Raw genomic sequence first — 72,089 nt, forward strand, 5'->3', positions numbered from 1 at the left:
ACTACTGAGCTCATGTGCCTCGAGGAGAGAGCCCGCGTGCTGCAAACTACAGAGCCCACGCGCACTGGAGCCCGTGCACCACAACTAGAGAGAGAACCCGCATTCCACAACTAGAGAGAAGCCTATGTGCTGCAACTAGAAAGAAGCCTGCAGGCCACAACTAGAGAGAAGCCCGCATGCCCCAATGAAAATCCTATGCGCCACAACAAAAGATCCTGCATGCCGCAACTAAGACCTGACGCAGCCAAAAAAATAAATTAAATAAACCAATATATTTTTTAAAAAGACAAAAAGGAAGTTATTTACAATCTCAACACTCAGAAACAATCCATGTTAATAATTTGGAGTCTTTCCTTCCAGGCTTTTTATTATGTATTTAAAAAAATCATTGTAGGGCTTCCCTGGTGGTGCAGTGGTTGAGAGTCTGCCTGCCGATGCAGGGGACATGGGTTCGTGCCCCTGTCCGGGAAGATCCCACGTGCCGCGGAGCGGCTGGGCCCGTGAGCCATGGCCGCTGAGCCTGCGTGTCCGGAGCCTGTGCTCCGCAACGGGAGAGGCCACAACAGTGAGAGGCCCACGTAATGCAAAAAAAAAAAAAAAAAAAAAAAAAAAAAATCATTGTAATTATACAATTTTGTTTATTTCCAGTTTTTTCTCCCTCATTACAATGTTTGCATTTTCCCATTGTATAACTTTTAATGACCCTTTGATAGTCCATTGTATGAATGTAACATGCTTCACTTAATCCTCCATTTTGAGACATTCAGTTTCAGTATTTTCAATTGAGTAAACTATTTGAAATAGCCCTGTGGTAAATTCTTTCTGTGAAGTGAGGCATCCTTTGAAATGCAAATAACCACTCCCAGATCAAATCTACCTTTATAAGTGTAAGGGCGGAAAACTTTTCTTACCCTTCTAGATTCTTTGGCTGATCTAATAATTAAATTGACATAAGGCAGATTAACAGGAGAAAAACAATTTTAATTATATTTAATTACATATGTATAGAAGACCCACAAAGAAAATGACGAGTCCCTGGCAGTCAGGTACTTAAGGCTTCTGTACCTTCCTGAGCTAAGGAGAAGGGAGTAGGGGTCTGGGGCTTCAAAGGGGAGGAAAACAATTCACAGGAAGATGGGAAGAGGAAATGTTTAGTAAACAAATGTTTGCCATGCCTTGCAAGGGAGTCTTTGTGATATAAAAGTTCTCTCTGGGAATAGCTGTCTTCCTCGTATTGGCCCCCTACCTCAATTCTTCTAGGCAGTTAAGGGGGAGGTAAAAAGCTTTTCCTGAGTCTGCTGGGGTTTAATTGCCTTCATCTCAAAACAATACACATGGCAAAGTGTTACATCTTGGGCTGATCTGTTCTGCTGCCCCTCAGCAGTTTTTGAGTTCTCATTTATTGGGTTTGCTTAAGGTAATACACACCTGAACTTTTTTTTTTTTTTTAGTTTGGGAGTTGTTTGAGGTTTTCCTACAAATATATGTTTGAAAAAAACCCCAAAACTATCGTTCTAAGCATTCTTTGTGTTTTATCCACAGCGCTTCAACACCATGTATATCCATAAGTATCTAGATCAGGGACAGGAGTGATGTGACTCCCTTCCCACTCTTTTCCACTGAGTAGAGGAGAGAAACTTGGAGAGAATAGGCAAGCACCGGCACAGTGATTAGGCGTGGGGAGGAGGGGGAGATAGGGACTGAGCGCCTGGGGACTAGAGGGAAGTAAGAGTGTACTTGTCCCCAGGTGTTTATAGCCTGGCGGGTCAAACTGAATCAAACCTGGGACTTCCCTGGTGTTGCAGTGGCCAATGCAGGGGACACGGGTTCGAGCCCTGGTCCGGGAGGATCCCACATGCCTCGGAGCAACAAAGCCCGCGCGTGCCACAACTACTTAAGCCCGTGCACCAAGAGCCCGTGCTCTGCAACAAAGAGTAGCCCCCGCTCTCCGCAACTAGAGAAAGCCCGCGCACGGCAATGAAGACCCAACACAGCCAAAAATAAATAAATAAATAAATTTATTTTTTAAAAAAATCAAACCTGTGTGTAATATTGGGCAGGCTGATTCTAGGTCACACAACGTCTTATTCTTTCATAGCTGTACCCTCTGATCTGGCCTAGTGTCAGCACAGGGAGGAGAATAAATCCATTCCTTCAACAATGGTTACTGAGTATCTTTTACGTACCCGGCACTGTACCTGATGCTTAGGATCTATCAGTGAACAGCAAAGGCACAAATCCTGCACTTTGTGTCATTAGCATTTTAGTGGGGGAAGACAGACCCTAAACAATAAACATAATAATTAATAAATTATATTTTATGTTAGGAGGAGATAGGGGCTGTGAAAAAAATGGGCAGGAAAAGGGAGTTTGAAAGTGTTTGTGTGTGGGTATGTGTGTGTGGGTGTAGGGGGGTGTTTCAGTATTAAATAGAGTAGTCAAGACAGGCTCCATTAAGAAAGTGACAGGTAAGCAAAGACTTGGAAGAAGTGAGAGAGCCATCTGGATATCTGAGGGAAGACTATTCGGGGCAGGGTGGGGGAGGGATAAATTAGGAGTTTGGGATTAGCAGATACACACTACTCTATATAAAATAAATAAACAACAGGGACCTACTGTATAGCACAGGAACAATATTCAATATCTTGTAATAACCTATAATGGAAAAGAATCTGAAAAAGAAAAAATATATATATATATGAATCACTTTGCTGTTCACCTGAAACACTGTCAATCAACTGTACCTCGATAAAAAATAAATTTAAAAAAAAAAAGAATGTTCCAGGCAGAGAAAACAGCCAGTGTTAAGGCCCGGGGGTGTGACTGTACACGAAGAACAGAAAGGCCGCTAATGCGGATGGAGAGGGGCAGAGCATCTTGCTTAAGTGAGTAAATGGCTAGATACTAGATTACAAAGCAAGATGTTAGCAAGGATGCAAATTGAAGGTATGAGTGCTTGAGCAGCCCCTGAGTTGGAAAGAAGTCATCAGATGAAGATGGTTCTAGGTAGATTTCCTGGAACTTGAGTGGCAGAGGGGAGGGAAGGGTGGGGAGGGCACGGAAAACAGAGACAGGGCCTCACACTGCCCCACAATTGTTGTCCAGATGTGCAGGTTTCTAGAGGGCTAGATGAGAAACCAAACTCTTTATTGAGACCATTGAAAACTGGCATGTGCTCTTATTCTGGGACTTTTAAGTGGCAAAGGAAGCAAGCAAACCAACCAAAAAAACAAAAACATTTTCCATCAAAATCTTATAAATGCCAACTTTGGGGGCAAAATGCTCAGGGCTCTTAGTCCCTAAAACTTGCTAGTCTTTCATACAGGGGTTGTTGTATTAGTTTTCTATTGCTGCTTTAACAGATCACCACAAACTTGGTGACTTAAAACAACACAAACTTATTATCTTACAGTTATGGAGGTCAGAAGTCCGAAAATCGAGGTGTCAGCAGGGCTGCATTCCTTCCGGAGGCTCTGGGGGGAGATGAGTTTCCTTGCTTTTTCCAGTTTCTATAGGCTGCTTGCATTCTTTATCACGTGGTCCCTTTCCTTTTATAACATCGCCGACCTTTGTATTTTCATTCACTGTAAATTCCCTCCTTTAACAACTACTGAGGCACGAGGAATTTCAGAAAGCTGTGGGATCTAAGTTGATAGAGTGCTTAGAAGTCATCTTATCTAACCTTTCTTTTAGTGCTGAAATGCATTTTGCATTTTCTGGATAAATGCTCCTTCAGCTTCTTTGTAATACACTTTAAGTGACTCAGAACAAGTCAGTGCGAGTTCTTACTTTTTAAGATCTTATGGTTAGAAACTCTTCCTTCCTACTGAACTGAATCCTGGCTGCTGACTTCAAACTAATCTTCCTATGTCCTCTCCAGTTCAACCTGTAGGACTTTGAAGACAGCTACCCCGTTAGGACTTCTGTTCTCCAGCATGAGCAAGTCCCCGTGGGGAGATCTCGCAGTTCCTCTCCATTCTGGTCTCCCTTTCCTGGAGACTTTCTGGTTTAATGTCCCAAAACTGTGGTAACCCACCCAGAACTGGATCTATGACTCCGGGGCAGAGTCCATGGGGATATCACCTCTTTTGACTCGAGTTTTCTACCTAAGTGGTCCAAGCTTGCACTTTACACCTTTTTTTTTTTTTTAAGAGTCACACTGTTGACTCACATTGAGTTTGTCAGTAATAAGCACCTGCAGATCTTTTTCGCCAAGTATGGTCTCTTCCATCCTGTACCTGTGAAACACTAAAAACAAACAAACAAAAAAGTCAAAGCAGACTTTATGTTGATCTGTTTAGTTTTATCTCACTGGTTTGGACCCACTGTACCAGTCTGTTCCACATTGTTAGAAATCTTGATGCATTTGAATCTGAATCATCAGAATAGCTCCTAGATTTGGATCATTTGCAAAGTTTATGACCACTTAATTTTAAGGAAAATATTCCTATCATTTAAAACACAATTTTCTTTTTTCTTTTCCATACTTATACTCACTTCTAACGCATTGGAAATTAGCATTGTCCTTCGGTGTGATTCATTAAACACTGAACAAATCTTGGTTTTTTTTTTTCTTTAGAGCAGAGAACCATAATTGCTTTTCCCATATCTGACTTACAACAGCGACAGATTAATTTTCTGCCAAAACTATATTTTTAAGCAAGTAAATGGACCACAGACTTTTCTAGATATGTTTTCATTTAGGATAGAGTTTCTCAAAATGTATCCCACAGACCAAATACACCTGAATCACCTGGCTATTTTCTAAAAATGCAGATCCCTGGGCCCCAACCAGACTCTTAGATTCTCTGGTAGTGAGGCTCAGAAATTATCATTTGACATAAAGCATAGGTTATTCTTATGGACACTAGAGTTTAAGAACTCTGCTTTAGGACTTCCACACAGTGATCTATAGCAGTGGGTCTGAACCCTGACTGTACAGGAGAATCACGCAGAGACCTTTTAAAATCTCTGACAAACAGACCACACCTGGCATTAAGTCAGAATCTCTGGAGGTGGGATCCTGACATTTCTATGTTTTAAAAAGTTCCTCAGGTGATTCTACTGTGCAGTCATTATTGAGAAACACAGATTTTTTTGAAGTATAGTTGACTGAGAAACACGAATTTATATGTTCCACAATATAGATTTTTTTCACATCTTTAGGTAAAATCTATATTTTATATATAAAATTGTATACCTAAAGTTCTGTTTTCTTTTTTTAAATTTTATTGAAGTATAGTTGATTTACAATGTGTGTTAATTTTCACTGTACAGCAAAATGATTCAGTTATACATATATATATATATACCTTCTTTTTCATATTCTTTTCCATTATGGTTTATCACAGGGTATTGAATATAGTTTTGTGCTATACAGTAGGACCTTGTTGTTTATCCATCCTATATATACTAGTTTGCATCAGCTAATCCCAAACTCCCCATCCATCCCTCCTCCACACCCCTCTCCCTTGGCAACCACGAGTCTGTTCTCTATGTCTATGAGTCTGTTTCGTTCCACAGTATAGATTTCGGGGTTAAATAATATTTAACAACCTGTCAAATCTCAAAAAAAAAACCCTTTGAGCTCATAAAATGTCACCTGCTTACTTTGGACTTTGAATTATTTGTGCTGGAGTAAAAAAAGAACTTATTGCAAAAAAAAAAAAGAACTTATTGAGAGGAGAGACATAAGGTGCCTCTTATTCAGCACTAAACATTCCAATAGTTTACAGACACCATTATTATTCAGACAAGGAAGGTTGATGACTGCAGCACCATGTTAAGCACTGCTGGCAGCGCTGGGGAAAAATATGCTAGTAGAAGGCACGCTCCTCAAGGAACTTAGTCTAGTTGGAAAGTCAAAATGGACCTCGGAGAAGCTAGAGTGAAAAGCTATACAAAACATCATAATGAAGTACCAAACTGTAGGACACATGTTAAATGCTAGTTTATAAGCTCACCAGAAAAGGAGGGTTTGAACTGCATCTTGAAAGCATTTCAGGATTTGAATTGTTGGTGGAACAAATGGACAGCTTCATGGATGAAGGATATTAGTTCTGATGACTTCAAGTGCAAGCAACAAAGTTCCCCAACTAACAGTGACTTAAGGTTATACAGACTTTTATTATCCCACTTAACAAGAAGTTGTGATGTGGGCAGTTCCAGGGTTTGTGTAGCAACTCAACCATATCATTGACATTTTTGTCTTTTTGCTCTGACATCCTCAGTGCAACAATGATGTCTCCCCTCATGGTTCCAAGATAGCTGCCACAGCACCAAACATCACATCCTAATTCTAGTACCTCAAGCAAGAGGTTGATGGAGTGTTTTTCCAATTCATCTCATTTTGTGAGAGGAAAAATCTCTCCCAGAAGCTCCCTCAGAGTCCTCCTCATGTCTCATTAGCCAGAACTAGGTCACTTGGTCATTCCTATATCCATCACTACCAAAGGCTTGCATGAGTGGTTTAGAGCAATTGTGACTCATCTCTTGGAGCTGTGCACATTTTCACCTGTAACATAATCAAGGTTCTGTCACTAAGGAAGTAGGGGGAATGACTCTTTGGTAAGCAACAAGTCGTGTCTGCCACAGATGTAATGTCAATGAAAACTTATGTAGCAATAAGGAGACCAACAAAGCTAGAGAAGAGAATGTATAATGTGAAGATAGGATTGGCTTGGTAGAGAGGAACTAGATTGTGGAGGCCTTAAAAGCCAAGCAGAAAAATCTAGAGTTAATATAGTCAGAAAGAGAGAGCTAGTGAAAGGGTTTTGAGTAGTAAGAGGATGTGGTAAGAGCAATATCTGAGAGAGATCAATGCGACATTGGTGTGTAAGAAGGATTAGAGTCAAGGAGAGCAGCTAGACAATGACGGCCTGGTCTAGGGTGGGAATAGAGTGCTAAGGATAGATTCAAGAGAAATAGTAAAAGAAACATCAACAGCATTTGGTGAGTGGCTAGTTTGGGTATGGAGGAGCTGGATTAAAGATGAAGTTAAGACATTAAAAACAAAGTCTAGAAATCTTTATGAGGACAAAGGAAATGGGAAGGGTCACCTGGCTTGGGGAACAAGAGAAATGATGAGTTTGGTTTAGGAGAAATTAAGTTTGAGGTGACAATGAGCTGTTTGAGTGGGTATGTCCAATGGGCAGATGGATTTTCAGAGATTAGAAACAGCACCTGGTGCTAGAGACTTTGTACAACCAGGGTAATGGTTAGGAACATGGACACTGGAGCTAGACTGCCAGGGTTTGCACTTAATAGACATGTGACCATGGGCAGTGCTATGATCAAATGTTTGTGGCCCCCCTAAATTCATATGTTGAAGCCCTAATGCCCAACGTAATGATGTTTGGAGGTGGGGCCTATGGGAGGTAATTAGGTCATGAGGGTGGATTAGTGCCCTTATGGGAAGAAACATGAGAGAGATGATGTCTCCACCATGAGGGGACACAGAAAGAAGGTAGCTGTCTGTCAACCAGCTCTGGCTCTCACCAGACACTGAATCTGCCAGCACCTTGATCTTGGACTTCCCAGCCTCCAGAATTATGAGAAATAAATATTTGTTGCTTACGCCACCCAGTCTATGGTAATTTGTTATAGCAGCCCGAGCTGACAAAGACAGGCAGGTTATTTAACCTTTCTGTGCTTCTGTTTCCTCATCTGTAAAACAGAGACAATAATACCTACTTTATAGAGTTGTTGTGAGAATTCCATGTGAAAGGCTTACAACAATCCCTGGCATATAGGACACGTGTAGCCATTACTATCTTTTTGGTGCCACCAGCTTAGAGGTGACCCTAGAGGCCTGCCATGGATGTGCTCTTCAAGTCTTCTCATTTTAGCTGCTCTTTTTAGAACAAAAGATACCAGAATCCTTCATTATCAGACAGGCCTATCTTGGAAACCCAGAAAGAAGCTAGGATTTTAGACTGTTACAGCTGAAAGTGACCATGGCGATTTTCTAGTCCAAAGTTTCTTGCAGTTTTTTTTAGCCACAGAGCCCTTTGTTCAAGCAAAATTTCCCACAAAAACCCATGATCTAAAACAGAGAAAACTGGGGACTTCCCTGATGGTGTGGTGGTTAAGAATCCACCTGCCAATGCAGGGGACATAGGTTCAAGCCCTGGTCTGGGAAGATCCCACATGCCGGAGCAACTAAGCCCATGCGCCACAACTACTGAGCCCACGTGCCACAGCTATTGAAGCCTGCACGCCTAGAGCCCGTGCTCTGCCACAAGAGAAGCCACTGCAATGAGAAGCCCGCGCACTGCAACGAAGAGTAACCCCTGCTCGCCGCAACTAGAGAAAGTCTGCGTGCAGCAACGAAGACCCAACACAGCCAAAAATAAATAAATAAAATAAATAAGTAAAGATCTAGCAGTAATTAAAAAAAATACATAAAACAGAGAAAACTGGAGCCATTCTTGTTGGTGTGGAGTGAAAGTCAGGACCTCCTGCCCATCTGCTCTGAGAAACCTCCTCTGAGCCCATGGACTCCCTGGAACACACTTTGAGAAACACTGCTGTTGTCCAAACCCTTAGACAGTAGAGGAAATTGTGATTAAGTGGCTAAAGAGATTAAGTGACCTGAACAGGCCACGGAGTGAGTAGTGGCCAAACTGGGCTCAGAAACCAGCTTTCCTGGGTTTTATGCTGAGGAGCGTGAGCGAGTGTTAGGTGCGAGCCCTGTGCTGGATGCGGCAGGAAGGTTGGTATCTGAATCCTGGTTTCACAGGTCTGCAGGTGGCTGTGTCTACCCTGGAAGCCACCCTGGCTCTCAGAAATCACTGTGTCTGGAGAGAAAGGGAGGGGGGGATATGGATGGAAGGAAAGGGATGGAATCAAGTGAAGTGTACTTATTGTTCGTGCCTCCTATTACATCCCTAATGAAGGAGTTGACCAGATGGACTGTCTTCCTCAAAGCCCATTGTAAAGCCAACAAGGACTTCCATGAACAGTCAGCCGGAAAAGGGAATAAATAACATCTGGAAGAGTGAAGTTGCTAGGAAACTTACACATTTCAATTCATAAGAGCGCTAAGGTCTCCATTTAATAAATTCCGGAACTGAACAGGGCCCTCAGTGTTTTCCTGGCCTTTCTCAATGACATGAAATTTTAATGAAGGGGGCCTTTTAGAGCACAGGGTCTGAGCTAACTGAGAATAGGGCACTAGGCAACAAATACAGAGGTAAGAGTTCTATTCCCAGCTCTGCTGCCTACTTGGCCAAGTAACTTGACCTCCCTGGGCAAAATGAAGGGGTTGAAGCAGACAAGAGCTCTTCTGATTTTAAATGTCTATCATTCCCTATCAGGAGCCTGCAGTAAGTGGCTGCCATCTTACTCCAAAGAACTGGCAGCAGCCTTCTCAGTTACACTTGAAGCCTCAGGTTATTGTCACTATCAACAATGTCATAAAGTGGGGAGGTAAGAACCTCTGACTCTGAACCCTCTCCTCCAAACCCCAACTGCAAAGGAAGGGAATGATATGACATTATTGCCTAAGCAACACACAGTCTCACAGTTTTGTGGGTCCTAATGTCCCTCTCCTTCATAATCTATTCAGTTGAAAGAGAATGTGGAGATTCCAGTGAAGAGCTAAGGGAGGGGTGTGTGTGTGTGTGTGTGTGTGAGAGAGAGAGACAGAGACAGAGAGACAGAAAGAAAGAAAGAAAGAAAGAGAGAGTGCGACAGAGAGACATATAGACGAAGAGAAAGTGGTAGAAGCGGAAGTTAGCAGTTTGTCCTCGGTCAGCGGGCTGGTCTAGTGGAAAGAAGGCATGTATCTTGCCACTTTCCCTGATGTAACACAGATGGAAAAAACTTGGGAAATATTCTGCTGGGGAGACCATTCCGCCAGCTCAGCACTTAGGCCATATGATCTCCAAAAGCGAGAACCTATTCTGAGACTTGCCATTCATTCGTGAATTTGATAAGCATTTACTGAGCGCTTACTATGAGCATAGATCGGTGAAAAAAATGGCCATGTCCCACTTGCTGTACAGCATAAATTATTGCGACATTGTAAATCAACTATATTTCAATAAAAAATAAATTAAACAAAAAATGGCCATGTCCTCTGCCCTAAAGAAGCTCACAGGCTCCGGTGGGGTCTGGGCCAGTGAACAGACAATTACAGTGTGCTGAACGCCATGATGAGGGAAGTCCAGAGCTTTAGGGGAGCACGTTGGTGAAACCCCCTTAACTCAGCCTTGACTGGTTAAAGTAGATTTCTTGGAAGAGAGTCATGTCACCTGAAGGAGAAGCAGAAGCCAGCCTGGTGTTGGAGGAGGTGGGAGGAGAAGGAATGTTCTAGGCAGAAGTAGGACCACAGGTTATTTTAATCTTCCTCTTGGTGTTTAGCAATGTTTTACAAGCGTTCTTCATTGGACATGTATGCATTTATATAGAAAAAAGTTTTAAATATGAAGGATAGCAATGGCCCTTCCTTAATCAGTGAGCACCAGTGAGAAGTCATTAGGTCTATGACACACTGGCAGAGAGAAGGGAACCCTACAATTACTACGACTAATAACAGTAACAGGAATGTGTCAAGTGCTTACTACTTGTCAGAGTTTTTCATGTACCTCATTCAGTCCTTGCCATAATCCTACGTCATAGGTACTACTATTATTATCTCCATTTTATGGATGAGGAAACTGAGGCCCAGAGGTCACACAATTAGTAAGTAGTAGAGGCAGGAGTCAAATCGATGCAGTACAATGCCACAGCCCTGCTCTCAACTACTGCACTATACCACCCCTCTTTAAATGATTAAAGTGAAACACACACACACACACACACACACACACACACACACACACACACGAGACCAACTAGTGTTTAAAGTTGTCCCTCTTCTAAGAAGTAACTTCCTTCCATCAGCTATGTCCCTTCTCCTCCAAGTCGGAGGGGGGTGTGTGGCGAGGAATATCAGATGCACACAGAGCATGGAATGACCTTCCTAATGTTGCATGATAATCAGATGGCTGAATGGGTTCCAAAGATCCACTTCAGCATCACAATGGCTGGACCTCACTCTGCTCTGGCCACACCAGCAGTGCTTACCTTGTGGCAAGTTTCCACTTTTCAAAACAGTGACATAAGTCTAAGTAATTTATTAAAATTCCCTTATTATTAATGGTGTTGTTATGTGATGCAATTCCTATGTTAACCACAGGGTGATGCTGCAGACAGATCTAGGGATTTGTTTGGGGAAGAGGGGTTTAAGAATATTTGCGTTTTATAAATTATGGTACAGGAACTTCCCTGGGGGCGCAGTGGTTAAGAATACGCCTGCCAATGCAGGGTACATGGGTTCGAGCCCTGGTCCATGAAGATCCCACATGTCGTGGAGCAACTAAGCCCATTCAACACAACTACTGAGCCTGCACTCTAGAGCCCACAAGCCACAACTACTGAGCCTGTGTGCCACAACTACTGAGCCTGCGTGCCACTACTACTGAAGCCTGTGCACGTAGAGCCCGTGCACCACAACAAAGAGAAGCCACTGCAATGAGACGCCCGCGCACCGCAATGAAGTGTAGCCCCCACTCGCTGCAACTAGAGAAAGCCCGCATGCAGCAACAAAAACCCAACACAGACAAAATTAAATAAATAAATATAAATTATGGTACAGCTACGCAATGAAAGCTAGTTAGAAGAATGAGGCAAAGCTATACGACTTTTAAAGACCATCTTCAAGATATGCCACTAAGTGAGAAAAGCAAGTCAGTAAACAATATGTAGAGCATGCTCGTATTTATCTAATTTAAAAAATGTAAATATATATGCAGGTACATGCATAATTTTTTCCCAAGAGTTGAGAAAAAGAGATTGTTACCAGTTATTACTTTGAGGAGTGGGACTGGAGTCCAGGAGCTAGTGGGAAGCAGCCGCATAGCACAGGGAGATCAGCCCGGTGCTTTGTGACCACCTAGAGGGGTGGGATAGGGAGGGTGGGAGGGAGACGCAAGAGGGAGAGGATATGGGGATATATGTATATGTATAGCTGATTCATTTTGTTATAAAGCAGCAACTAACACACCATTGTAAAGCAATTATACTCCAATAAAGATGTTAAAAAATTTTTTAGAAAGTGTGTTTCCCTTAAATTTCATACTTTAAAAAATTATTTGATTTCTTAAAATGATTTGCACTCATTAATTTAAAAACCATTATTACAAAAAAAATCTGATTGCTGTAAAAATTGAAATACTGTAGAAGTTAATGAAAGTCTCTTCTCCCCCACCTCTTAACCCCATTCCCCAGAGGACAGGTGACCTCGGTTTGGGGTCTCTTTACTCAGAGTTTCCAGAATGGCAACATCAGGATCACCTGGGAAGTTGCCAGAAATGCAGATTCTCGTGCCCTACCCCAGACTGGCTCAAACTCCACAGTAGGGCCCAGTAATCTGTGTTTTCAGAAGCCTTTTTGGTGATTGTGATGCATGCTGCAAGTTGAGAATCATTAGCAGGTTAGACCAGATCTTTGGGGGACAGGTCGAGAAGAATCCTGCTGGGGGAAACAAATAACTCCAATGGCCTGTTTCCACTCACCCAGCGCACTCTAGCTCGAGGCTGGCAGCCCTTTGAGCCCACTGTGACCTTTCCGTTGGGCTGAGTGATGACCGTACAGTCACAGTTTGGAGGCTTACCCAGAAAAGCGGGCCATGCCAGAGGGGAAAGGCAAAAGGAGTGTAGGAGAAACTAAAAAAAAATGAGTAGGGAAAGGAAAAATGGCAGAGAAAGAATGCAAATAAAATAATTGCATGATGTGGGGAGAAAAAAATGTAGCCTGCCATTTCAGTAAACAAAGAATGTCGCCCGCCACCAAGCCAGCAGCCTCGGCAGCCACCCCCAACAGTGCGCCCCAGGGGCATTCAGGATGGAGGAAAACAGGATAGTGGCCCTAGATAGGGAAGATGCATATCTAAGGAATAATTGCAATGAGCCCAGATTCTTGCACCTTCCCATACAGAGAAAAGCACTAAAATCATTAACTTGAGATGTCTGTTTTTTTTTGTGATTAGCAGTAATTTTTCATGTTCGACCACATTTTTTTTTTTTCCAGCAAAAAACTCCTCTATATCGCGGCTCCTCCCTTGCCTCTTTGGAACACTTCCTCAGAGCTCTCTGAGAGGCTGTCTCGGGTGCGGGCTATAGTGCTCAGTAAACTCCCCCAATAAAACAGAACTCCCAACTTTTAGACAGTGGGTTTTTCTTCGTTCAACAGATGGCACCAGTACCTCAGGGTCGCTCGTTTATTTAATAAGCATTTGTCATTTTTTCCATTCTAAATCTGTATCTTTTTGTTCATTTCCTCCCTTGGACCCACACATCTCATTGTTTTGTCATTTACCAACTCTGAGAGGGTCATTATTTCTGCCACCATTCAGTGTGTTCACATTTAGGGCAGTGTTTGCCGGTGACTCCCTGTTGCCTGGCTAAAAAGTCATGAGCTCTCAGAGCTGCTCCAAAGAGTCAGAATCTACCTATGGTGGTGGGGGACTGAGGAGTTTTGCCCTAGGTGGGGGTACGAGGTCGGGTAGGAGAGGAAGTGCACGTAAAAGCGCTCTGTTTACAGCAGTATCAATAATCAAGTCCACAGATGTGAAGCTCAGATCCCAGGGGATCTCACAAAGTTCCTCAAACCATGGACCCTAGTCCCACATACGGATCTGCCTCTCCTGCAGAAGAGCTCTGGTCAAGTTCTTTCAACTGGGTGGGGGTGATGGGAGACAGTGCACAAAAAAGGGAGTAGTTCTCACAGTGTTGGAGGAGGGGACATTAAACAACTGCAAGTATGGACACTCAGACCAAACAAAGGTTTGAGAATTTTTGGCTTGTTTCTTCTGACAAAATAACCCAACCTTTACTCACCACCCCCAAAACATTGTTCTGTCTCCTGAAGGAGGCTGTCCCAGTCAAGGAATGAGCATTTGTTTTTGCCAGGGGAAAAGGTGGTGATGGTGGTGGATTTCGCTTGTAAGGCCGCTGATATCTCTCTGTGTTCCATGCTTTCATTTGATGACATCTGCAAGAAGTTCAGGACAACAATTTGTTAAATGGAATGTTTGACTCATTGGGACACTTTGTTTTCTTTTTACTCTCATAGAATCCTAGAATTGTAAAGCTGGGGCTACCTTAGAGAGATCATGTCTGGCCCATTAATATTGCCTTGGGGAGTTTTGAGAAAAACATAATGCCCAGGCCCAACTCCATATCAACTGAATCAGAATCTCAAGGGGCGGGACCAAGGGGCATCTCTAGTTTTTAAGCCCTACAAGTGATCCCAATGTGCAGCCAGGATTGAGAAACAGCTCTAGTCACACTATGTTATTTTTGGATAAAGATATAGAAGCTCAAAGAGATGAATTGACTCACCCAAGGTCATGCTGCCAGTAAGTGGTATCTCATACCCAACTCTTCTGACTGCCCATCCAATGTTCTTTCCATCATCCTCTTTTGTCTCTTCTTCTGGAACTTAGAATTTCACTGAACATTAAAGTTAGGCAGTTTACAGCTGAGGGAGAAGGGAGAGAGTTGCTTCATTAAGAATGGGGGGGCAACTTCTGAGTGCTCAACTCAGTTGTGGGTTCTTCAGGACATAGCTGTTGCCTAGGCTTATTGATGGTGGGGCAGTCAAATGACCTTGTTTTGCTAAAGGCAGTGCCTAATACTGTAGTGTATGTCAGTCCCTCTTAGAGGAAGTCACTTGCTCATGACTCAGTTTCACCCATGACAGAACACATTCATTGCTAAGTGTTCTCACTTTCAGGAATTAATCACATTAAAGCAAAAGACAGTGGGGGCTAGATATTAATATTTGAGCAGGGGCGGGTGTTAGGGTGAGGAGTCACAGGTCCCACTTAAGAACCAGTAAAAGTTATAAACTTCCCCAGAAAAATACACATACAGAAACCTTGCATGTAATTTTTGGGGATTCACAGACACCCCCCGACCCCAAGTTCATCCATTGGAACCAGATTAAGATCTCCTGGACTAGGTGATTTTGAAGCTCTATTTTAGTGTTGCTCAAAATGTAGTCTGGGGACCATAGGAATCAGAATTACTTGGGGTTCCTGTTAAAAAAATAAAAACAGATTCCTAGGACTGCCAAAGATCTACTGTTTCAGAATCTCTGGGGAATGAGGTTGAGGAGTTAATATGTTATTAAAAATCCCCATATAATTCTTTTGGAAACTAATATTTGAGAATCAGTGCTTTATCCCAACTTGAGATTTTTATAGTTTTTGAATGCTTTCGTTTGTTGAATATTTCAGGTTTCATCCGTCCAACTGTCAACTATACCAAGTAGTATGTTTAGTATGAATTCTAATTAAAGAATATTTACATGTGTATAGGCAGAGGAAAAACAACCTGAAGGATGGACAGATAGATAGATAACAGTGTCTTTCTGTGTAGTAGGAACATGGATGATCTTTGTTTTTTTCCCTTTGTCCTTCTATTTTATTTCTTTCTTTCTCATTTTCTTTCTTTCTATATTTAAATAAGACTCTTCCTCTTTCTGAGTTCAGTTTCCCCATCTGAAAAACAGGGTGTTGTAACTAGGTGAACTTCAAGGCCAAGCCCTACTCTGGCGTTCAGTGACTCTGTATCACCCTCTAGCTCCCTTGTCCTTTTAATGACATGAACTGCATGGGCATCAGTGTTTGGAGAATAATCATGTATTATTTTTGTAGGTATTCCGTTGCGATGCCTAGCAACCATTTTTACTCCAGCAAAAGTATTCTCTCCTTCCTCAAGGAGTCGGAACTGAAATAATCTCTGCCATCTAGCCCCCCTGCCCCCCCAAAAAAGTTCGTTTCTCTTTAGCCTTAGAAACGGCCGTCCGCACCCATCTCCTAGGAGCGCAAGAATGAGTGTGAACCAAAAAGCCAGGGCGTGGTCACCCCGCCCACCGGGCCATGCATCACCACCCCTCTGGCCGCCTTCAAGCGCGGTGACTGGCTGAAGGCAAGAAAGAGTCCCGCCCCTGGTCTTATGACCGGTGCTGAAGCGCCGAGTCCTGGGTTTTGCAGCGTTGTGGTCGGTGGTCAGCGGCGCTCTTGACCCGGTTCCGCGAGGCTTTTCTCTGCTGTCGCTGCACTTCTCGCCGCAGCAGCCTGCCCTGCGGGATCATGGTGTGCTTCCGCCTCGCCCCGGTTCCGGGATCCGGGCTCCTTCTGCTCTGCCTCGTCCTGGGTGAGTTGTCGGGCCCTCCTGCTTAGTCCCTGAGCCTGGGCCCGGGGCGCCCAGTTCAGAGGCCACAACCTGAAAGACTGGTCCGGGGAGAGGGGGTTGAGAAGCTGAACGACTGACACTGGGCCTCGGCGCTTGGCCCGAGGTGACGAGCGATGACCTAGAGAAGGCCCGACCGAGGGATGGCAGGGGAGAAGGGCCCATAACGGGGCAAGTAAGGGGGGGGGGGTGGACGCCGAGGGAGTAGGTAGGGAAGAGAGAGGAGTGGAGCACCTCGGGTTAGAAAGAGTAACTTGGGGGAGATACTAAGGAGTGATGAGCATAGGAGGGCGGTACGTGCAGATTCTGGGTGTCATAGACATTTAGAATCTTGGTCCTAGTATCAGGCAAGAGTTTTGAAGATGGTGGAAAACTGTGGGGCGGGAGAGAAAACTGAGGGAAGAGACTGCCTGCGTGGAGAAAAGCTTGGGGTAAGTGGGGGGAACAGATACGAGTAGATTCTGAGAGGCAGTGAGAGGCTTGGGTGGTGGGGGGTAGGAATTTGACGCTGTGGAGGAAGGGTGATTAAAGAGGTGAAGAATGATGATGGATTGGAGTTTGGTACTTGGGGTTTTGATGGGGAAGGGATCTAAGGTGGCTGGGGCCGTTTCCAGGGGAGAAAACTTGGACCCAACCTCTGGAGACTAAAAGGGATGAGTAGGAACTTTGGTGGGGAGTGGATATCTGACGTGGAGGTGCTGAAGACATCGTGGGGTTTTTTTCTTCTTCCTTTTTTTTTTTTTTTTTTACCAGTTTTGTTACTTCCTCCCAGCTAGACCCTGACAAAAATGTCCCCAGATGTTGAGGTTTTAGAGGGATGCTATATCTGAGTCTTGTATACTGCCTCTTTGCCTTCAGAAGCTACATTTCTTCTTCCCTCTCACACAACTGGCCTATTACCTCGTTTTCGGAGGAGGAGGAGGGTAGGTAATTTCCTAAGGATTGGGTTGTTACCAGGTCTTAAGAATGACTGGCTGAATGTTGGCTGATGGTGCTATGATGCACCCCACCCCCAAGCATTGGGTCCCTGAGGCCTTTTAATGCCTGAAAGGTGAACTTTGACCAGAATATCTCTTCCTGAACTGATAAATCCTGTGCTTGTTGCTACCACTGACTCTTGCTGTTTGTGACCTAATAAAAGATCAGAAGGAATAGATCCAGATGGGAGTAGAGAGGAAGTAGATATATTAGGGGCTTGAGAAGGCAGTGAGAGGTGCACATTTTGTAATTCACATTTCAGTAGAATAAAATCAACACCCTGGAATGGTGGATTCTCAACCAGGGGACATTTGGCAATATCTGGAGACATTTTTGGTTGTCACAATTGGGGATTGCTTTTGGCATCTAGTGGGAAGAGGCCAGGGGTGCTTCTAAACATCCCACAATGCACAGGACAGCACTCCCCCACTCCCGTCAAAGTATTATCCACCTCAAAACGTCAGTAGTGCCAAAAGATGAGAAATCTCGCTCCAGATCCATGGCGTTGGAAGGGGTCTTGATGATCTAATCTAGTGATTCTCAAGGATCTTTCCGGGGGAGGGGGTTCTGTCAGATCAAAACTATTTCTAGAATAATATTAAGACATTTGTCTTTTTCACTTTCATCCTCTCATCAGTACAGTGGAGTTTTCCAGAGGCTATAGAATGAATGTGTGATGACATCACCACTCTCATGGGTCTGATGTGTTTTATTCACTTCTTAGTTTTAATTTCTAGTACAGCAAATACCAATAGATGTAACTCACATAAACCAAAGCTCTTTGAGTTCTTCAGTAGATAGAGTAAAGGGGTCCTGATGCCAAAAGAGGGTCCAGCTGTGCACACAGTGCAGGAAACTCTTCTGTAGCCCTTCTTGAAAATGGGCCACAGAGGCTTTGCTCAAACACAGTTCGAAGCCTTAACTCCCCTGTGAAGTACTCAGTGAGGGCCAAGCGACCCTAAGAGAGGATTGTTTACAACGAAAAGCACCTTATCACTGACTAGAACACATCTGACCAAGGCATCTGGTAATCAGTAGTTCACTGCCAATTGGATCTGCACAAACAACACTGTTATTGTTTAGAGAAAGTGAAAAAAAATAATCATTGTCTTGTTGGCTTTCATGTCATTAAATTTTTTTTTAATGAAAGCTTTTTTTTGTTTTGTTTTTACAAAAGCAGTGCTTGCTCATTGCAGAAAATAAACAGGCAAAAAGAAGCACATAAAAGAACCCATCAGCTCATCTGATAGTTTGCCATTTATTGATTGGGACTAACTAGATTCATTCTCTTGGAAGATTTCCAAGATTGATTCCCTCCACTTTCAAGTTCAGAACAGGGTTTGGAGAAGTAAAAGTTAATAATGTAGGTAGGTCAGATTTTTCAGAGGTACCGGGATGAAATGGAAACTCCCTTTTCTCTACAGCTGCTTGTGCTCCCAGCTATTGGTTCAATGTGGAGCTCAAAACTCCTTCCATGTGTTCTTTTTTTTCTTAAGAATTTAGCAATTCTTCAGTTGCGTGGTGGGTTTTGCATGTTACTTTTATATATCAAAATGGATACCAAGAATAGTTTTTTGAAAAGTCAAGAAATATTTGTAAAGTACCTGCTATGAATTTCATGCTGTTCCTGACTACTGCAGAGGGTACCAACGAAGGAGGATCTGTTCTGAATTTATGGTCTCATTCGCTTCCAGCTGGGCCGTTTTCACTTTGTAACTTTATAACACTATCCCAGCTGCAGCAGGTAGCTTTTAAAAATAGTTGCTCTAGAGTAAATATAGAAAAGAATTCTCAGAGCTTATGTATTTGTCTTTTTCACAGAGATTGTTATGCTGGTATTTATTTGAATGAATTATAACTGACTAGAGACCTTTAAGAAGAAAAGCTGTATAGAGGCATTACAAAGAGAGTAGTGGATGAAAAACTTTTCGTAGCATCACTGCTTATGTTCCCTTTGTGACATAGATTTCAGATTTCTGTGGTTATTGATTGCTGTAACTAGTCTGACGTCTGGTTTTTATAGGGTTGAGGCTTTTCTGGGTGGGAAAAAAACCTGATATAAGTGTCCTGAGTGTGTACTTCACTGGTAGGAGTCCCTCCTTTCCACAGTTGTTTAAGGAATGACTTTTGTGTACCAGCCACTAGGTGAAAGGGATAGATAGAGCAGTGGAGAAGACAGATCAGGTTCCTGCTCTCACGGAGCTTACATTTTAGTGGGGGAAGACAGCCCAACAGGTAAATAATAGAATTTCAGTGATAAGCACTGTGAAGAAAATGAGGCAGGTAATGAGGAAGAAGAGCAGACGATAGGGAGTGGGTGGTGGGGTTGACCCTCCTTGACATTTTGTGGTCAGAAGGCCTTCACTGTTGGCTGACATTTGAGCAGAGACCTGAGTGTTGGAAGGAGGCCAGCCAGGTGACTTATTTGGAGGAATAGGAGTAAATCTTGTCTTTCCCAAACTCTTAGGTTATTAGGCTAGCCTATTTTCCACTTTTTTTCCCCCAGTAATAGTCAAGTCTCCCCTGTGGTCTTAGTCTCTGAGAGTGGAGACTGTCTTCTGTACTGTTACTTCCCATTGCCTCCCTAGCACAGGGCCAGGTGGCACATGGTTACCTCTCAGTAAATTTTTGTTGAGGGTCTTCATTGGTGGGCACTGGGGATATGACGGTGAACTAGACCAACTCAGTCTCCTTTTTCTTCTGTGAACCTTAAATTAGGTCTTGCAAGATATTTTGTGTGTGTTTTCCGTTGGAGAACTTCAAGATCAGTGCTAAGCAGTACAGATAGCAACTTATTAAACTATAATCCCATACAATAATGCTAGTATCTTACCTGTACCCCTTCACATACACCTACATAGTAGTGGAGGTTCACCTGGGGAGCTAGGAAGTCCTAGGTGAAAAGGAGAATAAGGTTTCCACAAAGAACCAATCTCTATCTTTTGGAGGTGATCAAAAAGCAAGAAAGTAAGCACTGAGATTTTTCTGTAGCCTTACCACTGACAACTTTGATTTCAAGTTTCTGCTGAAATTATTCTAGCTTTAATAAAGATACTTGAAAGGACAGGCTTATTATTCATCCATTAGTCGTTGGTTATCACATCTGATAGGATTTATAGATATTCACATCTGACTTCAGTGCTCCATGGTGCAGGAAGACTGCTCTTCCTCCTGTAGTGACAAAAGCATTCCAATCATAATTTCAGATTAAAATGATCAGAGATCCCATCAGATCCAAAAGTGTACTTTATAAGTACTTGTTGGTATCCTGCTGTGCATTGCAAAAGAATTCTGGAGGTCTGCCAAACAGCACTCAGCAATAAGCCCTTTCCATTAGTTGAATGGTGTTGAGTCTTATTTCCTTACCCACTCTCTGACCTTAAAAAAATTATTTCATAGCTTAAAATCTATTATTACTTTTAGTTTTTAAGAGATTTACCAGAAATCCAGAGTATCAGAAACCGAAACGGTAATCGTACTTATATTAGGAATTGAGGAACAGTCAATTTGACTTAACAGACCTATGAGTTGAAAAGAAAGAGTAAATAGATATTGTTGCCTATGTCCTGATTTTTTTTTTTTTTTGGCTTGTTTTGTTTTTAAGACCCTTGGCTCAACCTCATTCTGAATTGATGAGTTTGAGGACAAGAGTCCATAACTAAGTATGATGAAAGTAGACATACCTAAAATTAGGGAAGGATCCCTTTAGGTGCTGTGTTTACTAGAAGGGAAACTTTTTTTTTTTTGCGGTACGCGGGCCTCTCCCTGCTGTGGCATCTCCCATCGTGGAGCACAGGCTCCGGACGCCCAGGCCCAGCGTCCATGGCTCACGGGCCCAGCTGCTCCGCGGCATGTGGGATCCTCCCGGACCGGGGCACGAACCCGTGTCCCCTGCATCGGCAGGCGGACTCTCAACCACTGCGCCACCAGGGAAGCCCCTAGAAGGGAAACTTTTAAGCTGGAATCTCTAACTTGCTTGGCAAAGTTCTCTTAGCTCTGAAGGGCTTTCATGCTTTCAAAGAATGTATTGGAGAAGTGAAGTACACACTACAATTCTTAGCAAGGTTAACTTGCCCAGAGTCTCACAGCTAGTAAATTGGACTGCCTGATTTGAATTCTAGCTCTTCAATGCCAGTGATGGGACTCCTAATCGTCCCATTATATTGCCTCTTAGATCATTGTTTTTTATTGGTTTTGTTTTACCACTAGTGTTATGTTCCCACCCCACCCCCATATTATTTACAAATGTATGTTTTTCAACTACACTTTGGGTCAAATAGACTTATAAAAACCTAGCCACTTTTTGCAGTGTGCCATGCTTGGAGAACAGAGTTTGTTCTGAGTTCTAAAAGAACCTATAAATGATCTCTTTGGAAACAAGATTAAGAGGATATTTGAATTTGAGAAAGTTGATTTTGCCTTTTTCTTCTCTTTGGAGAATAAACTGTCAGCTCTATAATTACACACTCTAGGATATATTCAGCTGTGGTTTTTTAATGTCAAAGCCTTTTAGACAAAAATGGTTTGGCTATTCGAAACTCAAACACTTCAATAAGGATGGAAATGGCTTGCTGAAGATTTTTTTACCAAAGTGTAAATGTTTCAACTATAAACTTAACTTCTGGGAAAAGGATTATTCCTAGCTTGAAATCCATGTCAAAATTTATTGCGAAAAATGGACATGGGGGTTGAGGGAGTACCCAGAAGCCTGATAGGTTGGGTTCATGATTTGGAAGAGCTAAAGGCTCTTCCTGTAATTAGATTAAGCTGTGTTCTGGGTCGTTATTGCATGGTATTTTCACCTTGATCTAATCAATCAGTATTTATTGAGAATCTAATACGTATTCTGCACTGCTAGGAATGATAGGAGATAGAGGGAAGTAATAAACATGGTCTCCCCCACCATGACACTTGTGATGGATGACATTCATATAAAAGACACACGCCTGGGGGCTGTGGCATAGATAAGATCATCTGTTTAAGGGAGCATATTGAAATTCAAATGAGTGGCAGAGACCTTATGAAAAGGGAATCTTGAATCTATCCATGTATATCATTCATTCATGGACTTTGTTACTTTTTTATTAGTTAACAAATTACTTGCTGTATACTATAACTTACCATGGCACATCAGTTTGTTGCGAAGTAACAGTTGAAAACTGTTGTTTTGGAGCTTATGACTGTAGGGGAGACAGGATTTACAGGCATAAAATAAATGAATAATTCATGATAGTGTAAAATACACTCAGGTGTGGGGCTATGCACTATGACTGCTCCTTGAGGGCTTTTGTAGTCAAGGAAATCTTTATGGAGAAAATGGCTGCTGAAAAGTGGACAGCATATCAGTTTGGGTTCTTAATTGTAAGAAACAAATAAAATCTCACTGTTTTTTTTTAAGCAGAAAAGGAATTTATTAAAAAGATATTGGGACATGTGCAAACCCTCTGACCCTGCAATTTCATTCCTAGACACATACCCAATAGACACACATACACCTGTGTTCACCTGTGTTCACCGATGTGTCCATTTGTAATAGAACCAAACTGGAAACTATCCAAATGCCCATCAGCAGTAGCATAGACAAGTAGTGAAAGAAGGCTATACACAGAGAGAAATGACAAACTGCAGTTACACACAACAGCATGGGTGAATCTCACAGACATAATATTGAGTGAAAGAAGCCAGATACAAAAGAGAGCATAGTGAATGATTTCATTTACACCAAGTTGAAAAACAGGCAAAAGTAAACTATACTGTTAGAAGACAGGATGGCAGCTGCCCTTGGGAGGGAAATCGTAACTGGAAGGGGGAACCGGGGGACTTTGAGGAGTACTTGGAATGTTCCTGACACAATGTTTCCTGACACAGGCGGGTTCAGTTTGTGAAAATTCTTTGAGCTGTATACTTTGTGCACTTTAAATCCCTTCCGAATGTATGCTGTGTACTTTTCTGTATGTAACACATCAGTAAATTTTTACTTTATAAAAAAATGTTCATTAGGTAACTCAGAATTACTGGAGCTCTTGACTATATACCCCAAAGCCTAGTTCAGTACCCTAACACATGCCACTGAACTGCACTGCCATCACCAAGCATTAACCTGCAGCTTGCACTGCTGGCCACTGCCATTAGCTGTTCTGGCCTTGTTGCCTGGGACCCTGATCCTGCTGTAGCTACTTCCATCTGAGTGTGATAGTTCCCTTCTTGGCTGCATTTCACCGCCCTCTTATTCAGAATCTGGGGTGGATGCCTTTGCTGGGTGGAGCCTAGTATAAGTAAGTGCCATCCTTACCACAAGGGAGGCTGGGAAAGCAAGTATCTAACATTTTCAGCTGTTGTAGTGGGTGGGGATATTTGCCAGAAATTGTAACAAAAAGGCAGGGTGGCAGGTGTTTCAGATTTTGGGACCGCGAGAAAGAGTGAAATCCCTCCTGAGGTGAACAAGTAGATTTCAAATGTTAGGAGCAGTAGAAGCCTGGGAGGTTGACTAGAGCATGGCGAATGGGACCAGTGGAACAAGTTCAGGCAAATTAAAGGGTGTGTTCTGGGAACATGGCTTGAGAGAAGTTGAACGAATAGGTTGGGACAAGATTAAAGATTACTTTGAAAGTCAGGCAGAGGAATTTAAATTTAATGTGGGAATTTTGGAGCCAGTAAAAGGTTTTGATCAAGAAAGTATCCTGAGAGAAGAGGTATTTAATTTAAAAAAAAGTTTTTATTTTATTTATTTTTGGCTATGTTGGGTCTTCGTTGCTATGCGCAGGCTTTCTCTAGTTGTGGTTCGTTGCGATGCTCAGGCTTCTCATTGCAGTGGCCTCTCTTGTTGTGGAGCACAGGCTCCAGGCACGCAGATCTCAGTAGTTGTGGCTCGTGGGCTCTAGAGCACAGGCTCAGTAGTTGTGGCGCATGGGCTTAGTTGCTTCGTGGCATGTGGGATCTTCCCGGACTAGGGCTCGAACCCCTGTCCCCTGCATTGGCAGGCGGATTCTTAACCACTGCGCCACCAGGGAAGCCCCAGGAAGAGGTATTTAAGGACCATTAATCTGACAGCAGTTCTAGGGGTAGCTAGGAGGTATCTATAGTAAGTTAGGGGTGTGGTGGTGGAGTTGGAATAGAAATAAAAGGCAAGGGGCCTTCCCTGGTGGCGCAGTGGTTGAGAGTCCGCCTGCCGATGCAGGGGACACGGGTTCGTGCCCTGGTCTGGGAAGATCCCACATGCCGCGGAGCGGCTGGGCCCATGAGCCATGGCCGCTGAGCCTGCGCGTCCGGGGCCTGTGCTCCGCGACAGGAGAGACCACAGCAGTGAGAGGCCCGCGTACCGCAAAAAAAAAAAAAAAAAAGAAATAAAAGGCAAGGGATTGGATTTCAGAGGGGATTTGAAGGGAAAAAAATCAATAGGACTTAACAAAGAGAATGAAGTAGAAGCTAATTCCCAAAACCTTTTGAGCCTGAGTGTCGGGACAAGGTCCTGCCTTTCCTTTCAAGCCAGTGAGGCTGAGAAGGCGGGCTCCAATTGGAGGAAGTCGAAGAGTAGATTTTCATTGTGGAATTGTTGAGTTTGAGGTGATAGGCATTGAGTAAAAGTGGCTCCTGCGCAGCTGGAGATGTAGACTGGGATGCCAAGGAAGCCCTGTGAAGGCATAGCTCTCACAGCGACAAGGACTATGAAGGCATGAGAACAGAATGTTTTGGACCCTCAGAGCATTTCTCAGTTCTCATTTATGGGTTGGCAGATAGGCTGTTTTGATATTAATGTAGTGGCAAATGTGAACCACAACCTGTGCCTTCTGCTCCATAGCGTGGAGTTCTCCACCCCAGCACACGTTGATACTAATCATTGTTTTACACTGTTTTGTTTGTTACTCTAATATCTTTGGAAAGAAAATGATTAATACGTGCCAGGCTTTTCTTGGTTGTTTCTGATAGTTTTGAATGCTTTGAATATTCACAAGGAGAATATGTTAAAACGAGGGACTTTAAACAAGACCAAGAGAGATTGTGTATGGAAAGCAGGCCTCCAGGTGATTAGAAGAATTCTAAGCTGCAGTTCTCAACACCACTGCAGGGTAGCCTTGGATCAGTGATGCCAGCTCCATTCCAGATTGTTCTGAGAAAAGAAAGCCTGTAAAACCTACTTGGGCCTCACAAGGTCTTATTGGGGCCTTAGCCAATACATTTAGGCATTGTCAGCAACCACAAGCTTTAGCATATCAGATTCAGGCTTGGTGAGGCAGCCCGGTCTCCAGAGCATGCAGAGCATGACGGGAGCTTTGTGTACAGCTTGAAAGCTGTTGCTGAGGCATGCCTTCTTGGTATTCCTCTTAGGACTTTATTCTCTGTAGTCTATAGCATGTCCCCACTTGTAGGTGACGCTGGTGTGCTCAGGTATCATTCAAGGCTATGCAGCTATCTTAACAGGAAACAGCTCACCCCTTGGGTATATGTGTGAGACAGTGAAGAAAATCCTTAGATGATGGCCCATCATTTCTGCTGCTGGTAAGTGTGCTGGCGTATCGTATTTTGAGTCCTTGGGCTCTTCAGTGCAATAGGTAATGTCCCCATGTTTAACCTAGTGTAGAAGATCAGAGTCAAGTTAGCTGAAAAGTCCCAAGGCTCTTTTGTCCCTGAAAGGTTTCTCTGCTAAAAGAGAGGTAGCAGGTTGAGAATGTAGGAAGGGACTTTAAGTCCGTGTCAAAAGATTTTTTTTTAATTAATCAATTAATTTATTTACTTATTAGTTTTGGCTGTGTTGAGTCTTCATTGCTGCGCGCGGGCTTTCTCTAGTTGCGGCGAGAGGGGGCGGGGCTACTCTTCCTTGTGGTGCATGGGCTTCTTATTGCGGTGGCTTCTCCTGTTGCGGAGCACGGGCTCAGTAGTTGTGGTTTGCCGGCTCTAGAGCGCAGGCTCAGTAGTTGTGGCGCACAGGCATAGTTGCTCCGTGGCATGTGGGATCTTCCTGGACCAGGGCTCAAACCCATGTCCCCTGCATTGGCAGGTGGATTTCTGAACCACTGCGCCACCAGGGAAGTCCCATGTCAAAAGATTAATTAGGCTTTCTAATCAATTGGATTTTATTATGAAACAAAAATGATGAACGCTGCATTTATAAAAATTAACCTTTTGCTTATGGATCTAACAACCTTTGCAGTACTGTTCCTTTGGTCATATGGTACACACGCTTAGCCCTGGCCCACATCATCATTTTTTCACGTTGGAATAAAATAGTTTGCCAAGACTTCTAAGTGTCATAGGTCACATAGCTTGTGACAGGATTTAAAGCAGCAAGACCACAGAAATCAGATCTATCATTATTTATGTAGAGAAAGTTCCACCAGCTGATTTGAGAAAAGCAGGAGTTTAACACCCCTCCCACGCTTCCCCTTCACCTCATTTACCTTAAAAAACAAAAGTCCTAACAAGTAAACTATAATTGCCCAAAACAAAACTAGCAAAGCACAGAGTGTGGAAACGATTATTAGGAGGTAAAAGGCAAACGTCACCAGTCTGTGCCATTACCTGAGCATCCTATGTTGAGTAAACTTTTTGGGGAAGGGGTATTGCTAACTTTATCAACAGGATTTCGATAAAAAGATAATCACCAAGTTACCATATATATTAAAAATACTTTGTTTCATTTTGGAGCTGGTTGAACTTCAGTGCTGGATAGAGCTTGTTTTTATTTTATGTATGTTTTTGTAGTCCAATTTAAAAATCTTACTCTTTTTAATCTAGGAGCTGTCTCGTCTTATGCATTGGAACTTAATTTGAGAGATTCAGAAAACGCCACTTGCCTTTATGCAAAATGGCAGATGAATTTCACAATACGCTATGAGACCACAGACAAACATAATGTAAGTATTTTTATTTGTCTTTGAGTTTTATAGTAGGAATTTACTTCTACTCTTTTTTTAGCCTTTGTATTCATTTATACAAATAAGATTTCATATGTTAACTGACTTAACGTGTAAATTCTGTGGAGCTATTTTAGCATGTACACTTGAAGGTATTCTATTTAGTGTTGGAATGAATATTTTTTATTTTATTTATTTATTTAGGAATGAATATTTTAATTCATCAGTTCTTCAGAGGTTTTTTGGAGTTGGTTAAGGGCAAATAATCTGAAGACTGTATGGTGTTTCTGTATGGTCTAACTACTTCTATCGTGTTTGTAACATGTACTAACATCAAAGCTTGTCCTTTTTTTAATAGCTTGCTATTAAAGTCTCCTTTGGGGGGGTGGGGTATCCTCTCAATCCTTTTTGCCTTCTTATTTCTTTTGGTTAAGGTCCTGCCTGCTTACAATCTGATTTTTTAAAAAAAATCAACTTAATAACAGAGGTTCAGGTCGGTTTTCCTTTTCCTTTTAGACTTGCATGGATTTGTCCAGAGGGACTGGTGTGTAGCTGAATGAGACTGGTCAGCACAGACGGGCCAGGCTGGCCACAGGGGGTGTGAAGTCAACTGCAGTGGCAACCCACTTGGAAATGCTTGTGCTCATTGCTGCCTGTTTGGGCCTAACTCCCAGATTTTTTTTTCTTTTAGAAAACTGTAACCATTTCAGACCTTGGTCCTGCAACGTACAGTGGAAGCTCTTGTGGGGATGACCAGAATGGTCCCAAAATCGCAGTGCAGTTTGGATCTGGTTTTTCCTGGATTGTGAATTTTACAGAGGAGAAGTCTTTTTATTCAATCGACAGTATCTCATTTTCCTACAACATGAATGATAACACAACATTTCCTGATGCGAAAGAAAAAGGTAACCTTAAGAATTGGATTGTGTTGTGTTCTCTTGCTCTTGATTAATAATAAAAAGAAATGTAAATAATTTAAAAGCCATCCTTATGCAAGTCTGTCCTCCTGTTTGTAATGGAAACATCATGTCTTTGTATTCCCTTGCATGGCATAGTGTTGGACACAGTAAGGATATTTGCTGTCATTGCTTGGTGCTTTACTATGTACCATGTATCAATAGTATCCTAAGTGTGTTGCCAGCAGCATCTCACTTAATCTTTAACAGCAACCCTGGGAAGTAGATGTTATCTCAATTTTACAGGTAAAGGGAATGAGGCTTGATGAGATTAGATGTCTTTCCCAAAGGTCACACAAGCTAGTAAGTGCATGAGCTGGTGTTTGAACCAAAGTGTGTTGAGCTTACAGAGTCCATGCACTTAACTACTATTATTTATTTCATTCAATAGTGGGCATTCAACAAATGTTGAATGAATGAGAAAATCCTTTACTAATAACTATTTTATTTTATTTTATTTTTTATTTTTTTCTTTTTAACATCTTTATTGGGGTATAATTGCTTTACAATGGTGTGTTAGTTTCTGCTTTATAACAAAGTGAATCGGTTATACATGTACATATGTTCCCATATCTCTTCCCTCTGGCGTCTCCCTCCCTCCCACCCTCCCTATCCCACCCCTCTAGGTGGTCACAAAGCACCGAGCTGATCTTCCTGTGCTATGCGGCTGCTTCCCACTAGCTATCTACCTTACGTTTGGTAGTGTATATATGTCTATGCCTCTCTCTCGCTTTGTCACAGCTCACCCTTCCCCCTCCCCATATCCTCAAGTCCGTTCTCCAGTAGGTCTGTGTCTTTATTCCTGTCTTACGCCTAGGTTCTTCATGACATTTTTTTCTTAAATTCCATATATATGTGTTAGCATACGGTATTTGTCTTTCTCTTTCTGACTTACTTCACTCTGTTTGACAGACTCTAGGTCTATCCACCTCATTAAAAATAGCTCAATTTCGTTTCTTTTTATGGCTGAGTAATATTCCATTGTATATATGTGCCACATCTTCTTTATCCATTCATCTGATGATGGGCACTTAGGTTGTTTCCATCTCTGGGCTATTGTAAATAGAGCTGCAACTATTTTAAATGTGTACAAGTTTAGTAACCTGAGACCAGCAGAAATAGTTCATCTTCAAATCTTTTTTACCATTTAGGTAGGATTTTGGCTGAAAAGTAAAAAAGGTAAGGGAAAAAAGTTTTTAAAAAATGTAAGATGACTGAAATCAACATTTGCTGCTATTTTGAGAGAATTTTAGGTCAAAATGAACTTGGGAAGGCATTGGGAATTAGGCCGTTGTTGTGACTACTAGAACTGAAATGTGTGTTAAAATATTTTGAAGGCATGGATAATGGAGATTTCAGTCTTTCTTTTTTTTTTTTTTTTTTTTGCATTACGCAGGCCTCTCACTGTTGTGGCCTCTCCCGTTGCGGACGCACAGGCTCAGCGGCCATGGCTCATGGGCCCAGCCGCTCCGCAGCATGTGGGATCTTCCCGGACCAGGGCACGAACCCGTGTCCCCTGCATCGGCAGGCGGACTCTCAACCACTGTGCCACCAGGGAAGCCCCCAGAGATTTCAGTCTTGTTAGGGATATAATTCTCTCCTTTCTCCCCCCTCCACTGAGATTGGGATATTAACACGGTGTTTGTAGTAGCTTAGCATTTCTCACAGATAGTATTTCATCCTGACCCCAGAAGCACAGGTAGATGGGCTTTAGTTTCCTGGACTTGGGGATGAGTGATTCATTTGGGTTTATGGGATATCAAAAGATCATACTTTAAAGATCCAGAAGTGAATGAGCTCGTGTAAAACTTGGGAGGTATCACTAACTGAGACTTGGAAATTAAATCCTAGTTTTCTTTTTACTGATATCTTCGCTTGAGAGGATAACTAAGGAAAGTTTATTATTGGGTATCTTGGTATTTAGCTTTCTGCCATATATTGTCTTTCAGAACTAGTATTAGGATTTGCCCCTGACTTTCACCGAGCTTAAAAACTAGTTGGAGAGACAAAGTGAAGTTGTTTACCCAAGTTACATGGATAAATTGGAAAGCATTGAGATCCTTGTGAATTTGTTATTGTTTGTGTTTTGGGCATGGAGGGTTCATAAATCTTTCTGACAATGTGAGGAAAGCTCTAGACCCTCTCAGAGTACAGAGTAAACTGCATATGGTACACAGTCCCTGAGCCCATCAGTGGATGCCTGTGGACAAGAGGTCCTGATGAGGAGCAGAGGTCAGCGTGCATTGAAGGAGTGAGAAAGCTTGGTGTAGAGAAGGAGGGCCTGAGCTGAAACTCGGCCTAATGGTAGATTTTGAATAAGTGGAGAATTTTGAGCAGAATATTTCCAGCAGGGGGAAGCATAGTCTGCACAGCAGTAATTGGAGAGCTGCCTGATTAAAGTAGAGGCTGTGTGTGTAGTAGAAGGAAAATCAAGTTGGCTAGGTGCAGTGAGTCTAAATTATAGGGGGCCTTGGAAGCCAAGGAAAGGCATTTATAGCTTGATGGGGTAGGCACTGGGGAACCATTTTAGGTTTTTAAGCAGGAGAATGATGTAACAAAAGCAGAGACAGTAGTTTATAAAGAATGTTCTGCAGGATTAATTGGAAGTGAGGAGACTACAGGCAGAGATTCCAGTTTAAGAGGCTGTTATAGGAATCAAGTGATGATGTAATGAGTAGCCAGACCAAGGGGGGTGGCAGTAAAAGCAGATGGGGTTTAATTTGACAGATTTGATGGAAAAACTGTGGACTCTGAAAGGTTAATGCCAGTCTCTCCCCCCTTTATTTATTTATTTATTTTAATTTTATTTTTTTTGGCCACGCTGTGCAGCTTGTGGGATCTTAGTTCCCTGACCAGGGATTGAACCTGTGCCCTCAGCAGTGAAAGCATGGAGTCGTAACCACTAGACCATCAGGGAATTCCCTCATCCCTTTTATTTTAAACAGGGAAAGATGCAATTTTTATTGCTAGCTTCTGTGTAATATTTGCGACTATTTGAGATTTTTAAATGGTTTCCTTAAATAGACTGTTGATGATGTTTTTTTCTTTTTTTAAATAAATTTATTTATTATTTATTTTTGGGTGCATTGGGTCTTTGTTGCTGCGTGCAGCTTTCTCTAGTTGTGGTGAGCGGGGGCTACTCTTCATTGCAGTGCACAGGCTTCTCATTGCGGTGGTGGAGCTCGGGCTCTAGGCGTGCGGGCTTCAGTAGTTGTGGCTCGCAGGCTCAAGAGCGCAGGCTCAGTAGTTGTGGCGCACGGGCCTAGTTGCCCTGCGGCATGTGGGATCCTCCCGGACCAGGGATCGAACCCATGTCCCCTGCATTGGCAGGCAGTTTCTCAACTGCTGCGCCACCAAGGAAGCCCTAAAATGACATAGATTTATAGTGTAACTCCAGTATGTCTACAGCTTGTTTTTGCACTCGTTTTGTTTTTGAGGCCTATCTACATACAGCTAGTTCATACATCTATTCACTGATGTTAACAGTGGGAAACAGTTTTGGAGAAAAATGTTCTGGTTCATTGGTTTAAAATTTTTTTTCCTTTGGCCGTTAGGGGGTGCCAAGGCGCATAAGTCCTGCCTTGCTATGTGACGGAGAGGCACAGAAGGCAGCCTATATTAAGGGCCTTGAATACCTTCCTTCCTTGCTTCTCCAAAAGAAGCTAAGCCATTTGGGTGGATAAGTGTGATCATAGTCTTTTGAAGTTTCACCATATAGGCATTATAATAACTCTGCACAGAAAGGTGGTAACTTATTGCTTTCATATTCTGAAATTTTCCTGAAATGGAATAGTCTTTAAATCCTATCCAGGAAAAGGTTTCGAAAACTCATTTTAGTTACTATAACTTACTTTGGGATAGTAGCACAAAAATAATCGTTGATTATTCCATCTCTCTTCTTTGTTTTATCACTAAGTCCTGTTGATTCTACCTTAGCTCTGTGTCTTCAATTTGGCCTCTTTACTCTCTTCTTACTGCCCCTCACTATCTTGGTTTAGGCAACTCCTCCTCGCCTTTCCCCTTAACCAGCTCATTGGCCTTCTAACTAGTTTCCCTCTTAAATGACTTTCCTTAAAAGTTTTCTGCTCTGCCTAACCTCTGCAGTTTTGCTATGTTCCTTAAAATAAATGATACATTTGTTATTCCCAGCTTTAAAAACTGAAGCTGACCTGCTATTGCTAACAAAATAAAGCCCAACCTGTCCTTAGATCATAGAAGATGCTTCAAAGTGTGACCACCTGCAACTTACCTTTCCTTCCTAATCCCCATCACGTCTTTCCTCTTACTCCTTGTGTTTCAGCCACAGTGAATTTGTCAGTTCCTGAACAGGCCTTGTCTTTTGTCACTTCAGGAATGGGGTGGGGCAGGCAGACAGAAGAGATGAAATTCTAATGTATATTTATATGATCACTTTCCTCCTACCTTCTTGGAAATAGCTACTGTTAATCTTCTTTTACAGGAGTTTTTACTGTTTCTGACCATGTGGCATTCAGAGTTCCATTGAATGACATCTTTAGATGCAATAGTTTATTAACCTTAGGAAAGAATGATGTTGTCCAGCACTATTGGGATGTTCATGTACAAGCTTTTGTCCAAAATGGCACAGTGAGCACAAAAGGTGAGCACTTAAAATATATATATTTCTATACTTGGGTCCTAACTTAAGATTAGAGTATACCAGGTAGCTTTAGTTGAAGTCGTTATCTTAAAGTATTTATATGTTAAGACTTACACCTTACTCTGCACTGTAAAGTTTTTATAAATAACAGCAATTCTTATTCTTGTGGAACTTGCACTTTTAAGTTTCTGATGTACATGTTGTGGAATGGTCTTTTAAAATGTGCTACCTGCAGTGTTTTCACTGGATAAAACCTAATCTTTGTTTGAACAAATCCTCAGATAGCATTTGATCCTCAGCTCTTCAGCTTTTGAAGATCCAAGACGAAGGCTGAGAAATGGGATTTCTGTGTTCTAATCTTGACTTTTATAAATTGATTTTGTAACTTTTATGTGACTTTATTGGCAATACAATAATTTCTCGTGCACCAGTTCTGGAAAACTACCAACACTTCCTAAGAAGAGGTTGAAATAAAAGGTTCATTTGTATTTAAATTCTTCAATGATTTTTAAACTTTTTTCAGTTAAAAACAGTATCTTTCCTTATACTGGTTATATGTGGAAAAGAAGAGGGCAGGCCTAGGTAGAGGCAAACTGTTTTCAAACTTAAACCTCTGATTTTCACCTCAGAGGCAGATGAAGTTTTGGGGGAACAAAGGGACTTAAGGGTATGAAAAGATGAGTGTGTGGCCACGCATGAGTAGATAATGCATTTGTATGTGTCTGGAGCCTGTCTGCCATGTCATAACTCTTAAGACTGTCTGCATATGAAGCAGCAGTTTGAGGACCTCTGCCTCATTTAGTTTAAAATAATACTATTAAGATATTCTCTACGCTAAATATAACCCTTTTGGACTTTTATTGTGAGAAATATTTTGCTCTTCCCTGGCCTTATGAATTAAAAAATTTATTTTGTCCTTTGTTTCAGAGTTTTTGTGTGATAAAGATAAAACTTTAACCACAGTGCTGCCCATCGTTCCCACCACTGTGCCATCTCCTACTACAACACCCTCTCCAAAGGAAAAGCCAGAGGTTGGATCCTATTCAGTTGTAAATAGCAATGGGACATGTCTTCTGGCTACCATGGGGCTGCAGCTGAACATTACTCATGATAAGGTATAGTTGCCTGTTTTTATTGATACATTCTTTCTGTATCTCCTTTCAAATGTAGTCGGTCCAGACTTCACCCCAAGAGTAGTGTTATTAGAATGATGCAGTTTTAAATAGAGATTTGTGTTGACTTGTAGAGTTTTGATTAATTTGAGTTATTATAACCGTGAAGAGTTAATGTCACTGTCAAGGTGTTGTATTGGCCAGCAGGAAACCTAGTAGTTTAAAGGACTCTTCGGAGTGTAGATTTTTTTTGCCATCAGTAGATCAGAATACGAGCAGTTGATCTTTATTTCAGTTAGTTTAAAATATAACTCCTTCACACTTTTACCTGAACCACACTAGGTGTGGAACAGTGCAGCTGTTTCTCCAGCTATTTGGTGACTTGAATGGTATAGGTAGATAGGCAGATAGAGGTAGGGGTGTACGATGGCACTTCTGGTTGCAGTGCTCTACTGGGGCTACAGAGGGCGTGCCAGCAAACCAATCCCATTTTCAGAGTCCTGGGATTTTAAACAAGCTAGACAGATGGCTCTTGTGCTCCATTAAAAAATGTGTTTTCATTTGGCTCATTATTTGAGGAAGCTTTCCTGTTGTCTTCCTTTTTTTTTTTTTAAGTCTTCTGAGTCATAGCTTGAGGACCTGGGCCAGCTTTGAAAGTAAGGTATCAAACACTTAAGTATCCATATCTAGGAGACAAAAGGATTTTTTTGTTCTCCACGAACTTGGTCTTATTAGAGTATAAGGTTTTGCTGTAGATTTTTATGGTTCATCTGTACCTCTCTCCCTCTTCTTCCCCTGAAGGTTGCTTCGGTTATTAACATCAATCCCAACACAACCAACTTCACTGGCAGCTGCCATCCTCAAACTGCTCTACTTAGGCTGAGCAGCAGCAGCATCAAGTATCTGGACTTTGTCTTTGCTGTGGTGAGTAACAGGTTTATCAAAACTTAGGGGAGCACATCTGAAAGTCTAAAAAGGGTGTGTGTGTGTGTGTGTGTGTGTGTGTGTGTGTGTGTGTGTGTGTGTGTGTGTATTTGTTGAGAGGGATAATTACCTCTATTTTCCATTTCAACACTACTCAATTATAAAGTGCATACAGTCCATTGATCCCTGTTAATCCCTCAGGGTCACTTCGATGTTCTGTGGGCTGGACTCGAATTCTGCTATTCTGTTTTTATGTAGACCTTAGGGTAGGAGTAAGAATTAACCCATATTAAAAAAAAAAGTCTAATCTATCCATATAGATATATGTTACAATAAAGTTTATTTATAAAAGACAAAGTAAGTTCCATAATATTTTCTCTACTATTGGTTAGAAAATTCTCATGTTTGTCTGTTATAATATTTTAGGCTTTTTCAAGGCTATATATTTATAATAGTATCAGTAATAATGATAGCTAACACTTATTGAGTACTCAACTATGTACAAGGCTCTGTGCAAGTACTTTACGTGCATTACGTCAGGATAGTTTATAATGGCAGCATTCAGGTTTTTGTTGTTCATGATCGCATCAAGGGCTGAACCCTAAGCAGAAGTTTCCATGCATGTTCTGCTTCTAGGTAGCGTAAATTGATCATTGGGGACCTTTATTTCCACCTTCTCAGAAGCAGTTGTTACCCCATAATTTTTCAAAGTGTGTGTGTGTGTGTGTGTATGTGTATGTACACATGTTACAGCAGATTGGAATGGGGAAGAGAGGCTATCAATGAGGGAAAATGTTGGACCACCAAAGTTATTGTATAAGGGCCTAAAAAACAGTTCTGCTTTCAAATCGGATTACTCTTATCTAGGGATGGGGAAATAGTCTCAACGTCTGATATATGAAAAGTTAGGCATGTCTTTGTTTTGTGTCTGAACTTGGTATTTTGAGTCTAAAGCCTCTTTTCTCTATGGAATACATGCTGAGTAATTGAGGATTATATTTTAGAAAGGTTTATAAAAACCTTCTCCTTTCCAGCATTCAAATAATTACTCCGTTGTAGTACATATATGACCAGTGAATTACTATTAAGAATGTCTAGTTAAGCTTGTCATCTTCAGTGTGATAAGAGCAGGCTTCCCAAGTTACCTCACAGAGATTATATTATAGTCAATAAGAATGAAGAAAGTAATATTTTAGATTCACCCCCTTTTGAGTGATTGAGCTTGATCTTTCTAGCTGAGGTAAGATCCTAACAGGAACATGGTTTCTTCTGACTCTCATGGGGAAACATGTAATATTTAATGATTACAATATTTAATTGCCCAGCAGACTATTCTAAAATGTAATTCAAAATAGTGACATTTTAACCATGATATAGGTACTTTGAAAAATCAAGAAACGTCTGCAGTGTCACCAGAGTTCAGTGGGGCCCATCTCACCTTCAATCCTATCATGACACTTACTTCTAAGGATAATTTATTGAATTTGGTGTATATGCAGGATGTTATGGTGGGATACAAAGAGGAAGGCCTGTATTCTTCAGATGCCCATGGATTAGTGGTAAAGATAGCAATGTACTAATAATTACCATTTTTATGGAAGGCCTTGAATGTCATGCTGGCTTTTGGAATTGATTCTTTGGGCAAGTAGAGTGCTGTGGGATGAGTGCTAGACCAGAGGAAGATACAAAGTGCTATAAGAGTGTAGAAGAATGAGCCATTAATTCTAGCTAGGGTAGAGTCAGGAGGGTTTAACAGAGAAGATGGCATTTAAGCTGGACCTTCAAGGATGGGTCAGATTTGTACACATGGGGGAGAAGGTGGGGAGTAAGTGAAAAAGTACAAGCTACCCCTGGATAAAGGAACACAATCAAGACCAGGTGGAGAATGAGACATGTAGCATGTTTAGTGAATGATAAGTTTGGAAGAGTACTTGGGACTAATTGTAGAGAGCCTTGAATGCCAAGCCAAGGAGAGATGCGATAAGGTTGTTCAGGTCCTCTTTATGCTTCCTCCTGAAATTCTCTTAGTCTGCCCCCTGGTTTTCATTCCCTACTGATTCGGGCCTGCATTACTTCTTACCTGGATGTTTCACACAGCCTCCTAACTAGTCCCATCTCTTCCTCCCCTCCCCCAATGTACTTTGGCATCAGCTTGATCTTCCTGAAGCTCAGCTCTTCCTCAGAAACCTGCAGTGGTTCTGTTTTGCCGACAAGAAAACATCTAAATTCCATGCCAGGGTAGTTCACGCCTCCCCTCCCTGCCATGCAATGTAACCTGCATATCCAGCTTTATGATTCCTTCTTTCCCTTTATATGAATCTCATGCTTCCCTTACCCTGTTCCCTGTGCACATCCCAGGCTCTGCAGCCAGACTTCCTGGTGCCAAATCCCAGCTCACCGACTACTGTGTAGCCTTGTGGAAGTTACTCAACACCCTCCATAATTCAGTTACAAAATGGGGTGTTGTAATTCTTCCATTCCGTGAAGCCTCATATGTAAAGTTTTAAGAACAGCGCTTGTCACTTTGTAAGTTCTCAAATGCTCGTGTGCTTGTGATTATGCTCATTTTCTGACTACCTTTACTCATGTGGTTGCTTTCTCGAATACTCATTTCTGCTTATTTCCTAATTGAATCCTACCCAATTCAAATGGCCCACCCCTAAGCTTGTGTTATCTTTGCTCCTCCCTTAGTTGGAAGTAACGTCTCGTCTTTTAATTTTCATAACGTATCACTTTTTTGTAATATGGTTATTTATTTATATCTATCTTCTCTTACCTGGCAGATTGCAAACGCGGTGGGGGCAGGAACCATATCTGGTCCATTTTGATGGCTCCCTGGAACACTTAGATATGTTACCTTGTACATACTAAAAGCACTGAAATAATTAGAATGACTGGCTAATCAGATGAGTGCTTCAGAAAGAAAATAGCAGCGAAGGAAAGGTTAGAGCTGGAGAGGCTGAAAGGCAAGGAGCCCCGTTAAGAGGCTGTTGTGATCCAGGCTAGAGGTGGTGAGGGCTCAGAAAGTGATAGAAAGAATGGAATGGAGGGAGTGAATTGCTGAGTGTCTAAGAACCATATGAGCACACCTCTGGTCCAAAAGTTGGAAACAAAATGAAGAGGGAAAGGGTTTCTGTCACATTTTGAGTCCCTTTACTTAGTTGCAGTTTATTCTACTGGTCCAGGTCTAATCCATGGTTTTATCTTCTGGGTAATAGTATTAGATTGCTTTCTTTCTGTAGACATTAACTGTACCTGTAGACAGTTGTGATGCATTGATTAACTGGAAGCTCTTTTTCACACAGAAAAATGAAAACCGATTCTATCTAAAGGAGGTGAATGTCAGCATGTATTTGGTTAACGGCTCTGGTAAGCAAAACATTGGCCTCTGGGAAAAAGAGTATGGGTTACACTGAAAGAATAGAAACTGTAATTATCTTGTTACCAAATAGTGCCTTATTTAATGGACCAGAAGATTCTATGTCAAAATTGTACTTTGACCATAACTTAAAATCAGTAACTTAGAACTAGAGTGTTCTATCTTTTGCAGTATCCCATATTTTCAAAGCATGGTAGATAATAGTTAACGATGTGAGTGAGTTTTAGACTGTAGAAACATCTATAGAAAGATACGGAACCTAGTGATCTTAAGAATGGCTTTTTGTGGGCAGACCCTGTACCCTAAGCCCCCATATTTCACAGAAAAATCCTGGGGACTGTCCCATTTTTTTTTGTTGTTGTTGTTGATGGGATAAGAAGTTACTAACATGTTTTTTTTTTCCCCTTAAAGTTTTTAGCATTGCAAATAACAATCTCAGCTACTGGGATGCCCCCCTGGGAAGTTCTTATATGTGCAACAAAGAGCAGACTGTTTCAGTGTCTGGAGCATTTCAGATAAATACCTTTGATCTAAGGGTTCAGCCTTTCAATGTGATGGAAGGAAAGTATTCTACAGGTAAGAATTAAGCAAGTTTTATTAATAATTTATGGTCTTAGGTTGACTGCTGGGTGGCTTTTCCTTTGAGTCATGGGAATATAAGCACTGAAATACAGGAATATGAATTCACCTCTAGACTCTGTTGTAGAGTTCTCATAGCCTTGAGCAAGTTGTGTAACTATATTTAGCTCATCATTTTGCTCAAATTAGATTTGTTTTGTGATCTCAAAACCATTTGCAACAAAGTTTTTAAAGCTAAAACTGAGGAGATTTAAGTGAGCTTTACTTAAGGTGTAGACATTTCTCCATGGGTTGTAGTTTGTGGGAAGGGTGGCACTTGGGAGCAGCAGTTTTTGAGCATCTTGCTCTGCCTTCTTGGGGCCATCTTCTCGCTGGAAACATTTTCATACCAGAATTAAAGCAGTTTGGTCTCATTTTGTTAAGACAAAAGATTGCAGTAGGGAAGCCTCAGATATCATGACCTATGTTTTGGCCAGCCAGAAAGATCTGGAGAGTTTTAAAAGCATGTGCCAGTGTGAATGAGGCTTTTTGAAGGTCTACTCAGGGCTAATGGTGGTATTTATCAGATTTTTAGTGAAAGCTTTGTGAAGGGCTTATTGCAGTGTGTTTATATGAATATGAAAGATGCATTTGGCATTACAAGATTAAAATTTGCTTGAAGAGGAAAAAGTACATAAAATTCCTTAATTGACTTGTCCTTTAAAACCAATTACTTAAAATTGACGGTTTGTGGATCACAGTTCTGCCCAGCAGAGCCATCCCAGTCATCCACATCCTTTTTAACAATTAATTCTATGGTTTAGAAGGAAATGTGGAAGCTGTGTTTAAAGTGAATGTGCTGTGAGCTGCTCAGCAGTTTTGCACTAGTGCTGAACACCTAGCCTGACTTGGTTAGGCCAGAATAAATTGGGCTCTTCACCCTACCATTCTTGTGATTAGAAGGGTTAATCACAATTTAAAAGTACTTTCAAGAATTCATTTCCCCCTTTGTCAGTTTTGCTTACAAACTTCAATTATTTTGATCCTTTAATAGTTTTACTTTTGAGTCTTTATTGATCTCCCCTACATTATTACCTTAATTTTAGGTCCAAATTTGTGTTTAGAACTTAAAATCATTTGCAGTGTAAAATCCGCTCAAGCCTGTTTGTCTAGTCAGCTGTAATAGACATGAGCTGTGGTTTTTCTCTAATTTGAAACTTTGGTTTTTATGTACATAGAATTAGAAATGTCACCCAAAGGAGTATACAACATTTAGTACTGATAATGAATGCGTAATCTATTTGTGGAGCTAGGTTCTTGACTGTGGGTACCTATAAATACAACACACTGGTAATAATTCACTGTTTAGGAGAGGAAATAGACTTTCAGTAAGGTAAGAGTGTTGATTGGATTTTACTGGATCAGACTACTGTCTAGAAATGGGGAAAATAGCCCCTGTGGGCTGCCAGCCCTGACCAGATTGATAAATGTGGTAAACACACTCAAATTAGTAAGAGGTCCCAGTTTCTTGACTTTTGCAGCCACTAAAAGCATATACTTGAAGTCGGGAATCTGCAAACTTTTTCTGTAAAGGCTCAGACAGTAAGTGTTAGGGTTTGGAGGCCATGTGGTCTCTGTCACAATTATTCAGCTCTGCTGTTGTAGCATGAAAACAGCCACAGGCAATAAACAAATGAGTGAGGCTGTGTTCCAGTAAAGCTTTACTTGTGGATACTGAAACTTGAATTTCATATAATTCTCATGAATCACAAAATCATCATCTTTTGTTTTTTTTCCAATCATTTAGAAATGTTCAAAAGGCATTTTTAGCCCTTGGGCCAGATTTGGCTCACGGGCTATAGTTTGCCCGATCTTTGCTCTAAAGGATTCCAGAGCCAGCATGGCTGTTTTAATCCCACAGTTAAACCTTCCTGATCTGCTCCGAGTTTCCCAAAAGACATTCACTCTACCACCAAGAGTCTAATCCTGCTATGTAGCTATGTGGCTAGATTAGCTCTCTTCATTTCTGATAAAGTAATACTCCTATTTTGGAAAGCACTTGGAATATATACAAAGAAATACAGACACATGTATGTGTTTTACTCAGATATAAACGAGTGTATATTCATATATATCTATATATATACACATACATGAATGAAAGGACAAATAAGGTTTAGGATTTTAATTCTAGGACACTGCATAATTTTATGTAGCTTTATCACTAAAATATACCTGTCTTAATTACTTTAAGTTGATCTTATAAGAGCATTTCTGAATTTTGAATATCAACATCTTTTACTTTTGGACATCATTTTTTTTATTATACTCATTATTTGTTACACACTTTTTCTCACCTACAGCCCAAGAGTGTTCGCTGGATGATGACACCATTCTAATACCAATTATAGTTGGTGCTGGTCTTTCAGGCTTGATTATCGTTATAGTGATTGCTTACCTAATTGGCAGAAGAAAAAGTTATGCTGGATATCAGACTCTGTAACACTAATCCACATGTGACTCTGTTACAAAACAATAAAGCAAGTACAAGATCCAAGATCCAACATGCAATACTATTCGATTTAAGGTATATATAGTTGCAGTTCTGATCTTAACAACAGGTGGTACAGAGGATTTTGAACTTAAATAGATAAAAATACCCCTAAAACTATAAACTATAAATTAGTCACATGATTTTGGTTTTCCCAACTAAGGAATTTAAAAGTTATTTCTACAACAAAAAACATGTGCAAAATCACGTGGATTATAGATTCTATTTTATTGTCTTGAATTAGTATTGCATTGTTCTCACTTTAAACATTCTGACTAGAAATATACAGCTTAGGAAAGGGTTAACCGCACCTCCACATGTAGTCGATTTGAGACAACACATTCTACGGTGGATTTGTACTTGCTCCTTTGCATTTTTTGGTGATTTTGTTTGCAGGTTAACTTAGCTGCTTTGGCATTGCTGTGTATTTGACTATGAGAGATATGCCAATAGATTTGAACAGGGTCTAGTATTATTATGTTCTTAGCAATGCATGCTTTTCTAATGCCTTTTGAATCCATTTGTATTTAATGTGGCTGTAGTGACAAAAGATACAAAAGCTTTAAAATTTTGGAATAGATGTTAATCTTATTGTTTAATCTTTTTAAGAAAAAAACTGGATATTTCCGTCTTTTAAATTGTAAGACACAAGACTATTCCAACTGGGCATTTCAATCCATTTTCTAGATGTTTTAGAGATAATTGCTAGGCAGTGCCAATTTGGGGTGTTAGTCCCTTGTACCCGTAAATTGGCTTCTACATGCAGTGCTAAAATTAATGTAGATTTCTCTTTAGCTTTCTAGTATCCTTGTTGGTGATGGTTTGTTTTATTCTCTTCTTTTCTTTTCCTTAAAGAAGAAATGCCAGTATGTCCTAGAACCTAGATAAAGAACTTGCACCTAACCCAAAAGTCTTGGCCTTCTCTTTGTTCATGAAAAAGCTGTTCTTTGTTTCCAGCTTGTGTTGATTGCTACAACATTTACTAATTTGGCTTTCACATTTAAATAGTTCTGTGCTAATCAAAACTTACATTATTATTTTTCATTATGGTAGCATCATCATTAATTCATGTATTTTTGTGTTCAGCTCTGTGCTCTGGGGAGTTGCACCAATTGTCCATTTAACCTGCACCACCTAATGTTTATATGAGAAAGCAAAACATTTCTGCTTGATAGTTAGCACATCAAGTATTTCTTGCTGCTTTTGTCTTTCTTCCTTTTTTTTTTGGTATTGAGATGGCTGAGCAAATATTAAAAAATTGTTAACATGCAGCAATATATGGCAGGTTCCGTGTTTGGGGGGATGGGAGATTATGTGTGCCTCCCATTCACTAGAAAATGAGATATCTGGGTTCCAAAATGTTGTTTGCGTTGAATAAATTTGGTAGTCTAGTGACACACACGCAGAGGCAATTGCATGTTAGCATGTGTATGTCTATAACTACCTTTCGAGTTATATTGGCATGATAAATATTTTCTCCCACCTAAATTTGCTCTCTGTTTAGAGTAGCCTGAAAATCTTACTGGCTCAGAATAAGATTCCTGACTAAGCCCCTCTCTAAAAGCTACATTGAGCTGCATTGCCAGCTTAAGGCACTTTTTAAAGGCTAAATATAAATCTGATTTTTTAAAAAAAATTTTTATTTAAATAGTGTTTTAGTGTAAGATTGTTAACGTTGTCAGAATGGATAATGCTTGCAAGAATGTGAGCCTTAGATATTTCTCATGAGTCAAAACAAAGCAGCTTTTTTAAAAAATAAAAATTGGAAGCACAAGTGGGTGGCACACTGGCTTAATGCTGTTAATGTTTCTAAAAGTTTCTACCTTTAGATTATATATCTGATTTATATTAAAATACCTCTAATTAGTACTGTTTTATAGAAAATCTGACCTAATTGAATATTTTTGTATTTTACATGGGCCAGTTTATATGCTATCATTCACACTATCATTTCCTATAGCCATGTGTTCTTTGTACCTTTTGTAGTTTTGCTTTAACGGATTTACACCTTGATGATCTAACACTCTATTTGGTTTCTGGGTGTTTTTCATGGGTTAGCATTTGTATAAAGAAACTGGTCCATGTAAATACTTTCCATGTTTTTTCCTCAGATGTTTAAACCACTAGTTGATGTATGGTATTTCTCTTCAGATATTTGCCTGTCCATTTGCTCAACATATTGCTTCTAAAACAAACAATAAAGATTCTTTTATTTCTTAAGGAAATTTGCTCACATTTCTTTCCCATTGGCTAAAGTCTAGATTTTGTATACTACATAATGGCAATTTCTTCCAAAAGGAAAAACTTAAGAAATGCTTAGAAGTAGAATTAATTATTTCCAGAATGTTCTGTGTATTGCTGTCTGGAAGAGTGGTCCCATACATAGGTCCCTACTGATGTTGGAGTGGCTACAGAGTAAGAATCAGGTCTGGGATGAGACGTGTGTGGCGCGCACTTGTGTGTGTGTGTGTGTGTGTGTGTGTGTGTGTGTGTGTAAACTCCCCAGCTGAATCTAATGTTTAGGCAATTAGGAAACCAGTGATCTAGAATATTTATTTCATAGTAAAAGTGACAGAATATCTCTGTACACTTTTCTCAGGTCCTAAATTGAGGCTGATATTTAGTATCTGTACTAGGTCAGCCACACAAACTGACCTATTGATCCGAGCCAAAATAGGATTGTGTGTAATTTTTTTTTTTTTTTTGGTGGTACGCGGGCCTCTCACTGTTGTGGCCTCTCCCATTGCGGAGCACAGGCTCCGGATGCGCAGGCTCAGCGGCCATGGCTCATGGGCGCAGCCGCTCCGCGGCATGTGGGATCTTCCCGGACCGGGGCACGAACCCGTGTCCCCTGCATCGGCAGGCGGACCCTCAACCACTGCGCCACCAGGGAAGCCCTAATCTTTCTCTCAGATCACCTTAAAATTCTTGAACCTTCCAATTTCCAGATAGCTTCCCAGTCCACCTTAGTATATCACACACACAAATTTAGCAGCCTGGCTAGTCGCTTCCCTCTGGATTACCCAGTTAAGCCACGTGACTGCCAGTTACTCATCAGAGCTCCCAGCTCTACTAGCTACCATGTGACTTGGTCAAGCTACTCAACTGGGGTCTCTCTCGTTTTTTCATCTGGGGACTGAGGGCTGTTAAGTCCTGTTACTCTTATTTTTTTGAGTGATAGTTTTTCATTTCAATGAAGAAAAATATACATTTGAGTATTTTTAGAAGGAACCTGATTAGAAGCTACATCTTAGGCATCAAGAACATATTTACATACAGTGTAAAACACACCATCTGAAGTTTCTTGCGTTTTTTTAGGAGGAATTATTATGAGACTCAGATATTTTTAGGATTATAGCCTTTTATCTCTGTTTATTTAGATAGATAATGTTACATTGTCTTGGGCTCAGCTCTCTCCTACCTATCTCCTGATCTTTTACCCTGGTATATAACTTTCTGCATCAATAATTACCATATCTTATTTTTGAAACTAGTATAGAGTAGCTTCAAGTTTCTTTTCAGATTCATGTAATATATTTCAAACAGTTTGACTATAGATCTAAAAGGTATATAATAGATAAGATGTCACATAAGGATGTGCTTCTAAATGCTGATTCTTCCAAAGAGAATTTTTGACACATTGGTTTTGAAGAGGTGTTTGTTTTATACTTTATTATAAATGTACATCTTGGCTTTTCAGCCCTCACACTGAAAACTGGATTTGAAAAATTTCTGAACTAACAGAAAATTGAAGATTAACAGCATTTAAAAAATCTACATGAACCTTTCCATTGAAATTTCAATGGTCAATGAAACTTTATCTTTAAAAATCTTCATTGCTTCCGTGACTATTAAACTCTTCTACAAATACACTTTTCCTTTCCCCAGAAAGGTCTCAAGTGTACATTAGGCAAATAGATCAGGTCAAAATGACTTATAGAATGAGGTTTTCTTTTCTTGGATGTGATTTTATTAAAATTACTGTTTTACCAAAATTTCTTTCATTACCTAAAGAATTTTTAAAGGCCGAATTCATAAAAATCAATTATTATAAATTAATACTTCACATACTGAGAGCATTTTAAGTAAATGACAGCATCTAGAAAGATCTTTGTATTAGCAGAATTGCCTTTTTGATCTACTCTGGGAATATTTGTCTTGCATGAAAGCCTTAAGAAAGCCTTATTGGCAGTATTTATGAAAGTCGTTTCAGTACTAGGTCAAATACCCAATTTGGGAAAGAGGACTATGAATTCGTTGCCAGAATAAGAAATTAATCTAATGAATTTTTTAAAAACCAAGTTATATTAAATCCAAGACATAATACTTTATGGTCATGTCACCTAATAGTTTATATGCTGGGTGGTAATTTGGGAAATTGAAGGGGAGGAGCTAACTGGGTGCTCTTAACACCATATATTCACAAGTCACATCTGGCAACCTCAGCTATCTGGATTTTTAACAAAACCAAGAAGCAAGTAAAAAAGATCATTGAGCTGGCAGCCAAAATTGATGTCATAAAGTCCATAAACTCTAGGATTGCATCCTGTTCCCAGTTATTGCCCCAGAGACTAGCAAAAGGCTGGCACATTTCTTACATGCAAACACAATCAGATGTGCCTTGCAGCTATTCATTTTTATTTTCGGCACAGTTCTAATAAGTTTAATTATCTGATTTATCAATCCCTGGTAAATTGCAAGCTAGGAGGAGAACTAGGGCAATAAGAGGCAAGGAAATGGAAAATAGAAGCGGTGGTTCAACACGCTAGCCACCTCCTCTCTCTGCAAACATATCTCCATCTGCACTATCCCTTTCTTCTCCAGTCTCAGTAGGTTTTCTTCTGGTCAGTGCTTCTGGAATCCCATTTCTCCTGCCTCCCAGGAGACTTTGTACCATCGTCTTCAACCTGTAAAATGCTCATGGCTCTTTCCCACATCCTGTAACCACAAGTCTCTTCCACCCTGAAGGTATCCTTTCTTGACCCTGTGTCCCCCTTCTACCTACCTACCTTTCTTCTAAACGTCTCATAACGAGTACTGTGTGTTCCCCATCCCAAGTTCTTGATCTCCTAACCAGTCAATCATTTCCCATTCACTCCTAAACCTGCAACAATTTGACTCCTAGCCCCCACCCTCCGTATTGCTACATCCAGTGGACATTTCTCAGGCGTCTCTAATATTTTACACTGTTCTCCCATGATAATTGAAACTGTTTCCTTCCTTGGCTTCTGTGGCACCATTTTCTACCTGCCTTTCCTACTTTTTCCTGCTCCTTGATTCTTCACATATTGGTGTTCCCAAGGGTTTTATCTCTGATCCTCTTATTACTCTTATCTGCCCTTGCTGAGAAATATCTTTGTCCCTGGTTTGAACTAGCACGTCAACCACTTGGTTAGGACGTAGGTATCTTAAACTCAGCAGATCTAAAATGGAATGTCTTCCTCTTCCACATATCCCTCTCCACCCTCCCCCGACATGCAAATTTTAAAAATTAAATTTAAAAAAACCCACACAAAAATAACTACAAATAAAACTGAAATGCATATATTCCCCCTGTATTCCCTATCACTATGAATGGCACCAGTGTCTACATAATCAAGGGATTGGAAGCCATTCTACAATATTGTCTCCTCCTACATCTGTTTGGTCAGTTCTGTCTTCTAATTGGATCTCTAGTCCATCCCTTCTGCATCTGCACTTCATTAACCAAGTTCAGGACCATATTATTCGTCATCTGACTTCTAGCAGTAGAGTTGCTTCCTAACTTAATACCTCCAGTCTTCCATCTGCCATAACTTCTGAAAAAAATATCCTGCTTAAAATTCTGCAGAAATTTTTTTTGGGGGGGCCATCAGTATAAGGCCAAACTACCTAGAGCATACGGTGCCTTTGTGAGCTGATCCTAGTACCGTTTTCTACCTCTTTTCCAAGAGTACCTCTTTTATTTATTTATTTTTTTCTTTTTGCGGTACGTGGGCCTCTCACTGTTGTGGCCTCTCCCATTGCGGAGCACAGGCTCTGGACGCGCAGGCTCGGCGGCCATGGCTCACGGGCCCAGCCGCTCTGCGGCATGTGGGATCTTCCCGGACCGGGGCACGAACCCGTGTCCCCTACATCGGCAGGCGGACTCTCAACCACTGCGCCACCAGGGAAGCCCCAAGAGTACCTCTTAATCCATTGTTCTAGCTATGCCAACCTGCTTGCATTTCACCCGAAGTGCTGTTTTCTTACCCTCCATAGTTTTGTCTGTGCTTTCTATACCTGGAACACCCTTCACCCATTACCTGCATGGTTAATTCCTACTCATTCTTAAAAATTCAGCTCTGGTGTCACCTCTTTCAAACTGTGTCTTGTGTAACAAGGCTGAGTTGAGTGTGCCTCTGAAATATTTCGATGACACTGTGTGTTCCCTGCCCCTATTACAGCACATTTTGAAATTATAACCGCTGATTTTCTTATCTGACTCCTACACCAGACTGAAATCTTGAGGCAAACAGTTATGCAATCAGGGCCAGTTTATACTTTTTCTTACTACTAAATGGCCCCATATTCCTATGCATTGAGTTCTTACATCTGCTTTATGTAGTTGTTCATTTGGTTCATTTCATTAATACTTCCCAATCTGCAGTGTTCCAGGCACTGTGCTTCTTCAACATCATAACAATTTGCCTCTGAAAGCTCACAGCCTGATCATCAAGGAAAGGCTAATTATATTTATCCATTATCTTCCATTTGAAAAATCTGTGAAGTATGTGATCATTTTATATATCTTTCATCTAAAATGACTGCATTTTGGGGGGTACTTAAAAGTATATGATTTGGTTATTTGGAAAATCACTTTTGTGGAACATCTCATTTGCTGGTAATGAATTCCAATGACTTGTTGCCTTGGTGTAAAAAACAAATATGTGTGTTGGGAAGTACTGTCATTTTAACTTAAAATGTACAGATCTGAAATTTTGTCACTGTTTCTGTTCTCAATTGTGCTTTCTCCACATCTAGCTCAAGACTGCAGTGCAGATGACGACAACTTCCTTGTGCCCATAGCGGTGGGAGCAGCCTTGGCAGGAGTGCTTATTCTAGTGTTGCTGGCTTACTTTATTGGTCTCAAGCGCCATCATGCTGGATATGAGCAATTTTAGAACCTGCAGTCTGATTGATTATATAAAAATACATGCACATAACAAGATTTTCTTCCCTTTCAGTTTTGAAATACTTTGTTCTTTAAGATTGATATATTGAAACTTTAATTCTTAAATCAGTCCCAGCATTTTGAGATAATTCTTTTTTAATAAAAACTGTTAATAGAACAGCATAATTTTTTTTTAAATGTTGTATTTACTGGTCCTGAAGACAAACTTGTTGAAAAGAACATCGGTGTGCAGTGTTTTAAGGTCTATCTTAAGAAGCCTTGGCCAAATTTTGATTCTAACCCAAGATGCCTTAAACTTATTAACATGGCCATTATGAAGATAAAATATGTAGTTGTCTCCTAATGGAATTAATAAATATTGTTTCACTACCGGTGTTCTGTTTCAGTATATAAGAATTATCCTGATTTAAGCTCATCGCAGTGCCTTTGCATATAGTTCATTAAATAAATGTTGATGTGGCATAAATGCCCATCAGATGCTTAAACTTGGTTTTCAGTTGAATGTCCTCAGGACCATCAGCATTTTTCAGGTTATGTGACTTTCTTTGAAGATGAAGTCAGTATCTTTGGCTTGTGATTTTTCCCTAGGTAAAAAACAGACCCAAGAGGCTGCAGCAGAGCTTCAACTGGCTTCAGAATTAGAGTTTTCAAAAAACTGTTTCTTTTTCAGCAATAATAGACAGAAAGGATTCAAGCATATTTAACCAGTTGCCTTTTTAAAAATGTTTTTCTCTTCCTTGGATGCCTGATTAGCATTGCAAGATAGAAATATTCTATGAACTAATTAGGAGAGATTGTGTTGTGTTTCTCTACCTCATCTTGTTGGTCTCTAGAGCATTAAAATCTATTTAGTGTTGTCATCAGACTGGTACTTATGAGCTGTAAGCAGCAGCAATCTCAGAAGGGAGGCAGCGAAGCAAAGCAGCAACTCGGCTCCTGCCTTTTCCAAGACGGCCCCTGTGGGGCAGAGCATAGATGGGGTGTAGACAGAAGCTGTTGGCATGAAAATGAGCTAGATATTCAGCCCCTGTTGAGGCACGCTCCATGTTAGAAGTGCAGCACAGATATTGAATGTATAGACAAATAAGAAGGAAGCTTAATCAGTAGACTCGAGAATTTCACATGGAAGTGATTATTTTATTAATTCATTCTGTGTATATATTGGCTTGTTCAGAATTTTTGTGATTCACTGATTACAGCATTTTGGTACCCAGCTATCAGTCTCTGAAGGCTTTCAGTAAAATACAGTAAATCTTTTTAATAAAAGCTTATGTCATTACTAAAATCTGTTCTATATACTCAGAACCTCAGCAGCATTTTTTTATGAATGACAAAAGTGCAAGAGGAGGAAGAGATAAAATTAGAGGAAAAATGCAAGTTATTATTCAATCATAAATCACACCAAGTATCACATTTTGTTAATTGCATTAGACTTATACTGGAAAGGACCTTAAAGATTCCTTACTATAACCCCATAATTTTTTCAGAAAGAGGAGTGACTTTACTGAGGTTACATATCTAGCGGGCAACAAAACCATTATTAGCATTTTGATTAAAAATTGTCCCAATGAAGTCTAGTCACTCAATAGTAAGAATAGTTTAAACTTGAAACTGGGAGATCAGAACTGGGCACTTTGAGTTTCTGTACTAACTAATTTCAATAAATGACACATGATACCAACTTTGTTTGCTTAAGTATTTTTAAAAGTACTGAATATTGGCTTTTTCAATGGCTCCTATTTTGACCTCTGCTACTTCAAAGCCTAAACCTCCTTGGATGGGATCACAAACATGGGAGGAAAAGAGAAGGGAATGAACACTTGTTGACCTCCTGATGTGTATCATATACTTTAGAAATATCATTTAATCCTCAGATACCTTATAATATAGGTATTCTTCTCCCCCTTTTACAGATGAGGAAAGTGAGGCCCAGTTTAAATTACTTGACCAAGGTCCTTTAGCTAGTAATTGAAGGAATCAAGATTCAAACTCAGTTCTGTCTCAGTCCAGAGCTCAGAAGCTACATTGCATGTGCACACCGCCTTCCTGGTGGTCCAGTGGAGTGGACTGCAATGTCCATTGGACTCTGCTATTATTCTTCCAGGCCACTGCTCAGCTAAAAATAATTACATATAACCTGATAGCTACCTAATGCTTGTATGAAAAAAATTATACTGCATTTTTCTTGATCATGAGTCCTTTTTAACTTAGATGTTATTACTCATACAGAATTCTTATTTGTATTTTCACGATAGCTGTGGCAGGGGAGAAAGGGAGTGGGGAAATAGGCAGGTAGTGGTTTTAAGTGAAGATTCCCGCAGTGCTGCCCTTTCCCCGCAGTGCCGCTCTTTCCCTGCAGTGCCATTAGACAATTCAACATAAAATCTTCCCATATTAGGCAAGCACAATTCTTTGTTTTGGACCCTTTCCCGTTCTTCCCTTAACTTCTGCTTTTCGTACTGAGGAATTAGGTGTGATTTGAGATGAAGTGACAGTGAGAGACACAGGAGGATCAGTTGCTTGGAAATACTTGGGTGGACATAGTGAAAATAAGAAAATAAGGGTAATGCTGTAAAAGACTAACCTATGTACTCTTTCAAAATGCTTGTTTCTTGTTTCTGCTTAATTGCATTCCTTACTAATTTCCTTTCCTTGCTTTCTGTCTGTTCTTTTCTAACAGCTGAAGAATGTTCTGCTGACTCTGACCTCAACTTTCTTATTCCTGTTGCAGTGGGTGTGGCCTTGGGCTTCCTTATAATTGTTGTCTTTATCTCTTATATGATTGGAAGAAGGAAAAGTCGTACTGGTTATCAGTCTGTGTAATCAATTAAATCTAGTGCTTTTTGGTTTTTTTTTTGCCATTAGAAGTTATGTTTTCCATTGGCTAAAAAGCCAGGAAATGCTGTGCAATTGATTGTTTGAGATACGCAGATTAACCTCAGTGAGTTGCTAGCTAACTTGGGCATGAGTAGCACTATTAGGGCCGATTTCTTCTTTTTTTCCCATTTTTTTTCTTCCTTTGTAAAAGTGTAATTGAAAGAAAAATTGTGGCTTAGAATATGTTTTTTTTAGTGAATAATGATTCTAAGCCTCTGGATCCAATTATGAAAGCATTTCTACTGAAGTATAATTTTATATGTTGCAGTTACTTGTATTTTGCCTCTTTGACATTATTTGCATAATCAAAGCTGTTAGAGAACTTAACTTGCTTCAGGAAATAAACTCAAGAACATAGTGAATTCGTTTTCATTGGTGGCAAACATAAAATTTGGTTTGTAATAAGACTTAGATTCCCCACCGCCTAAACAAGATTATTTAAATTCTGATTTAATTTTCCTGCTAGTTAAAAAGAAAGAAAGAAAGGAATGTCTTCATAATATTGTATTTAATAGCAAAAGTCTGGCTGTTTTCTTTATTACTGTTAGTGGCTACTATATTTTAACAAGGATGTCGCAACTAAGACTCGGTGCAGCCAAAATAAATAAATAAATATTTTTAAAAAACCCCAAACAAACACGGATGTCTTTTTTTTTTTCCTACTGGAGTTTGGAATATATTGATTACCTCAGACTTTCCATTTATGCTGAAGGATGAAGTAAGATCTATGGCGTTTTTTTTTAAGGTGTTGATACAGAAAGGGTTATTTTTTTTTTAGAGTTATGATTTAGAATTTTTTTCCCTTACAGCCTTAACTTGTTCACAAAGTTAATTCATCTTCCACTATAAAAACAAAACAAAGCTTCTCTATTTTGTGTGCCTCCTGTACTCTCTCATCCCCTGTATGAATAAGTTCTAATTGATAATTTTAATGTATTGGTTTCTTTTTTCTCACAGCAGCATGTGCTAACTTTAGAGGCTAGTGGGCCCTGAAGTATCATCAGTCAGATGGCTGCCTGGCCAGAGCTGGACCAGGATTGTTCTGTAAATTTGTTGATCTTGATACAGACTTATATCCCTGTAGGGACCTCTAATGGCTCTGGCTACTGGAGTAAGGTACTATAGGCCACTCCTCCCAGTGTCTGCTTGATTGGCTAGGCTATTGAATTGTCCTTTGATTTGGAAGCACACTGTTGTATTTCTCTAGTGTCCAAATGGCTGCTTTGCACTCCTGTTATTAGCATAAGGCAGATGTTTATTTTATCAAACTATTTTATCTCTATATAACTAAAAAAGAAAAGTTTCCCAAAGATCTGCCTTCACTTTAAAAATGTTCCTTGGATTGGGACTTCCCTGGTGGCGCAGTGGTTAAGAATCCGCCTGCCAATGCAGGGAACATGGGTTCGAGCCCTGGTCCGGGAAGATCCCACATGCCGCGGAGCAACTAAGCCCGTAGGCCACAACTACTGAGCCTGTGCTCTAGAGCCCGCGAGCCACAACTACTGAAGCCCACGTGCTTAGAGCCTGTACTCCACAGCAAGAGAAGCTACCGCACCTCAAGAAGAGTAGCTCCTGCTCACCGCAACTAGAGAAGGCCTGTGCGCAGCAACAAAGACCCAACACAGCCAAAAATAAATAAATTTTAAAATGTTCCTTGGATTAAAAAATTAAGCCTAAACCTTAAATAAAGTTAGTTATTACATCCAAGGATTAGGTCCCCATCTACCTCTTAGCACAATGCAGATGCTCACCACTGTATTGCTGCCATTAACTGATGCCAGAACTCTTTGCCGATAAGTGAAGTTGGAAATTTTTGGTTTTTTTTAAAAGAAGAAAATTCATCAACATCTTTCTTTACTATCTTTATATGCAGTGCATCTCAAAAGCATATATTCCAAACTGGAGTAGAAATAGATTGCTCAACTACATTTCCCTTAGAACTCTCTGGTTCTGACTTGTAGACTCAAGCTCTCCTCTCTTTGCTGAGTATATAAAGAATGTTTCCTTTTAAAATGTTCTCCTTTGAAAACAATTGCTTATTTGTTATTTGGTCAAAATGATGGCATCATAAAGAACAGTGGCTTTGTTTCAAAAAATATTTTTGAGATGATTGTCTAAAAGCCAGATTATTTAAATCAGCTTGTGACCTTGCTAGGTATATGGATTGGAAAATTCAGATACATTCAAAATTATGGGTTCATTTAAAAGTTTTCTACTTTTGGGGTAGGAGACTAACATCACTAATTCTTCATTGGGTATCATGGTTTTATCTTAGATAATTAGCAAACATGTTTTAATTCTTTGAGAATTAAGATTAATTGAAATATAAAATATTAACAGAGGGTTCAAACAATAACTGCTTCAACTCCAATAAAATACAGGAAGCCCCAAATCTATGAACTGAGTGTTCAATAAGCTTTGCTCACTGAGTTTATTTTTATTGTCAGTACAACAGGGGGGTCAAATAGTAGGACTTTGAACTCATAAAGAATTGTTTTTACCTAAGCTTCTTTGGAAGAACTGATGCCTGCTGCTACCTAAAGTTTTGTATATATCAATATAGTAAACTAATTAATACCTACAAAATAAATACTGTGGTACTCCTGTTTGATCTGTTGTGTGTGAATTTTAGATTGATGGATTAAAATATAATAAAGATCATACAATCTATATCACTATGGATAACTTCATTTTTATTCCATGTTCTCAGTCTTAAGAGCTTGGATTGAGTTATAAAATCTAAGTTCCTCAAATTATTGTCTTTTGAATTGTCAGTAGGACTCATATGATCTCATAGGTCTGCAAATTAACCAAGTGCCGTCATTAAGAAGGCATTAGAACCTTTAATGCAGACATTTCAAATATGGGGACCTATGTAGTCATGAAAATTACAAGAAAGTATTGAAAATAAAATATGGAAATCAAATTTAAGAGCTTCATAATAAATGTACTTTGAGCATATTATGTCTGCATTGATATAATGTACTCACTGTTGAAGTTCATTCCATTCTGAGCAAGATACACCTCAGGGATATGACGGGGCTGAGAAGGAGCTATCCATTTTCTGAAAATTCCTTATAACCCAGCCTAATGCTTAAATGTTATATGATTGGATTAAATGACATACATTCCTTTTTACATAAGAGACATTTTTGGTGGGAGAAGGAATTGAACTTTGGATCTCTCCACAGTTCCTGAGTAACAGAGTTTCATTTTCTGATAAATGTTTAGTGGCTTCTAATTCAGTCAAAAAATGGCCTTACCTTGCGTTTGTGGGACTGGCGAGGGGGTTCTCAATAGAACCTGTCTTGTCTCAGCTTTGCTGAATATATTGCGCAACTCTGCACCTCATAGAGCCTCTGAAAGAAGCACTTTAAGATTATTGATAGCAAGTAGAGTGGTTCTATGTATGTTGCCATGTATCTAAAAAGTCAACTTGGAGGTCCATCTTTTTAAATTCAGTGTGTACACTGTAATGCTAGAACTGCCTAATTCTAAGGAAACGTTGCGCTTTCTCTTTGCTTTTATTGTCTGTATGTATTTTGATGGCAGTTGTAAATTTGAGTCCCTCTCTTTCAAGAGATAATGAACAGGAGAAATCTTGGTATACAATACATTTTTAGTAGGAAAATGCAGCTATAGTTTTATTTGTTTATTTTATAATTTTTTATTTATTATTATCTTTGGCTGCGTTGGGTCTTCGTTGCTGCGCGCGGACTTTCTCTAGTTGCGGCGAGCGGGGCCTACTCTTTGTTGCGGTGCGCGGGCTTCTCATTGCAGTGGCTTCTCTTGTTGCGGAGCACGGGCTCTAGGTGTGTGGGCTTCAGTAGTTGTGGCTCGCGGGCTCTAGAGCGCAGTCTCAGTAGTTGTGGCGCACGGGCTTAGTTGCTCCGCAGCTTGAGGGATCTTCCCGGACCAGGGCTCGAACCCTTGTCCCCTGCATTGGCAGGCGGATTCTTAACCACTGTGCCACCAGGGAAGCCCTATAGTTTTATTGAGCAGTTACAATGCTGTGCACTTTACACACATTTCATTTAATCCTCATAGCAACTCTCTGAGGTTGGGCAGTATCATTCCCAGTTTACAGAGGAGGTAACTGAGGCTTGAGTTGGTTACTTAACAAAAGTCCCACAAAGAGTAAGTAACAAAACTGACATTTGAGCCCAGCTCCATCTGCCTTCAAAGACCATACTCTTAACCACTATGCATCCTGGCTGCTAAGAAGCAAAAGATTTTTAAAAAACCGTGTACCTTACATTAAATGGTTACAGAAATCTGACTTCTGTACTCTTCTGTCCTACATGTAGTTACCCTGTGAATGTTCTTCCGTATTCTTAAAATAACTTTAGTTTTGTCCAGCCCACTTGAAGCAAGGACGGATGCTGTGGCAGCATGCCTTTTGAAAGATCAAACCAAGGCCAGTTTGTGCTGTACCTCATTAGTAATGTTAAGCCCTGAATGTCACTTTTTTTTTCAGAGTAGCTTCATCTAGTTATTCTGATCACGTATCATTATCATTCTGCCCTCAAACTGTTCTGCACCATGAATCATTTGGCTGTGCATTAGTGTGTTTAAGAGACTAAATAGAACTGTCTCTCTCCTCACTTTACCTAAATTAATGCCATCTCTACCCACCAGCCGTCCCCCAGCCTTAAGTGCAGTGTAGCCATGACACTCGGCAATCCTTGCTAGGTGGTTGTGAGCCCCAATACGCAGTTCCTACTCTTAGATCTAGAGCCTTTTTGAGAGGATTTCAAGAAATCCTTATCCACATACTTAAAGTTTCCAACTAGAATCTGCAGTGCTTCCCCCTGCCACCTCATTTACCCTCCTGTACTCGCTTCTCTCCAGCCATAATGGCCCTCTTGCTACCCCTCAAAGACCCTAAGGGTGCCCTCACTTCAAGGCCCTTGCGCTTGCTCTGCCTTCTACCTGGAAAGATATTCCCCCAGCTATCCTCATGGCTCACCCTCTAATCCCATGCAGGTCTCTTCAAATGTCACCTAGTCAGGGCAGCATTCCCTGTGCACTCTGTCTAATAGAGCACACCCTGCCCCCACCACTTCCCATCCCCCTTACTCTGTTTCACTTCTGTTACTTACCACCTCTTACCATCTGACATACTATATACTTGTTAATCTGTATTTCATGTTTGTCTCCCACTAGAAGGTAAACTTCATGAGAGCAAGAATCTTTGTTGTGTTTACTAGTCCGTCCCAGTCCCTAGAACAGTGCCTGGCACATAGTTCACACTGAAGAAATATTTGCTGATGGATGAGTGGTCATCTTGTGTAATAGCTAAACACTTATTAAGCACTTTCTACCTTATTTCATCAAATCTAAGATGCCATCAGTTGTAAGATAAATACTGCCAATTAAACTGTGAGAGACCTACTGGTTTCAAAAATGTGAAAAAAGTACATCTTTTTTTTTTTTTCTTTTTTGGCCACACCACGCAGCCTCTCAGTTCCCCAGCCAGGGATTGAACCCGGGCCACGGCAGTGAAAGCCCGGAATCCTAACCACTAGGCCACCAGGGAACTCCCAAAAATGCACGTCTTAAGAGTTGATATGTAGCAGGCACTGTGGAGAGTGCTGTATGTGGATTATAACACCATTAATCCATTGAATGCATCTGGGATTCAGACCCAAGTGGTCAGAGCCAATGCCTTTCAGCATGCTACCATTACAACCTCCTTTTAGTATGACATACTGCTTCTTGTGTCATTTTCAATTCCAAAAACAGAAGTCTGTATCTGTGGTGGCTATGATTTTCAGTTTTAAAGCAGACAGAATTTTTAATAGTCACGTTTCCTTCTTTTAAATGCTACATAGCTTAGGATGGCAGGTATATCAGAAAAGAATTTGAATCCTGGCTCTTAACACGCAGCACAAGTTACTTAACTTCTCTAAGCCTAGGTTTCTACATCTGTAAGATGAAGTTGGTACTACTACCTATCTTGTAGGGTTTTAAAGGGAATTAAATAAGATAATGCCACCAAATATACATAGTAAGCAATAAGCGTGAGCTTTTTTTTATTATATAGATTGGAATCTTCTTCCTAAAGATGATAGGTGTCAAATGTTTAGATAAGATCATGGAAGGAGGAAGTGAAGAGAAAGAATAGGGCTGAGATTAAAGACTTAAGGAACAGAAACCTACTCAAACTAGGTTAAAAAAAAAAGAGGAATGGGACTTCCCTGGTGGCACAGTGGTTAAGAATCCGCCTGCCAATGCAGGGGACATGGGTTTGATCCCTGGTCCGGGAAGATCCCACATGTCACAGAGCAACTAAGCCCGTGCGCCATAACTACTGAGCCTGCGCTCTAGAGCCCGAGAGCCACAACTACTGAGCCCACGTGCCGCAACTGCTGAAGCCGCGTGCCAGGAGCAGGTGCTCACAAGAGAAGCCACCGCAATGAGAAGCCTGTGCACCACAACGAAGAGTAGCCCCCGCTCGCCACAATTAGAGAAAGCCCACGTGCAGCAACGAAGACCCAGTGCAGCCAAAAATAAATAAATAAATTTATTTTTAAAAAAGGAATGAATTATGAAGTGATTGGATAAGCCTCACAGAATCCAACTGAAGGAAGTACATCTGGGACTCAAAGGAGTAGAGTTAAATTATAAAGCTTCAACTGAGAATACACAGGTGAAAACTACCAAGAAAGTTTAGAAAAAAATAAATGAGTGATAACTTGTACTGCATTTATTAAGATGTGCTATAAAGCTAGGATCAAATGTTAGATGGATATAATAATAGACCAACAATTTAATGGACAACACACACACACACTGTGTGTATTTGGTATTTGATAAAGATGTTCTTTTCAGATCAATGGGGAAAGAATGGAACATTGAAAAATGATGCTGAGATACTAGGTTGATTATTTAGGGGAAAAAATACATTGAGACCTACCTCATAAGTACCAAAATAAATTCAAGGATGATTAAGGAGTTAAATTTTTAAAAACTGTAAAAGATACAGAATCAAATATAGATGGTTGTATCTTATCTCAGAATAAAGGCCTTCCTAATAAAAGAAAAAGAAAAAATGACAGGGAGAAGATTTCAATATATAAGAAGTTAATACTTCTGACTATCAAAATGCCACCACACACAAATTTAAAGATAAACAACAAACAAGAGAAAATACTTGCATCTTAAGTATGACAAAGGGTTAGGTTAATATCGTTACTATCAAATAAATACAAAAGAAGATGAATATTCCATGAGTACACTGGAATAAGGACATGAATAGCTAAGTCATGACAGAAGAAATACAAATGGATAAGCAATTTGAAAAAATACTCCATCTTTCTAATAAGCAAAGAAATATAAATCAAAACAAGATATCTTTCAAATTGGTTAAAGATATTTTAAATGATTATATTTACTCTTGGGCACAGTACAGAAAACTCTGCACACTAACCCAGTGTTGAGTGTGAAATGAAAATTTGGAAACAATCTAAATGGCCAATGAGATAGAACAGCTTAAATAAATTGAAACATTGACATGACAGCACGTTACACGGCCATTTAAAGTCACATTCTCAAATAATTCAAATATGAGACAATGTTCGTGTCTTACTGTTAAGTGAGAAACAAATGTAGGAAAGAAGTATGTACCATTTTTCTGTTTTGGTAAATAAATCTATATCTATGTATCTATATCTATAACTGCTCCTCTGCCATCCAAGAAGTGCTTCTCCCAATCCCTATACTTTCCCCCATGCGGGGTGCGGAGCCCACCACAGAAAGGATCCAGATTTGAGCCACTACTTTCACAGTTGAGGAGGCTACAAAAAAGTATGTACCATATTGTGTCTTGGTATATATGTATGTGGGTATATATATGCATATGTGTGTGTGTATATAAAGTAAATACATTAAAATATAAACAGCAGTTGCCTCCAGGTTTTGGGATTGTGCATGGTTTTAATTGCTTTTCCTACCTCTTGTTTTGGTGAATCTAGTTTACTTTGACAGTCAGAAAGGCCCTCAGGAAAATGATTTCCCAAGAGAGTGGGTTTTAATCTCCTTGGTTCTCTCTTGCATCCTGCTTATAAATAAGAGTTGGCTCTGTGAGAAGACAAAGTCTCCACTCCTACCATATATCAGGGCTCTGCCCTCATTTGAAACTTGTTTTTATCAAAGGAAACTTTTTATTTGACACTGCTCATTAGTCTGGTTAGCTGCCCTTTGCCATGCATCAGGCACAGCTCTCTCACCCACAGAGGGATGCAGAGGCACACCTATTATCGATCGGTCTCTTGTTGCCTCCTGTGACACCTGAGGTGCTTCTCCCAATCCCTAAACTTTACACTTGCTGCCTGCAGAGGCCCCCGCAGGAAGGGTCAGCTTGGAGCCCACTACTTCTGCAGCTGAGTGAGACGAATGGGAGTGGAAGTGTTGATGGCAAGGGGCTCGGTGGAGGTGGGGCAGGGAACGTGGCAGCCACCGCATGCTGCCTCAGCCTTCTGCATCTCTGTTTCTGCAGCTTTCACCAGGCTGACACCCCTAGAAGCCATGTCCACACTCCTTCCAGCACCTTCTTTTCTAGCACCAACACTCCACAGCGACCAAGCCTGACTTTTGCCATCTCCACTCACTTCCCTCTCCACCAGACGGCCTATGATTCAGAGTCCTTCCATTATCGTCAATTATATCCACCAAGGTATTGACAGACCCTGTTAACTGCTATTAATTGGTAAGGGTACAAGGTTGAGGCTCTGTGATATAGTAGAAAGGGCATGGAGTTTGGTGTCAGGCAGACTGGGGTTAGAACCCAGGCTTCACCGACTCCCAACTGAATGACTCTGGGTAACTTATTGAGTTGCCACATTTGTAAAAATGAGAGTAAAATATCCTCCTTGAAGAACTATTGATAGCTATCTATTATACTTATACTTTCCAGAGCTGTGATGGTCACCAATGGGATAATGGCCATACAGTGTCACATAGTACGTACTCAGTGGTATGAGAAGGCACACAGTGGGCATCCTTTATACCCATTACCCCATCATCACAGAGAAGAACCCTAACGGTGGGGGAAGGGAGCCAATACTTTTGGGGAATCCGAGAAATTCACTAGTTTGTTTTCGGTCACACAGCTAGTGAATGGTAGAGCAGATGTATGAAGCCAGTCTCTCTGGCTCCAAAGCCCAGGCTCTTAAACAACTTGCTGCCTTTACCTGCATGTGCCCAGCCTAGAACAAAGGGATGACTGACAGCCAACCTCAGTGATTCTGGCCAAAGATTCATGCAGGTTGCTATGAAAAAAGTCAGCCCTGAAATATTAGGTGATCACACTGAGCTATGGAAGAGTTGTGCCTGGGCTGTCTGCTTTCATACAGGTCTACAGACGTTCCAATGGACATCAGAGTGTGTTGTGAAGCCCTAAATGAACCAACCATAACGAGATCCAGGGTGATTTGTTCACACTACACTAGGGGTTACAAAGGTTCTCAAACTGTAGTAAGCACCAGAAACACCTGTTAGGCCTCACCTCCCACAACTTCCCGAGTCAGGAGGTCTGAGGTGGAGCTTGAGAATTTGCATTTGTAATAAGTTTCCAGGTGATCCTGATGCTGCTGGCTCAGAAACCATGCATTGAGAACTGCCAGGTTAAAATGTACTATAATATTCCCAAGTCTCATCCGTGTCCCATCCTCCCAAAATTCCAGGGAGCTATCAGCATACACAAGTGTATCACAAAGCCATTCTCCAACCCAGAAAGCCTAGCTTTGGGTTGAAGTCCCTGATGGTCCCCTTCCTCCCCAGCGCCCTCCCGAGTTACCCAGGCCTCCTGGTAATCAGGACTCCGAGGGAAGACAGAATGCTGGTGGGTCAGGTTCATGTCTGTTCTCTGCCCCTTCCCTGTCTCTACACCAAGCAGGTAGCCAGACTCTACCCGCCTTTGCCTCAGGGAACATTTGTCTTGTTAGCTGACTGTCTAAGCCTGGCTGTTCTCCAGAATCCTGAGCACCCTGATGGGATTATGCATAGGAGGGAGGGGGCAGTGCCTTGCAGGGCAGAAATGCAGGGGGGAAATTTCTGCTCAAGGGACCTCTGGGATACAGGGCCTCAGGGAAATGGCTTCTCGGTGCCTGTAGGGAGGCTGGACACCAGGCATTAGGGCTCCCAGCCTAGGCAGAAGCGCCCTCCTCACCTCACCTCTCGTGCCCCACGGGCCCAGGAGTAGCAGAGATGCCCACCTTCAAGGAACCGTGGGGACTTGGACAGTGAGGGAAGCAGGGACAATCACAATGGATTGACGACCCCGTAGAATACCCTCTGCCCTCCCATTCTTGAGTAACTCACAGGAAGAGGAGGGGCCCTTCAATGGTGAATGAGATTGGATTTTCTGTCACCTCAGTGGGATGGAGGGAAAATGCAGATTCAAACTGCCGCTTCTGAGCAAACCTGCCCCGAGGTACACACTACACAGAAGACACAGCAAGTAAGTGCACACTCTTTATTACTAGTTAGAATCAGGAAACCTCTGACAAAGGTTGAGCTTGGTGAATGGGGATCTCCTGGGGGAACTCAAGGACACTTTTTTTTTTTTTTTTCCCCGCGGTACGCGGGCCTCTCACTGTTGTGGCCTCTCCCGTTGCGGAGCACAGGCTCCGGACGCGCAGGCTCAGCGGCTATGGCTCATGGGCCCAGCAGCTCCGCGGCACGTGGGGTTTTCCCGGACCGGGGCACGAACCCGTGTCCCCTGCATTGGCCGGTGGACTCTCAACCACTGCGCCACCAGGGAAGCCCCAAGGACACTTTTTGTTCAGCCTGGAGGCTGACCTAACTTCCCAGCCCCTGGGCTCGACCCTGGCTCCCCGTGGCTTGCAGCAGCTGCCTCAGGGGAGCGGAGAGCCTGCAGAGAACACACCAAGTGGAAGAGAAAGGCCCAGGGGCATTGTCAAGACTTAGGGTGCTTGTCCCAGTCCAGTTCTATTTTTAATCCAGTAGGTACTCCCAAGGGAAGCACCATCCATAGCGTAATGCCTGTCCTTGGAATCCATTTCATTCTTCATCTACTCTTGATTGGAAAGGGGCTCGGGATGGGGGCAGCCTGAAGCTGAGGGTTTGAGTGTGTAGCCAACACTCTCCCAAAGCATTGTCTTTCTTAAAGACAATGCAGTCGTCTTTCAGACAACTGAGAAAATAGCTGTCCCTCTCAAGGGGGGAAATCAGCAGGAGTATGAGAAAAGTCCTGCCTGTACTTTTGTGAGGCTACATTCCCAATATATGCCCCTGCTCATTCATTTCCACTGGGATTAATGTGATGAGCAGTTCAGTCATTCAAATCCTTCCATGAAAGTCTCTTTGACATTGCCCCCAGAATCGTAGAAATGGGTCTTGACTTTATTTCAATTGAGTTTACCCTAAAGCCATACTATGTGTAAGGCAAAGAAGTCACTCCTGATATAATTTGTACGCCAAATTAGGCTCTCTCCTGTCATCTAACCAAACTTATCCAATTGAGTTAAAATGTGTGTACCAGATAATAACATACAATAGTAGTTCCTAGCACATAATAGACAATCAATCACTATTTGTTCGATGAATTAATGAATGCAATTTGACAAACTTTCTGTAACCCCTACAGTTTAATACTACCCTCCCACCCCCCTCTTTGAAACTCTGCTATGTCTATCTCTTGTCCCCAACAGAAGCATTAAGTTTAACAAAATTTGTCTGCCCTCCCTTGTTGCAAGATGTGTGCCAGAATGTTTCCTTTTCTCTGGTACTCTTTACCTCCAGCCAGTTGAGATCTCACTGAGGTGAAGGTTGCTGAGAGCCAGAAGGGTGTTTCCTAAGGATTCACACACTGGGAGCTGGACCTCCTTCAGCTTCACACGAAGTTCCTGGAGCTTAGAGACACAAAGAACAGGCCCAAACCAATGAATGTTATTAAAAACAAATCAAGAAACAAATATGAACACTGCCGCAGAATACAGCATAACAATAGCGTTCTCAAGGAAAAGCAGTGTTCCTAGAATAAGGTGTATCTTATGCTCTAAGAGCATGGTTATTCTCAGCCAAAGACCTGGTATTATGGGAGAGAGGAAGTTAGAAGAATACAGAAAGGAGAAAAAGAGAAGGTTTAATCACATCAGCCTCTCGAGGGTGTCAACCAATCGGTAGCAGCCATCCAAAGTCTACCAACCTGTGAACTTAAATGCAATTGGAGAAATTTTCCTTTAAAGGATTAATTAACATATTCAATAGAATCTCATCTTCCTTTAAAACAATACACATTGTATACACACATATACATATACGTGTATAATATGAAAGTGGGAGAAAGATATCCATATGTAGAAACAGATATGTTATATCTGTTATTGCTTGATGGTAGGATAATGAAAATTTTTGTTTGATGGATTTTCAAATTTTTTATGATGTAAATAAAAGAGTTAGTTTTTGAGCAGAAGAGAGCCTCCAGAAATTGATTTCTCTTTAGACTATGTGTCCATTCTTTTTCTACATCCCATCCCTGAATTTAATGAGGAGCTTGTTTTGGCCAAGACTTTCCACTTCACTTAGTATCTAGATTTTCTGGCATTTATTGCAAGGCAAGTATCAGGAAAAATTAATCCCACTCTATACCTTAGGCAGTCCCAATCCCTCCTCCTGAGGTCTGGGGCAGGTTTCTCCTCTTGCTGGGGTTTAAAGGCTTTCTTACCTCTGGTGGCCTGGGCGTCTGTTCCTGAGGTTGTTGCTTCATTGGGTCTTCTTGGCTCCAGCTGTGCCCCGAGGGATTTACGAAGTGGGGGCCTCACAGGACCTTCCTCTTGGCCTTGGATCCTCAGGTCCCACTGCAGGGCTACCTCCTCCTGGGACACGACTGCAGGCTGCATGCCAGGTTGGTAGATCCCCCCAGCAGGCATCTGGGGTGGGAATGCTGCTGCTGCGGCTGCTGCTTCTGCTTTTGAGACTACCCTAGGTGCGGGAGGCGGTGGGTATGGGAATGGCATGTGTAACGGCATGGGAGGAGGGGGTTGAACAACGTGGGGCCAGGAACTCGGGGGTAGCGGCACGTAAAGCACACCACCTGCCGAGGCATTCTGGGCCTCCTCCATCTGCCTGCGCTGCGACGTCGAGACCAGCAACGTGTTTCGCTCCTCGGGGGTCAGGGGCCACATGTCAGCCCAGAGCTGCTGGGCTTCAGACCGGGATACGAACTCCTGAGACTGCATCTCGGCCTGGAGCAGCTGCTTACGCAGGGCCTCGTGCTCTTTCAGCATCTGCTGCAGCTAGCTGCGGGCGCAACGCAGCCGCCTGACAATCGCCTCGCGCGCCTCGCGCGCCTCGCGCGCCTCGCGCGCCTCGCGCGCCTCGCGCGCCTCGCGCGCCTCGCGCGCCTCGCGCTTGCGCAGGCGCTGCAGCTGCGAGGTCAGAGCCCAGGTGGCCGTCTCCCGCTGCCCCACCTGCTCCTGCAGCCGCTGGACCTGGCGGGCCTGCTGATCCTGGTGCCTCGTGGCCACACGCACGCTCAAGGCCAGCACACTCCAGGCGCAGGCCCTCTTGATGGCCAGTGGTACCTACAGGTTGGCCAGGATGGACTGCAGCTCGTCCTCGATCTCGTTCCAGGGCCGTGAGCGGAAGGTCAAGTAGAAGTCTGGGCCGCCTCCATTACTGAGCACCTCTTCGTTGATGAACATAACTACCTCGTTGTGGCGGAAACCGCTGCTGGGGTCTCTGAAGTCCACGGACATGGCCGCCGCGGCCTCGTCGGCAGAGCCACTGCCTCTGTGGTGAGCGGTGGCCCTCAACCGATCCGCCTCTCTGCTCCTCACTCAGTCCTCCTTCAGCCCTAGCTCAGTCCTGGCCTCCTCCTCAGCCTCCTTCCCCTCTCACCCGTGCGTTCTCCTAACAAAGAGTGAAGCCACCCACTCGCCATACCAAACCCCCTCAGGGCGACGAGCTAGCACTTCTGAGATGTGGGCTCCGACTCACGCCGCAAAGCATGTTGGGAACCACCGTACTCTACCAGCGGCCCCTGTTGGGCGGGCAAGTTGGGTGACTGCTCCAGGGTCCACCTGGGACGCGCTCTCCTTGGCACAGAACCTCCTACAGGGCAGGCTGGCTGGTGACTGTGCTCCCAGGGACCGCAGTGCGCCTCACAATGATTCTCGTTTCCAGGAGCTTCTGAAGGACGGCACCTGGATATGGCGCAACAAATTTCAAACCCGGAAGTCAGGTGAGTGGGCGTGGGGGGTTCTTTTGGTTCAGCTCCCTCTCGCTTAACTGTCAGCTGCTATCTCAAGCTTTCTATATGGTCTCAAGCTGTCTGCTCTCTTACCTCATCCTAAAGCAGACAACCTTGGAGTTCGTCTCATCAAGAAAATCAAGTGGCTGAGCCATGAAGCCCCTCGGTTTTCCTTGCTAAACCCTACCTTCATGCTCTAGATCCCAGTCCCTCCTCAGGGACTTCATTACATCTTATTTCCCCTGTATTTCCTGCCTCTCCGCCGCCCCTCCCCCCTCCTGTGCTACTGGATATTTCTCTCCCAGAGGGTAAACCTGTTCAAGTTCCCTCTGTACTTGGAATAATTTCCTCCCTCTAACCCAAGTCCTGGCCTTTCTCTCTTCTCATTAGAGAATAGTCTACACTATGTCCACTTCACTGTGCTCCCTTAACCCTTCAACCTGCTGCACTTTGGTTTTCATCCCCCAAAACTTTAGTGAAAATTCTCTGATAAGGTCACCAGCAGTCCCTACCTCAGTACAAAAGCGAGTGGATACTTTGAAAGTTAGTTTTCACGTGATTTTTCAGTAGGGTTTGATTCTCTTTCCCATTCCGTCCTTGACACTCAATACTGTCTTGGTTTCTGTGACATCAAATTCTTCTGATGTTCCTCCTATTCCTCTGGCTTATCTTTCTGTTTCATTGAACTATTTATTCTTCTTCTTCCCACAGCTCCAAAGTTAGTATTTTCCCAGTTTTGTCTTCAGACCCCTCCTCTTTTCATTCTATATGTTCTCCTTGGATGAGCTTATTCACTCCTATAATTTTATTTTACTTTTTTCCTCTGGGCTTCAATTCCATCAGCTGTAAAATGGGAATATAGGACCTACCTTATAGGGTTGTGAAGATTAAATATGGTAATCTATAAAGTGTTTATAATATGTTAATTCTTATTGCAATGATTAGATAGTTGCTGCTAAGAGAAGTCATAATAGTGGTGGTGTGGAGTCATAGTTCTAACAGTCTGTGCCCAATCACAGCCCCAGATCCTGTCTGGTTATATTATACACACACACACACACACACACACACACACACACACATATATGTAGAGAGAGAGTTAATTTACAAAACTATATTAGTTTCAGGTGTACAACATAGTGATTCAAAATTTCTATAGATTATACTCCATTTATAGTTATAAAATACTGGCTCTGTTCCCTGTACTGTACAATATATCCTTGTAGCTTATTTTATACATAGTAGTTTGTACCTCTTGATCCCCTACTCGTATCTTTCCTTTCCTCCTTCCCTCTCCCCACTGGTAAACACTAGTTTGTGGTCTATATCTGTGAGTCTGTTTCTTTATTGTTATATTCACTAGTTTGTCTTATTTTTTAGATTCCACATATAAGTGATAATATGCAGTATTTGCCTTTCTCTGTCTGACTTATTTCACTAAGCGTGATACCCTCCAGGTCCACCTATGTTGTTGCAGATGACAAAATTTCATTCTTTTTTATAAGTGAGTCATATTCCTGTGTGTGTGTGTGTGTGTGTGTGTGTGTGTATGTGTATCTCAGATCTTTTTTATTTTTTAAGATTTTGTTTGTTTGTTTGATGTGGACCATTTTTAAAGTCTTTACTGAATTAGTTACAGTATTGCTTCTGTTTTATGTTTTGGTTTTTGAGCCCCGAGGCATGTGGGATCTTAGCTCCCTGACCAGGGGTTGAACCTGCACCCCCTGCATTGGAAGGCAAAGTCTTAACCACTGGACCGCCAGGGAAGTCCATCTCAGATCTTCTTTATCCATTTGTCTGTTGATGGACACTTACGTTGCTACAGTATCTTGGCTATTGTAAATAATTTTAAATAATGCTGCTGTGAACATTGAGGTGCATGTATCTTTTCAAATTAGTGTTTTCATTTTCTTCAGATATATACCAAGGAGTGGAGTTGCTGGATCATATGGCAGTTCCATTTTTAGTTGAGAAACCTCTATACTGTTTTCCACAGTAGCTGCACCAATTTACATTCCCACCAACAGTGTACAAGGGTTCCTTTTGCTCCACATCCTCACCAACACTTGTTATTTGTGGCCTTTTTGATGATGGCCATTCTGACAGGTGTGAGGTGATATCTCATTGTTGTTTTGATTTGCATTTCTCTGATGATGAGTGCTGTTGAACATCTTTTCATGTGCCTGTTTGCCATCTGTATGTCTCATCTGGAAAAATGTCTGTTCAGGTTTTCTGCCCATTTTTAAATCAAGTTGTTTGTTTTTTTGATATTGAGTTGTATGAGCTATTTATATATTTTGGGTATTAACCCCTTATCAGTCATATCATTTGCAAATATTTTCTCCCATTCAGTAGGTTGTCTTTTCATTTTGTTAATGGTTTCCTTTGCTGTGAAAAAGCTTTTAAGTTTAATTAGGTCCCATTTATTTATTTTGCTTTTTGTTCTTTTGCATTAGGAGACAGATCCAAAATAATGCTATGATTTATGTCAAAGAGTGTTCCACCTATGTTTTCTTCTAGGAGTTTTATGGTTTTAGGTCTTGCATTTAGGTCTTTAATCCATTTTGAGTTTATTTTTATATATGTGTGAGAAAATGTTCTAATCTCATTGTTTTAGATGTAGCTGTCTAGTTTCCCCAGCACCACTTACTGAAGAGACTGTCTTTTCTCTATTGTATATTCTTGCCTCCTTTGTTGTAGATTAATTGGCCATAAGTTTGTGGGTTTATTTCTGAGCTCTCTATTCTGTTCCATTGATCTAGGTATCTGTTTTTGTGCCAGTACCATGCTGTTTTGATTACTGTAGCTTTGTAGTATAGTCTGAAGTCAGGGAGCATGATACCTCCAGTTCTGTTCTTCTTTCTCAAGGTTGTTTTGGCTATTTGAGGTCTTTTGTGTTTCCATACAAATTTTGAAGTTCTTTTTCTGTGAAAAATGCCCTTGGTATTTTGATAGGGATTACATTGAATCTGTAGATTGTCTTGGGTAGTATGGTTATTTTAACAATATTAATTCTCCCAATCTAAGAACATAGTATCTTTCCATCTGTTTGTGTCATCTTCAATTTTTTTCATCAGTGTCTTATAGTTTTCCATGTACAGGTCTTTTACCTCCTTAGGTAGGTTTATTCCTAGGTATTTTATTCTTTTTGATGCAATTATAAACGGGATTGTTTCCTTAATTTCTCTTTCTGATAGTTTGTTGTTAGTGTATAGAGATGAAACAGACTTCTGTATATTAGTTTTGTATCCTGCAACTTTACTGAATTCATTGATTAGCTCTAGTAATTTTTTGGTGGCATCTTTAGGATTTTATACGTGTAGTATCATGTCATCTGCAAACAGTGATGTTGTCTCATTGTCTCAGAGGTCTCTTAAACTCTCCTCATTTCCTTTGATTCTTTTTTTTTTCTTTTTTCTGTTCATCTTCAGTGATTTCCACTACTCTGTCTTCCAGCTCGCTGATCTGTTCCTCTGTATCATTTAGTCTATTGTTGATTCCTTCTAGTGTATTTTTCATTTCAGTTATTGTATTCTTCATCTCTGTTTGGTTGTTCTTTATATTTTCTAACTCTTCATTAAAAACTTCTCACTTCTCACTCTGTGCATCCATTCTTCTGAGTTCTTTGATCATCTATATGATCATTACCTTGAACTCTTTCTCAGGTAGATTGGCTGTCTCCACTTCACTTAGTTCTTCTTCTGGGGTTTTATCTTGTTCCTTCATTTGGGACATGTTCCTCTGTTGCTTTATTTTGCCTAACTTGCATTTTTATTTCTATGTGCCTGTTACGTTGGTTATGTTTCCTTACCTTGGAGAAGTGGCCTTTTATAGGAGATGTCTTATGCATCCCAGCAGCACACTTCCCTCTGGTCACTAGAGCTATATGTTCTAGGGGCGCCCCCTATGTGGGGCTGCTTGGGTCCTTCTGTTGTGGCTACTGTGGGTGGTCCAGTAGGCTTGGCTGGCCCCTGATCCAGTTGGTTGCCAGACCCTGCCTTTTGTAGAGGCTGCTGGCCATTGCTTGGTGGGGCTAGGTCACAAGGTGGCTGGCTGCAGAACCCTGGGGCCCCCTGGAGCTAGTGCTGGCTCACTGGTGGGTGGAGTTGGGGTCCAGGAGATCCTGGGGCTGGTGCCCACCCACCAGTGCATGAAGCAAGGTCCTGGAGCTAGCGCCAGCCCATTGGTGGGTAAAGCCAGGTCCTGGCATCTGGCTGCAGGGCCTCAGGTCCCAGAGCTGGTTCCTGACAGAGCTGGCAGCAGGTCCCAGGGTGCCCTGAAGCTTGTATTGACCTGCTTGTGGGTGGGACCAGGGCCCAGCTGGTCCCAGGGCTGGTGTTGTCCTGCTGGTGGTTGGTCTGGGTCTGCAGGCTGCAGGGCTGTGGTTTTCCTGGGGCTAGTGTCCACCTGCTGGAGGGTGAGGCTTGTCTTGAGGCTAGAGGAAGTTTGCTGGTGGGCAGGGCCAGGGCCCAGCTAGTACTAGGGCTGGAGCTGGCCTGCTGGTGAGTGACTTGGGTATACAGGTTGTGGGGCTTTGGTTTTAGTGGGGCTGGTGTCCTCTTGCTGGTGGGTGAGGCTGTTCCCTGGGCTACAGCATGCTTGCTGGTGGGCAGGGCCTGGGATTCTGAGGCTGGTGTCTGCCCACTGTTGGGTAGAGCTTGGTCCCAGGGTCTCTGGCCACAGGAACCTGGTGGTCCCAGATCTGCTGCATGCACTGGTGTGTGGGGCCTGCTTCTGGGCCCTCTAGTGGGCAGGGCCTTGTCTAGGGGTGGTTGTGGGCTTAGGGCGTCTTAAGGCAACCTGTCTGCTAGTTGGTAGGGCTGTGTCCCCTCCCAGTTAGTTGCTTGGCCTGAGGTGTCCCAGTACTGGGCCTACAGGCTGGTGGGCATGGACGGGACTGGGTCCTGAGGCTAATAAGCTAGAGAGAGGATTCCAAAATGGTGCTTGCCAGCACCAGTGTCAACATGGTAGAAAGAGCTCTCAGAAATGGCTGCCACCAGTGTCTATGTCCCCAGGGTGAGCTGTAGTTGCCTCTTGCCTCTCCAGGAGATTCTTCAGATCAGCAGGTAGGTCTGACCCAGGCTCCTTTCAAATTACTCCTTCTGCCCTGGGTCCTGGAGCATGTGAGATTTTGTGTGCACCTTTTAAGAGTGGAGTCTCTATTTCCCACAGCCCTCTGGCTCTCCTGAAAGTAAGCCCCACTGGGCTTCAAAGCCAAATGTTCTGGGAGCTCATCTTCCTGGTGCAGGACCCCTGGGCTGGGGCGCCCGATTTGGGGCTCAGACCTCTCGCTCCTTGGGGAGAACCTCTGCAGTTGTAATTATTCTCCCTTTTGTGTGTCGCCCACCCGGGGGTATGGGACTTGATTGTATTGTGACTCTGCCCCTCCTACCCATCTTGTTGTGGTTTCTTATTTATATCTTTAGTTGTAGAAGATGTTTTCTTGTAGGTTCTGGTCTTTTTCATTGATAGGTGTTCTGTAAATCATTGTAATTCTGATGTGCCCGTGAGAAGAGGTGAGTTGGCCCAATCCCACCCCCGTAATTTTATTTTATTTTATTGTTTTTGGCTGCGTTGGGTCTTCATTGCTGCGCATGGGCTTTCTCTAGTTGCAGCGAGCGGGGGCTACCCCTCATTGCAGTGTGCAGGCTTCTCATTGTGGTGGCTTCTTTTGTTGTGGACCACAGGCTCTAGGCGCACAGACTTCCATGGTTGTGGCACGTGGGCTCAGTAGTTGTGGCTCGTGGGCTTAATTGCTCCATGGCATGTGGGATCTTCCCAGACCAGGGATCGAACCCATGTCCCCTGCATTGGCAGGTGGATTCTTAACCATTGTGCCACCAGGGAAGTCCCCCACTCCTGTAATTTTAAATACTACCTCTATCACAAGTCTAAGTATTTCCAACTTAGACATCTCTCGTAAACATCAGATACATACGTTTTTATTCCTTTCATATGTAGCTATTGAACACAGAGTAGAGTCACTTGACAAAAAGCAGTGAAAAAAAATATTGAAAAGTATCCCGTTGATGAAATATTAAATGAAAAAAATTAATAAATAAGCAAGGTAATTATAAATTGATATGTGCTATCAAGTTAATATATAAGTTGGGGCTCCCCCGGTGGCGCAGTGGTTGAGAGTCCACCTGCCGATGCAGGGGACATGGGTTCGTGCCCTGGTCCGGGAAGATCCCACATGCCGCGGAGCGGCTGCGCCCGTGAGCCATGGCCACTGAGCCTGCGTGTCCGGAGCCTGTGCTCCGCAACAGGAGAGGCCACAACAGTGAGAGGCCTGCGTACCGCAAAAAAAAAAAAAAAAAAAAAAAAAAAAAAAAAAATATATATATATATATATATATATATAAGTTGATGTGGAAGGTAGGGACTACACAGGGGTTTAAGGTTGTCCCCTATAAATAAGGAATTTAGGGAAGGTCTCTATGAGAAAGTGACATTTGAACTGAGACCCAGAACTCCAGAGGCAAAAGGCTTGGTGTAGAAAAACTTCAAATCTTCAAGGAATAGAAAAGATTCCAGTGTGGCGAGAGCATGATAAGTTAGGAAGGGAGTGAACGACATGATGTTGGAAACATAGACAAGAGCGTCATCTTGCATGACCTCAGAAGCAATTATTAAGAAGACTGAATTTTATTCTAGGTATGAGAGGGCA

At 41.7% G+C, this 72,089-nt stretch overlaps 1 protein-coding gene across 3 annotated transcripts; it reads left to right on the forward strand.

Annotated features, from left to right (window-relative positions):
- Positions 1–16,017: 16,017 nt before the first annotated feature.
- On the forward strand, positions 16,018–53,865 carry LAMP2 (lysosomal associated membrane protein 2). 3 transcript variants are annotated; one of them, XM_060002143.1, is made up of 9 exons: positions 16,018–16,208; positions 26,955–27,073; positions 27,765–27,978; positions 32,489–32,647; positions 33,575–33,762; positions 34,561–34,683; positions 37,989–38,052; positions 38,474–38,638; positions 51,005–53,865. In XM_060002143.1, the coding sequence occupies exons 1-9, from the start codon at positions 16,145–16,147 to the stop codon at positions 51,145–51,147; spliced, it is 1,239 nt and encodes a 412-aa protein (XP_059858126.1). In that variant the 5' UTR covers positions 16,018–16,144; the 3' UTR covers positions 51,148–53,865. The 3 variants fall into 3 exon arrangements, with proteins under 3 accessions (XP_059858126.1, XP_059858128.1, XP_059858127.1); XM_060002145.2 differs by lacking the exon at positions 51,005–53,865 and adding an exon at positions 40,984–43,413; XM_060002144.1 differs by lacking the exon at positions 51,005–53,865 and adding an exon at positions 48,174–50,005 and having other exon boundaries at positions 16,019–16,208.
- Positions 53,866–72,089: the final 18,224 nt, after the last annotated feature.

This window comes from Delphinus delphis, chromosome X, assembly GCF_949987515.2.
Source record: "Delphinus delphis chromosome X, mDelDel1.2, whole genome shotgun sequence".
Classification (NCBI taxonomy): domain Eukaryota; kingdom Metazoa; phylum Chordata; class Mammalia; order Artiodactyla; family Delphinidae; genus Delphinus; species Delphinus delphis.

Bases quoted from the DNA above. Each gene is read 5' to 3' on its own strand.
- LAMP2 (XM_060002143.1), top strand. From the start codon at position 16,145: ATGGTGTGCTTCCGCCTCGCCCCGGTTCCGGGATCCGGGCTCCTTCTG. The intron at 32,648-33,574 runs GTGAGCACTTAA...CCTTTGTTTCAG, and splicing joins TGGCACAGTGAGCACAAAAG to AGTTTTTGTGTGATAAAGAT. The intron at 33,763-34,560 runs GTATAGTTGCCT...CTTCCCCTGAAG, and splicing joins TGAACATTACTCATGATAAG to GTTGCTTCGGTTATTAACAT.